General features: G+C 48.5%; 5 protein-coding genes, 1 long non-coding RNA gene and 2 pseudogenes across 8 annotated transcripts; 3 read left to right on the forward strand and 5 right to left on the reverse strand.

Moving 5' to 3' along the window:
• Positions 1 to 1572: 1572 nt before the first annotated feature.
• Positions 1573 to 5009, forward strand: LOC120679234 (uncharacterized WD repeat-containing protein C2A9.03-like). 2 transcript variants are annotated; one of them, XM_039960778.1, is made up of 10 exons: positions 1573 to 1907; positions 2223 to 2393; positions 2482 to 2568; positions 3112 to 3246; positions 3340 to 3450; positions 3542 to 3633; positions 3731 to 3836; positions 3987 to 4073; positions 4159 to 4473; positions 4630 to 5009. In XM_039960778.1, exons 1-10 carry the CDS (start codon positions 1800 to 1802, stop codon positions 4726 to 4728), a joined length of 1311 nt encoding a protein of 436 aa, XP_039816712.1. In that variant the 5' UTR covers positions 1573 to 1799; the 3' UTR covers positions 4729 to 5009. The 2 variants fall into 2 exon arrangements, with proteins under 2 accessions (XP_039816712.1, XP_039816713.1); XM_039960779.1 differs by lacking the exon at positions 3987 to 4073.
• A 227-nt stretch (positions 5010 to 5236) lies between these two features.
• Positions 5237 to 7891, reverse strand: LOC120679730 (WPP domain-interacting protein 1). Its single transcript, XM_039961384.1, has 2 exons — positions 6747 to 7891; positions 5237 to 5966 (listed from the first exon to the last, which is right to left on the reverse strand). The coding sequence occupies exons 1-2, from the start codon at positions 7753 to 7755 to the stop codon at positions 5350 to 5352; spliced, it is 1626 nt and encodes a 541-aa protein (XP_039817318.1). The 5' UTR covers positions 7756 to 7891; the 3' UTR covers positions 5237 to 5349.
• A 2027-nt stretch (positions 7892 to 9918) lies between these two features.
• On the forward strand, positions 9919 to 12032 carry LOC120677291. Its single transcript, XR_005676248.1, has 2 exons — positions 9919 to 11209; positions 11719 to 12032. It is a non-coding gene; the product is annotated as an uncharacterized LOC120677291 (long non-coding RNA).
• A 2075-nt stretch (positions 12033 to 14107) lies between these two features.
• LOC120678905 (tricin synthase 1-like) lies at positions 14108 to 15663 on the reverse strand. Of its 2 annotated transcripts, XM_039960350.1 has the most exons (3): positions 15541 to 15663; positions 15102 to 15459; positions 14108 to 14966 (listed from the first exon to the last, which is right to left on the reverse strand). In XM_039960350.1, the coding sequence occupies exons 2-3, from the start codon at positions 15189 to 15191 to the stop codon at positions 14316 to 14318; spliced, it is 741 nt and encodes a 246-aa protein (XP_039816284.1). In that variant the 5' UTR covers positions 15192 to 15459; positions 15541 to 15663; the 3' UTR covers positions 14108 to 14315. The 2 variants fall into 2 exon arrangements, with proteins under 2 accessions (XP_039816284.1, XP_039816283.1); XM_039960349.1 differs by having other exon boundaries at positions 15102 to 15642.
• Positions 15664 to 21993: 6330 nt separating this feature from the next.
• LOC120680034 (tricin synthase 1-like) lies at positions 21994 to 23377 on the reverse strand. Its single transcript, XM_039961681.1, has 4 exons — positions 23133 to 23377; positions 22958 to 23070; positions 22781 to 22860; positions 21994 to 22693 (listed from the first exon to the last, which is right to left on the reverse strand). The coding sequence occupies exons 1-4, from the start codon at positions 23149 to 23151 to the stop codon at positions 22123 to 22125; spliced, it is 783 nt and encodes a 260-aa protein (XP_039817615.1). The 5' UTR covers positions 23152 to 23377; the 3' UTR covers positions 21994 to 22122.
• A 7670-nt stretch (positions 23378 to 31047) lies between these two features.
• On the reverse strand, positions 31048 to 39919 carry LOC120679970 (annotated as a pseudogene).
• A 22402-nt stretch (positions 39920 to 62321) lies between these two features.
• On the forward strand, positions 62322 to 62503 carry LOC120680363 (annotated as a pseudogene).
• Positions 62504 to 64118: 1615 nt separating this feature from the next.
• LOC120679969 lies at positions 64119 to 65839 on the reverse strand. Its single transcript, XM_039961620.1, has 2 exons — positions 65407 to 65839; positions 64119 to 65259 (listed from the first exon to the last, which is right to left on the reverse strand). Exon 2 carries the CDS (start codon positions 65221 to 65223, stop codon positions 64237 to 64239), a length of 987 nt encoding a protein of 328 aa, XP_039817554.1. The 5' UTR covers positions 65224 to 65259; positions 65407 to 65839; the 3' UTR covers positions 64119 to 64236.
• Positions 65840 to 69683: the final 3844 nt, after the last annotated feature.

Genomic DNA, 69683 nt, shown 5'->3' on the forward strand with positions numbered 1-69683 from the left:
CCACAAATCCACGGTACGTCCTGCGGTTAGTTGCCGCGAGTGCTCTGCAGTGAACACACGCGCCGTCCGTCCGTTCGTACCTCTCGAACACGTTTCAGTCACGTGATCCGGTGCTTCATGTTGGGCTGTTGGCCCTTGATCATCACACAGCAGCCTGAACACCGTCGTGAGCCTTCTGGGAGCCTTCTCTCTCTCTCTCTCTGGAATCAGGAATCGGGATACTTATTTTTTTTAGGTCAGGAATCATGATACCAGATCACCGTGGAAGAACAGAAAGAGCCTGCCATCGTTTCTCTTATTAGCAAGCAGATCCAAGCAGAATTCGAGGCCAGGTGTCCCTTCCGGAACGCAAATTTTGGGAATCTTCAACGGCTACCCAACCCGAACGGTACAAAGCAGCGCATGCTGTGTCTGTGCAGGTTCAACGTTTAGGTTTGAACAATGGTTGAGCATCTCAAACAGATTACTCATACAGGACATCTAGAATATATTTTTTCTTCATTATCAATAACTAGTTTTGTATTTTTGGTAGTGGTTGTTGCTGTAGTAGACTATCAAACTCCAATCACCAAAAATAAATGGAGAAAAAAATCCCCTTTATTTAGGTGAGAGGAAGTTGTATTTTGATGATCACAAAAAAATTGAGCATCTTCGATCACAAAAATATTAATTTTTTGAAATTGGAGAGAAGTATAAGTAACTTGTTGCTGATGATCTAAATGATGTAAGATTAGCTGCACATGATCATAGTATGTCCGGGTGCCTGTCGTCGCCTGATTCGATGACACCTCCGGGGAAGCCGCTGGAGAACCGACCATTTCATTTCTTTTTTTGTCGGGCGTCGTGACGACCATTATTGTTAGAGTGTTAGAGAACGATAAAAAAGAAGTGGGTGACTGGTAGTTTCACCAAAAAATAAAAGAGAAGATTATAAACAAGTGGTAATAAAATAAAAGAAGTGGTAATAAAGAAGTGAGTAGAAGACCAACAGAAAAAAATACAAAAAGAAGAGAGAGAGAGAGAAAAAAAAAACAGGATGCGGAGGATTCCGGGGGCTTCGCATCCGGAATCATCCACCTGCCGCAAATCATGGGGCCGGCCCCGCAGACGGATCGGCAACCCTGTTTTTTTTTTTGAAGATTTTCGGCACCCTGATTTCTTCAAAAAGAAAAAAATATATCGGCACCAGCTTGTCCGTTGCGATAGGCGGATAAGCATCGCGAGGTCAAACGTGTCTAATAATATTTCAAACTATTTATTCATAACTTTTTTATTATTTATGTCAAGGCTCGTCCTATAAAAACGTCTATTAGAAATAGTGGTATGATCGAAGCAGTTTCTTCAATCGTTATTGTTCACTTCAAATTTTGTAGTATGTTCTTTTTCTGTAACAGATTTCGTATATACCACGCGCACATTTTTTTATGATGTCAAATATTTCGCTTGCCTATACTTTTTTTATACGAAAATAGAATATCGTCCATATAGGGCAATATATGGCATCACACAAATACAAGCTTTTAGAGGGGTTAGAGTGCTAAATGCGACCGCCCTATTTTTAGCTGGCACCATACTTCCAGTTACAGGCACTCCTTTTCAGTTTCGCTTGCTCCAGCCTCCAGAAGCCTCACAACTACTCGCCAGCAATCCGGTCCCTCCCCCAGAAACTGAATCTCAAGAGGAGCGTAGTTGCAGCAGAAATCCGGAAGTTATCGAGCCAAATTTGGTATTGTTCCGCTCAAATTGCCTTCCTTTCGCTGTAGGCAAAATTCCAATTTTCTCCTGTATTCTTGTGGGCCATGTCTCTGTACGACGGGCTCGCCGGAGTTTATCCGGAAGAGGAGCAAGACCGACACGCCGTCCAGATGGGTGACTCAGACTACGAGGACGATGAGCCGGACCAATCTGTAAGTGAAGCCGCCCTCTGCTCAGTTCTTGAGACATACTAAGATTTTGCTCTCAAATGCTATTGCTTTGGTTTTAATGCCGTTTATTTTTTATCGCTCAATTCATGTATGGGAAGCCTATGCCTTGATTTTACACAAATTATATGTGAAGTTAGTTTTGCTGATATACACTTGTCTAGTTCAACGCAGAAATTTACTTTGTTTGGGAAATTTTTGTTTAGTTTAGTCCCTACATTAGCTCTATTTCTAGGTTTAGTCGAATATGCAGCTAGGAGCATTGGTTTCAGGCTAACTTGGGTAGTTTTGTGTTTGTAGACTTGTGAGGCGACAGAAGACACAACCCCTATGGATGTCAAGAAAGGGAAGGATATACAAGGGATTCCATGGGACAGGATGAACACTACAAGAGACAGGTACAGGCAGGCAAGGTTGCAGCAGTATGCCAATTTTGAGAACATACCTAATTCCGGAAGAAACTCGGAGAAGGTATGGCATAGTTACACATTCAGATTAGCTGGTTGTGTTCTTCTCTAAAAAGAAATTGCATAATTTTTATGCGGTTATACTGGTTCAGGAATGCACACCTGTAGAGAAAGGCCAACTCTACTACGAGTTTCAGCACAACACAAGATCGGTGAAATCAACCATTCTTCATTTCCAGGTGAGCTATGATCTCGTGTTTGTCATTGCAAATGTTAGTTCACCTTTCTTTATTCATGCTATCCACGAGGTTATTAGACATGACAATCGAGATAGTATATCTGCTCTTTTTTTCTTGACCTTTTGTTTATCGGTGTGCTGAATTACTAAAGAAGTTTGCTAATTACAGCGCTACAGCGCATGTTTGTCATGTCCAACTAAGAAAAAGGGGACAACTTATCTTGATGAATAGTGGTAACTAGTGAACTACAGACACACTATAGTAGTACCACCAAGAGTTAAGCCTTTCCTAATCCCCCTCAATATTTACTTGGCCGAAATGTGTCCGGTCAGTTAAATTGAATTGGTATCCTAGCGCACCAGAACAACCATTTTTGGTGCCCCATTTTTAACAGTGAATGCAGATTTCTATACCAATTTGGACGTCAGTTGTCCTATTTTTTTAAGGCCACCTCTATGTAGTTTCCTTGTATGTTTGTAGAACAAAGGTATCAATTGGCTGCTCAAATTCTTTTGTTGAGCTTGCTCCCTTGATGTTTTGCAGTTGAGAAATTTAGTATGGGCAACGACAAAGCATGATGTGTATCTTATGTCATACTATTCTGTGCTTCATTGGTCAGCATTGACTCGTGAGAAGCAAGAAATCATTGATCTTCAGGGGCATGTCGCACCATGTGAGGTACAGGGTTTCTCTTCCAGACGTTTATTTCGGAGCCTTGTCTATTTGATGTATGGTGATACCAACCTTATCTTCTTTGTTTTTTGACTTCAGAAGCACCATGGAAATTTCTCTGAGGGATTTTATCATACTCAAGTCAGTACTTTGGCAGTGAAAAACAACTTGCTTGTTACTGGTGGATTTCGTGGCGAAATAATATGCAAGGTATTTCTTTTCCATTCTCACCTCCTTCCCCATTTCTGCCAATCAATTATAATCAGGGTCTGATGCCTATTTGTTGGCCTGGGGAACACAGTTTTTGGATCGTCGAGGAATAAGCTATTGTTGTAAATCAACAAATGATGACAATGGTATAACTAATTCTTTGGAGATATTCGAGAAACCTAGGTACTTTCTTTTCTGCTGGCAAATCATTACTTTGATTCCAAGGAATTGTTAACTGTGAATGTCAACCTAATCATGTATCATGCCTTCTTCTTTGTAGTGGTTCTCTGCACTTCTTGGCCTCAAACAATGATTGCGGACTTAGAGACTTTGACATTGAAAAGTTTCAAATCTGCAACAACTTCCGATTTGCTTGGCCTGTGAATGTAAAGCCTTCACCTAATTCTTTGATGGTCTATTTTAGTGTTGACTATGTTGCACATTTGTTGGATTTCCATTTTCCTAGTCAAATCCTGGTGTCGACAATGGGGTTGGAAAACTATTTTCTTATTTTGCCCCCTGTTTAATTTACACAGCATACATCACTGAGTCCTGATGGCAAACTTGCTGTGATTGTGGGGGACAATCCTGATGGACTTCTGGTTGATGCTAATTCAGGAAAAGTAAGAAGACTGCAAATCTCCAGTCACTGACTGCAAAAATGGAGTCCATAATTCATACAAGCTTACGGTTGTTTGTTTCTCGCAGACGGTTCATGATCTCCGTGGCCATTTGGATTACTCCTTCGCATCAGCATGGAACCCAGATGGCCGAACATTCGCCACTGGAAACCAAGACAAGACATGCAGGGTATGGGACATCAGGAATCTCTCCAAATCAATTGCTGTACTGGGTGGCAATATTGGAGCCATCAGGTCAATTCGCTACACATCCGATGGAAAGTTCTTGGCGATGGCAGAGCCTGCAGATTTCATCCACATCTTTGATGTTGATAGTGGGTACAGCAGGGAGCAGGAACTGGATTTCTTTGGTGAGATCGCAGGCATATCATTCAGTCCTGACACTAACCCCGTTCGGCTGGTGGAGGCTGCTCCAGCCCTACAGTATTTCCTTCTCACACAACTCCAGCTCCAGCCTCCAGCCACCAGCCAGACAACAGTGTTTTTCTCTCACACAATTCCAGCTCCAGCCTCCAGCTCCAGCCTGCCGAACAGGGTGACTGAATCTCTCTTTGTCGGGGTGCATGATCGCGCATACAGCAGCCTCCTCCAGTTCAGCCGCCGACGATTCTACTCGTACCTTGACACAGCCCTGTGAAGTTGCTGCCGGCAGGGATCTGTGAGTGAGATCCAGATCACAGGTTGTAGGAAATAGAAAGGGGTGTATATGTGTATATGTATGTAGGTGTTGCTCTGAAGAAAGCCGAAGTGCGGTGCGTTTACTTTTGCGGAACAAGGTGTAGATATTCAGCTAGCCACGTTTCTTTGCTGAAAAAAGCTGTAGATATTCAGCGAGCCATCTCTTCGGAGATTTGTACTGTTTCTGCTGCTGTAACGTTGTTGTATATAAGGGGCTACTTGATCACCAGTTTCACGCAAGTTGTCATCGATTCAAGCTGGTTTTGGCGCCAGAACCTTCTCGGAGTCTCTTCTTGACGAAAGAGTCAAAACCAGCGGCTACTTTTTTTTAAAAGGAGAAAACTGTGCTTTATGAAAGCTACAAACCAGCGGCTTATATTGAAAGCTACAAACCAGCGGCTAATCTTACAGGTTCAGGGACAAACGAGGCGCCAGCAGATTTGAGCAGGAAACCTTGACCTGAGAAGTGGCAAGCATACGAATAATTTATGAGCTAACTCATGCTTCAAACGGTAAATTACAAGAGAACAATTGCAAGCATGTTTACACGAGGGGTTTTCCGATATACTCTTCTACAAGCTCAGGTAGGTACAACCTCGGTAGACGAGGTAGAGAGCCGCATAAGATAGGCTCCTATAGCAATACACAGCAGTAAAAACTGAACGAAACAAAAGATTGAAACCCTACTGGCCTTAGATTGCAGGTGCAGGACTTCAGAACTACTGGACAGCTCTTTGCACTGCACCTGTAGCTTCTCTGCCATCTCCTCTAACACCATTGCTCTGTTTTCGGCGTGTTGGAGTTTAAGTCCGAGCTGCTTATAGTCTTCACATAAAGACTTTTGCGCTTCGTATAGAGCCATTTGATCCTGGGCCAGAGTTACCGAGGCTTGATAAGCTCTTGTTAGGATGGTGCACTGAATCTCTGCTTCCATCTTCTCCTTGTACAGTTGATCTAGTTCAGATTGTGACAACAGGAGATTTGCATTCTCAATTGTGGTAGCTTCAAATTCCCGTATTCTCGAAGCCTTCTCCTTGATCAGTGCTGATGCCTCTACCAACCTGGACTCAAGATGTTTTATCCTTTCATTTACCTCTTCAAAAGGTTCCTCAAGATGGACCGACCCACTCCATTCATCATCATGGACATCTAAATCATCAGTTGGTTCTTTTCCAATTGCCATGATTTTTTCTATCTCTGCAATATGCATAGGAGAAATGACTATATTAAACTACAAAACGATATAACCATTCTGGTAGTGTTAACAAACAAAACGAAAAGAGTTTATTCCAGGGGGAAAACATATCAGGACAAATTTATGAATTGTTAGGAAATGCTTATGGGAGAAAGCGATATAATTCTACTCCCAACGAGCAAAATCCCAAGCAATCAGTTATCCTTTTTTTTCTTCTTCTGGAACTCTGCCATTCATCCAAGCAGAAGAGAGAACTACAGCAGGTTTTATTGTCGAGTTGAATCAGATGACATTTTTATTGTTCAATTGCACAGTCCACTGCCAACAAGATGACCTAACATTATGCTAACTGTGAGATGGATACTAAATGCTAGTTGATGGATAAAACCACTTGAAGGCAACAGACAAATAGATTCATCAGACATTTAGTATACAACTTCTTTTAGTGCAGCATATAGTTCAGCAATTCATTCAAATATCGACCAGTATATAGTGCATCCAGAGTTAATTTATTTCCACAAAACTGAGCAAACAACTTGTTAGGTAGCTAAGTAAGTAGCAGCCAAATCCTGAATTGTCACTCTGGAGCATAGAGAATTATATGGCAATGTGGATTTCAAATCCTAAGACAGATGCAGCCAGATAATAACTTTGATTAGACAGACAGTTCATACAAAGTTAAGTTCGAATAGCAAGATTTGGGAAAGCATGTATATGAATTTAGTATGTCACATTTAAGCGATCGGGTAGTGCATGGAAATAAACTGAGAATTTGACAATACCGTTCTCAAGTGCTTCCTGTGCTCTCTGAAGTAGTAACAAAGTTGATTCACTGTAATGGTCAGCACCTGAATGCATCCTTCCATTCTGTCCCTTCCCAACACTCGCCTCATCAAATGTATCATCGACACCATTGCCAGAATCAACACTTATATGGACCGATCTACCCACCACACTGCTGCCATTCGCTTTGCAGTAACCAGTCGATCGAACCTCCTCGCTCGGCTGCTCCTCGTCGCTGAGGTCGCAGTAATCGGAGAAGACCTTATGAACACCATTGGGGCCGGCACCAGATTGCCGGGCCTTCAACTTCAAGGCGTTCGAGCTGCGGAGGTCAGACTCCACGCTGGACCGTGAGTTATCAGCCTCGGTGGGGACGGCGGCGCTGTAAACAACCCTCCGCCGGTCGGCACGCGAGCGCGCGGCGCGCGGGTTCCTGCCGTGCAGAGAGGCGGCGGGGGCGCGGGCGCGGACGCGGGGGGACAGCCTGTCCCGCTCCCGCTGGAAGAGCGAGGCGTGGTCGTGGCGCGGGAGCACGCGCGGCGCGCTCGCGGCGGTGGAGGACTTGCTGCTCCGGTCCTCGCTGTTGTCGGAGTCGGCGCCGCCCGCGCCGACCGAGAACCCGGCGGGCGCGGCGAGGAGGCCGAGGCCGGGGTCCAGCTTCCCCGGCGGAACGAAGCGGGACTCGACCGAGGCGGTGGAGCTCTCCGCCTCGGCGACGGGCGCCTCGTGCTTCCCCTTCGGCGCGCCGGCGGGGAGCGGGAGCCGGCGCTTGTGGAGCTGCGCTGAGTCCTCATCCCCGGCGCCGCCGCCACCGACGGCGGAGGCGTGGCCCTCCCTCAGCTGTCCCTGTTCCCGCCTGATACGCCGCCAGCGACGGAGCCCGCGGCCCTTGGTGGCGGCCACAGCGGGAGAGCTCTTGGGAACAGCCTCCTCGTCGGCCGCCGCCGGCGCCGGGGACTCGGCGGACGACTCGACGGGGCAGCTCGCCACGCTATCCATGCTGCGCATCAGTGGAGGAGCAGAGCAACCGCGACGCTGAGCAGGAGGAGCGACCTCTGGGTGGCGGATGCCATGGCAGGCTGGAGCCTCCGAGGGGCGGAAGCGGAACTGCAAGAGCGAGACGTCAAAAGAAAAAAAGGAAAAAAAACTAGAAAAAGGAAAGAGAAAAGTAGGAAAAGTTTTCTAGCCTTTTCGATTTTCCAATAGAATTGCACACAGATCGGTGACGAGATGCAGGGGCCAAATCTTGATAAAACCAGGGAGTGGACGGCTTGTTTGGCTGGTCACCTTCTATTCTTCCGGAAGAAAGGTTTGTCTTGCCACTTTTTAAAACACAACTGAAAGGAAATATAGGTTTGCTAATAGAATTAAACACGAGCTAATCAAGGGTAAGCAAGGGTAAATTGATTTTAATAACTAATCGATCATCGCATCTAGGGGGTGTTTGGTCCCTAAATGAAAATGCTAAACTTTGCCAAAGGATGTCGGGCCGGTTGGTTCCGGCAGTCCGGCGGCACTCCGGACGTCGTGGGTTCGATTCTTGGAAGGGGCGAATTTCCGTCTCCGGTTAAAAAAACCCCATCGCCTGCCTCATGTCCAAAGCACTGTGGAGCCCGGCCTAACTCACAAGGCGACGGGCCCCTGTGTACGGGTGGGGCAGGGGTTCGGGAGTTTTCTTGGCCTGCTGTGAGAATGTCATTCTACCTCTCAAACAATGCCGTGGGGGCGGTCTTACCCCCGCAGGTCAAGTTTTTTAAAATACTAAACTTCGGCACTAGTTCATCCAAATGGTAGTGCAAGCAATGATGTGGACAAAACTTTAGTTAGAATTTAAAATTTTAGCAAGTGTGTGCATGATAATATGTGCTAAAGCTTAGCACTCAGCTTTATCCTCCAAACAGAATCTTATGTGGGCTAAAGTTTTGGCTCTTAGATCCAAATAACTTGTGAATTGCTTATTTAGAGGGGCTAAAAATGAGTGCTAAACTTTAGCATCCACTAGCACCTACTCCTTCCGTCCCGCAAAATCTGTTCGTTTAGAGAATTCTAGACATACTACAAGTCCTATAAAATGACTATTTTTTCCCAAATTAACTATAGCAATTGTGATCGAAGACTTTGTTGTTTATTTAATTTTCTAAATCATCAATAAATGCAAATACATCGAAATAAGAAAAGTAACATCTACTTAAACATTTGATTGGCTCTATGCCTTTCCTAAGGCCATTCTTTTTTGGTATTTGATATTGTTTTAGTTAGATAGATTTTACTACTATCTAAACCTAAACGAACATTTTTTGTGGGACAAGATTTAAAAGCTAAATAAACAGTCTTTGCGGGATGGAGCGAGTATATTTTTGCTATATTTTTTTGAAGGAAAAAGGTAGGAGCAATGCCAGATCATATAAGAAGAAGTAGAATGTGGTTCGTTACAATATTGTTATTACATAAATATGTAGATAACTCAAACACAACACCATTCCGATGCATTAGGAACTAAGGGGACTCCTGTCTTCGCATGCTTTCCTTCGGACGTCCATTTTCAGTTTGATAAGGTTAAGAACCCCGGCCGGCAATAGTGAGAAGCCCTGAAAAATCCTCCTGTTCCTCTCATTCCAAATAATCCATGCCGTATAGAGTGAAATCGTCGCTACTTGTCTCCTGTTATCAGCACCTGTATCTTGCAGCATTGAGTTCCACCATTCCTGAACTTGTCTTCCTGGCTGAGGCATCTGGATCAGGCCTTCCGTCCATTGTCGCACAACGAACCAAACTTCCTGAGCGAAACAGCAGTGCAGGCATAAGTGAGCCGGTGTTTCAGGCTCCTGGTTGCAAAGACAATACAACGGATCACATGTTATTCCTTCGATGATTAAGTTGTCTGCTGTTTGTATCTTTTCCTGCACCAATAGCCAAGCAAAGAAACGATGCTTCCCTTCTGCCTTGGCCTTCCAAATTGCCGAGCTGTCGAATGTGCAGAAGGAACCTGCAAACTGAACATCATACGCTAATTTACATGAGTACAGGACTCTATTATCACTTTCGGATATACTGGATCTAAAGTTTCGCACTTCACGCATTAGTAGTCGGATCCAAACAGAACCTCTAAACTTGTATCAATATAGAAGTGTTTGGTGTCGAAAGCCCTTCGTGGTTTGCCCCCCCCCCCCCCCCGCGTCGCTCCTCCTCGGGGCGGCTCGGGCGGAGCCCGAACCCCGCATCGCCGGCCCTCCAGCACCGCCCCCTCCCCTCGCCGCCACCCGAGTGGCCGCTAGAAGCCCGCGCGGCCACAAAGAAGGTGGCGGCGGGGCTCCACTGCCCTCTCCTTCTCCTTTCCTCCTCCCTCACGCTCTCTTCGAGCTGACCTCTAGCCATGGCGGCGGCGGCGTGCTCCGGCCGTCCGCGGCTAGATCCGGGCTGGTGCCGGGCAGATCCGCCCCTTCGGCCTCTGGATCTGCCTTCCTGGGCTCTCGGCATGCCGGGAGCTGGCTGCGGCGACGGCGGCGGAGGTTGTCCTGTGGCGGTGGCGGCTGGCTGCTGCGCGTCCCGGCGGCGGCGCCGTCGGCCTGGCGCGGCGTGCGTCGGGGGGCACGGGGCGGACGGCTGCAGGTGGCGCGTGTGTTGGGCTGCTGCTCGGCCTGGCCTGTGGCGGCTTCGGCGTCCGATCTCGGCGTCGCCCATCAACGGAGCGTTCGCGACCGCCGGCGTGGCGGGACTGCGCGGCTGCGGCGGCGCCCACGGCCGGCTCGCCGGGCGCTGCGGGCGGGCTATTGGTGCCGGCATCTATGATGCGGCGGCCAGTGGCACCCCCCTCTTGCCGGGTGCGGCTCTCCCTCGCCGGGGCTCGTGGATGCCGGTGGCCTGTCCCTCGCCGTGTGGCTGGCCCCTCGCCGTGCGCGTCCACCCCTCGTCGGGGCTCGCAGTCGCCAGTGGCCGGCCCCTCTCCGTGCGCGGAACCCCCTCTCCGGGGCTTGCGGCCGCCGGTGGCTGGCCCCTTTCGCTGGGTGTGGCTGCTGGTGGCCCTCGCTTTCTGGGCGCTGTCTGCGGTGGGTGCCGGGCCGGCCGGCGGGCTCATCTGCGCTGTGGCGGCCGTCGGCTCTGGGTTGGAAAGGGCTGGTGGCGAAAACCTTGGTTCTGCTTGCGGATCGATGACGACGACGCCCTCGGGCGCCGTTTACCTTGTTGAAGGCGTCATCCTTCCGCCTTTTTCCACCTTCTCCGGTTAGTCTTTCCGGGTAAAAACCTAGATCATGTTAGTCGGACGACGGCGCCTGTGGCGTCGTTTCCTTCTTGGAGGTGTTGTCTTGGAAGCTTTGCTGGTGGCCGTCAGCTGCTTTTCTTGGAGAGTTTCTATTTCTGCGCCTGCCTTCGCTTCGTTTCATCTGTATTTATAATAGACAAACAAGAAGGAACTCGCTGTAAATTGCCGCACTCCTAATAAGCTATTAAGCTTGTGCAGCAGGTGTGTTTTCCTCATATTTTGCTATGTATTTTTGTTAGACGTGCGAGCCAAAATTTGATTTTACAAAAGGCTTATGCATTGGTTTATATCACAGATCCTTAAAATTTCAAGATGATATGATGGTCAAAGTGATTTGGAAACTAAAAATTCCTTTCAAGATAAAGATTTTCTTTTGGTTTCTCTAAAAAAGAGTTATGCTAACAAAAGATAATCTAGCGAGGAAGAATTGGAAGGAGAGTTTGAAGTATTGCTTCTGTAATTGTAATGAATCAATTACACATCTCCTCTTTGATTGTCACCATGCAAATGAGATTTGGAAGATAGTCTATTTAGCTATAGGGTTAGCTCCGCCAAGATCGATTTCTCATATGCTAGGAAATTGGCTCTCAAATTTTGATAACAACGAGAGGCGTGTCATTTTGGTGGGGGCAGCTGCATTATGTTGGGCTATTTGGAAATGTCGTAATGATATTATTTTTAACAAAATCAAGTATTCATCATTTATGCAGGCTGTTTTCAGAGGGACCTACTGATTGCGCTTATGGGCGCAACTGCAGTATAAAGATACGATAAAGGTGATGTTCCGAAAAACAAGTCTTGCATTGGAGGCGGTCTCCTTAGAGATAACCAATCATGGGTGGAAGCATAACCTTAGAATTGGTTTAGATGATTTTCTCTTTGTTCATTCCCCAGTTAGCCAATAGACGGCTATGTTTTTTAATAATCTTTGGGCTGTGTACACTTTGTAGAGGCCGGAACTCATTTTCATTATCTAAAAAATATGATGGTCAAAGTGTCAAAATGGATGAAAGTATTTAACTCATTTGACAATCTTCCGCTGCTTTTGTGTTGATTGGAACAAGAGCTAAATATTACCATTTCAGTTATATTTACACTCGAATTTGCGTTGCCTGCATTCCGATCTCACTCTGAATTGCAATATGGAGTAGCTGTGTTTGTATCTTACCCGTTGCACTGACGGCCACAATATGGATTCCCCCATCTGTTGCGGGTTGACGCACCACATGCGTGTGTTACACGTAGCAGAGCACAAGAAATGAAAATACTTTATGTAGAACATCGGATCAGAAACAACCCTCGCTGACCAGCGCGGCGCTGCGTCGGGCGGACTGACGGAGTGACGGAGACCTGGTCTCACAAAAAAAAAAGTGACGGAGACCCCTACGCTGGCCGCACGGCGAGACGGGGGCGCCGAGCCGCCGACACGTTGGGAGCGGATGCGGCGTGGGCGGACAGGTGTCCAGGTGGGCAGGTGGGCCGTCGAACGTGGCCAGCCCTGTTCATGCACTTGTGCCCGTCCGGTACTCCGGCGTGCTCGATCACGAGCGATTGTTCTTCAGGTGGATGGATGGAGGCCGCGTGCCCGTCCGGCGTTCGGCGTGGCCAGGAGACCCGAACTGCTGGCTGTCGGGCGGCAGTCGCGCTCGCTCGCACGCCTGCGGCGCCACGAGTCCACGGTGAGCCACCGTGTTGGGCTGTTGGCGGACAATGGCTGCTCGTGGGCCGCTTTCCTTTCCAACGGCAGCGTGGGCTGGGATGGGCTGTAACGACGCGCGGAGGAGGAGGAGCCCGCGGCCGCCGGCGTGGACTGGGCTGTAACACACGCGAACGCGCGCAAGCGCCGCGGCCCGCGAGCGTTGCCAGCTCAGTGAGTCCAGTGTGCCCCGTCACATCCCATCCACTCTACTGCGTTTGGACGCGGCTCAGCGCCCGGGCCGCCGCCGACCTCTCGATCGACGCAGCCAGAAGGCGGACATGACATCCCCTCAAAAAAAAAAAAGGCTGACATGACAGGCTGCCACGCCCGCGCCATCACGAGCTGCGGTTTCCCAGCATCGTCTCCTGACTCCTGAGCACGGCGAGTATGGGTGCCCGGCCGGCGAGGAGGCGCACGGCGTCCGCCGCCTCTGTGCCGGAGATAACACGCGACGCTGCGTCCGGTGCCCCTGACGGCGGCCTGACTCTACTCTGACCCTGAGTCCCTGCCGCTTCCGGGGGGCACGGGCGCATGGCCATGACCGGCGGAACCTGAGCGTGCCCCCGCCGGAGCCACAGGGGCTGTTTGGTTGTTTAGCCACAGGGGCTGTTTGGTTGTTTGTATAAGGGCGAACCAGGCTTAAGCGATGCAGGCCCGAGCTGATTGGTTGCTTGAGTTAGCTAGTGGGCCTGGCCCGCGGGTGCAAAATAAGTTCACGAGCCAGGCTCTCGCGGTGCGGCCAAATCCATCGTTTCCGCCGAGTCGGGCTCACGCGGTGCACCAGTGATATCTTGGGAGATGTGCATAGAGAGAAAAAAATATGCAGCTAGCATCATCTACAGAGGCAACCAATCAAAGGCTCCAACTAGCCTGGCTCTATGAGTATAGCAACCACACAAAAGCACCTTGCATCCGGCAAACCTGGCCAGCTAGAGCCTGCCTGCACCTCCGATGCGAGCCAGGCTCCTCCGGTACTGAAACCAATCAGGCCCTACCGACCGCCCCATGCATCCCCGGTAAGCCCCCTTCCCGTTCCCGAGGCTTATCTCGGCGCAGGCGCCCGCCATGCCGCCGCCCCTCCATCCCCGATTGGGATTGCCCGCACGGTACGCGCTCGCGCGCGCACGTTACGTTGCCCCGTCGCGATCCCCCAACGGCTGGCGTCGTCGCCGGCGCACCGCGCGCGTACTTCCTGCCCCCATCGATCGGGTCAGGTGGCGTGCACGGGATGATGACCAGCTCGACGCTGCGTTCCCCCTAACCGCCTGCGATGGCGACCCGGCCGCGTAGTGCGGGAACAAGCTGTCGCGTCTCGTGACAACGATCAAGCCGGCTATGGTGGTTGCTGTTAGGACTAGGAAGAGAAAGGCCTGCATGCATGCTGATCGTAATCAAGAGGATGGCGAAAATAATGCGCTGTATTTGCTCCAGTTCGATAACACAAGTACAGTACAGTAGTAGTAGTAGGTACAGTATAGCACACGATGTGACGACGCATCAACTTGCAAAAAGAGAAAGGAATAGAAAGGGGGAAAAGAATCTTATTGAAAGCACCGGGACGGCAGCAGCAGCGGCGAGAGCGAGGGGGAGCAGCAACAGATCATCAACTCAGACGAGGCGGCGGCAGATGGTGACGCCGTCGGCGATGGCGAGCTGGCAGACCTCGACGCGGTCGTCGGCGGAGAGGCGGGCGTTGAGGTCCCTGATGGCGGCGGAGAACCGGCGGTCGAGGTCGGAGAGCGGCGTGTCGGGGGGCAGCGCCACGGTGCCCGCCCACAGCGTGTTGTCGTACACGATGGTGCCGCCCACGCGCACGAGGCGGAGCAGCTGCTCGTGGTAGCGCACGTAGTTGGGCTTGTCGGCGTCGACGAAGGCGAAGTCGAAGGCGCCCAGGTTGCGCTCGTCGGCGAGGAGCGCGTCGAGGTGGTCCAGCGCGGGGCCCTCGCGGAAGTCCACCTTGCCCGCGACGCCGGCCTTCTCGATGAAGGGGCGGCCGATCTCGTAGTACTCGCGGTCGACGTCGATGGCGATGACCCGGCCGTCGGCGGGGAGGGCGAGCGCGGTGGCGAGGAGCGAGTAGCCCGTGAACACGCCCACCTCGATGGTGTTGCGCGCGCCCATCAGCTTGATGAGCATCCGCAGCAGCTGCGCCTCGTCCGGGGACGACTGCATCAGCCCCCACTCGTGCTTGTCCGTCACCAGCCGCAGCTCGCGCATGCACTCCGGCTCGTGCGGCAGCACCGACGTGTCCAGCACGTACTGCAACAAGGAATTTCGTTAAGTTGCCGATCATCATCAGATCAAGAAACGATCGATCGATGCCGACCGGCCACGGCGTTGATCGGTCGGTCGGCTGGTAGCTAAGCTAGGTCGTCAGTCGCTGGTCGTCGTTACCTTGTAGAGGGCCTCGCTCTTGAGCAGCGTCTTGTTGCTGCTGTCGATGCCGGCGTGGACCCGGGCAATGGTGTCGCCGCCGGCCGCCATGCCTCTCTTCCTCTCTGGTGTCGCCGCCGGCTGCTTGCTTCCTGCCCGAGGTCTAGCCGGTGCTAGCTGCTGGTGGCTGGTGCTTGGTATGGTAGCTACTCTTCGCCCTCGCAGCGATACTCTATTTATGAGCTGGGAGTGAGCAGGGGTTGGTGTGATGGTGCCGCTGCCGCCCCTGTTGCCTAATTGCTCCCGCCACCATTGCTAATTGTTAACCTAATACTAACCTTTAACGAAAAAAGCAAAGCGCTCACCTACTCGTTCCTTCCTGCAAGCCGAAGAAATTTCGCCCCCCTTTTAGCTGCCGATTTGACCCACCAAACATGGCAACGTCTCATGAAACATTTACCTTTTCTTTTCTTTGCCTTTTGAATTGGAAGAGGAAGAGAGTCAAAAGACCATGGATGGAGGAAGAACGGAGCCCCCGTCGTTGTGGCAGCCCACGAACGCACACGACCCGAAGCTCATTCCCCTGCCGTTCTTTTCAAAAAAAAAAAAAACTAGAAGAAGAAGAAGCTCATTCCTACCACCGCCGCGCGCGCCACCTGCCGCGACCTACCCCACTCCGCCTGTCATGGATGCTGGAATTTTTTTATTTTCTAAAAGAAAGTGAATACATTTTTTTTTAACAAGTGGCCAATGGCTGCGCGTTGCTGGCTGGCGCGGTAGTTCCAGGAAGCGCAGGAGCCCGTCAAGTGGAGCACTTGGTTCAGGATTAAAAGCTCTGATCCTATCAAATTGTATGTTTGCACATCAATTAGAAGAATTAAATGTAGACTAACTATAAAATAATTGCATAAGTGAAGGCTAATTATCGAAACGAATCAATTAAGCATAATTAAATCATGATTTGACAATATTATGCTACAGTAAATATATGCTAGGTAGTAGGTTTAATGGATTCTTAATTATCGACAATTAGCCTCAACTTTTGTATTTAGTTTTGCAACTAATCCTTATTTAGTCCTTCTAATCGGCTACAAAAGAGAGGACCAAAGTTAAATTTAGAGCGTGTTTGGACTGTGGCCGCACTCTGGCACGCCACATAGTTGTGGCGGAGATTGTGACCGCCATACCCGCCTAACCACTACAGCATGACGAGTTGCGGCTGCGATCCAAATATCCCTACCTCTTTTTATTTTATCAAATCAAAACACCTCCTACCTCGCTGAGATGACAATGTGTCCGATGCAGATCTTATTTTTTTGTTTAGTCCGTCGATGATCATGGTAGATGGGGTTGGTGTAAGGTCAGTAGTGGACGATTTTTTTTTTTGTTGAAATGATTACGGGAGACGATTTTTTAGTCCTGCTGGACATGGCAGGAAGCAGGGATCAAAGCAGGCAAAAAAAGCATCAATAATGCGCGTGTTCTGTGAAGACATTCTTTACCGCTGCGTTAGCATCGCATTTCACGAGGGGATTATGCTAATCGGAGCACGAGATGTCGATCGGACTCGCGGAAAGGGGAAAAAAAAAGGAACGGCCGGCCGGGCTTCCCGGCGCCGCCGCGGGGTTGGCGCCGCCACGGCGCGCGCCGGCGGGTCACCCACCCGGCTGGCCGGGCCGCCCCGGCCCACCGGACCCGACGACAGGGACGCGCACCAGCTAGCCACCAGACAAGGCCACCAACTGCCTCCCTTCCCCGGCCATAGGCGACACGACGCAGGTCAATCGCCAGCCAGCCAGCCACTCCCGTGCGCGCCTGCGTACCTGCCCGGCGCCGAACGCGCGCGCCGTGCCGGCGGCGCAGAAGATAGTACGAGCGCGACAGCACATCGGCGGACGGCGGGGCCAGGTGGACCATGGCGCCGGTTAGGGTGGTCGACACGGAAGGGAAAACCGGTTTCTCCGGGAGTTCGAGGCTTGGCAACAGGGACGACAGCCGATCTGGAAATGAGGACCATTATCCGCTTCGATCATGGCCCCGTGCGTTGCGTTATCGTGTGGCGTTTGAACATATCTTAATTTGGTGCCGCCACTCTCTACTTCAGAAATGTCTTGTGACTTCTGTTGGATACTGGTTGGATCTATAAATTTGTATAAGTAGATAGTATAGGTCAATGTTCATGACAAATTTGTAAGTACATACTCCCTCCTTCCCCGTTTATAAGGCATGGTGGAACATGACACGGTCTTCTAAACAACACTTTGACCATTTATTTATCATATATTATATCACTTTTGATTATAAACTTATAATCATTGTAAACTATATTTGATTATGAATCCAATCATATGAAATTTGCATTATAAAAATAAAAATTTAATAGTCAAATTATTGGTCAAAGATGAGAAGGTTTGAATCTTGATATACGTGTATGCCTTATAAACAGGGAAGGAGGGAGTAATAGGTACCACGCACTACAATTTTTTTTTTCCGACAGGCACGAAGTAGTGTCTCGAGTCTGAATAAAGTTGAAGCATTTTTCAGGTTATTGGAACCATGTCACAACGCCATCCGATGCCTTTGAATTCAACTTTTTTTTTTGGTTCCCGCATTTTTGTACGGACCTGAATGCCCCTGCTGGTCGGCCGTTCATGTTTGTATATGGGCTTTAAATCATTACATGTGTGGCCGCCGTGGTAGAGGATCGGAGATTAAGATGATTGAGGCCACTTAGCCAAAATATCTTCTGGGGCTAGTAGTAAGCAAAGAACTAGTACCATTCTAGTACTACCCTAAGGAATTGTAATCCTCAGAGTCAACCATCTTAAATAGGCGAACTTTTTTTTTCAATATTTGTTGATTGAAAACCGAATCCATGCCAGCAATAAGGCCGAGACTAGACTACAACAATGGGCATGGTCGCATCGCATGCACCAAAATCCGTGCAAATATCGAGGCTGTTTGGCTGGTCACATGAACAGTGCGGCTTGGCTTATTTCGGCTTATTTCCTCTCACACAATCTACCAGCCGAGCACTATTTATTTTACCAGCTCAACAGCCTCATCTACTCTGTTTATTGTTTGCACCGTTCGATCGGGTACAGATGGTACCGGACGAGAACCAAACGCCCGCTTTCACCGTGTTTGGCTGCTAGGGAGTATGCTGCTTTGGGCTGCCGCTGCAGCAGCCAGCAGCAGCCGCGCCGCCGCCTAGCAGCAGCCGCGCCGCCGCCTAGCAGCCAGCAGCAAGCAGCAAGCAGCTGCAGCAGCTAGCACCCGAACACGGTGTTTCTCGTCGATCCGGAGTTCCGGACCCCAGGCATCTTTCTCTTTCCTATGCGGCTGTGCGTTCGTTGCCGTTTCGACTCGTACGGTCAGACGACCGGGCACGCAGCGACCAGCCGTGTCCTCCCACCAGGCTCGCCGACGGCGACGCGCGCGCGCCAACCCTGTAGCACCGCCGGTCTGGCCGTCTCCCCGGCCGCGACCTGAGCCGAGCCCGGCGCGGGCGCGTCGCCGTCCCAGACGCGGATAGGCGCCGCGGCGCCGGCTGGCGAGGCCGACACGGAACGGAAGAACGAGGAGAGGAGGACGACGAACTTGGGGTCTGGCTGACCGGTCTGAAACGAGGACCAGTGACCCGTCTCGATCTACTTGTCGACTTTCTCGTACGCGCTCGCCGGTTGCAATCATTGCGGTATCCATTCCCGCGACCGCGAGCGTGCGCGCGCATCTCCTATTCCAAGCTTCTTCCAGCTCGGACGAGTGGGTCAGACGGAGGTTTGCCGCCGGGCCGGCACGCACGCGTCTGCCCCACCGGCCGGCCACCGCCGCCAGATTCGCTGTCGTTTTCGAGCACCAACCCCGCCCACCGGCCCACCGGCCGGACCGAGGAGCAAACCCAGCCAGGCAACCACACCGCACCCGAAAGGCACTGTGCCGATCGACGAGGTACGAGGGTTCGGCGGCGCGTCCCCGATCGGTTGGCCCCGGATTGGGGCCGCGCGCCGCCCTGCTGGTAGGGGAAGTGCTCAAGTACTGCGATGCCTCGTCCCACGACCCGGGAACGCCGTTCCGATTCGAGGGTCGGGGTCGAAGAGGATCAGTGTCCCATTCAAAGTTGGATCGCGTCCTGGTTTGAAAAGGGTCGCATCCCCATTGTTTGCAGATTTAATTGGGATAAAAAGGTTAATGACAGTGGATTGGTATTGTTTTTGTTAGAAAATGAGCTGAATAAGTATAGCATGGTCTAAATGTACTCTTTTATACGTTTCTTATATGCTTGGGTAGATTAATTTCTTCATTAGTAGCACATATATAGTTTTTTGTTTTTATAAAGACACATGGACCCGAAGATATCGACCCCGATGAATTAGGGTCTCGTTCCACATAATAATTTATCGTTCCATAGAGGTATACCCCCTTCGTACCACAATTTTATAAAGTGACGACCCTCAACCCTCGACCCCGTTCCTCGATCCGGTCGACCCAGAAACTTTGTGACTATGGGTTGGATTGGATGGAGGCCACAACATGGGGCGTGACGTTTCGAACTTGCAATCATGCGCGCTTATGTATTTAACTTCGCATCATTAATTCGGTGAACATTTACTTTGAATTTTTCTTTTAGGCGTCATGGAGTTGTAGTGGTCATCAGAAGCAAGGGCTCCAAGGAATGAGTCTGTTCCACGGTCAGCTACGATTTTTCTTAAGAAAAAAAATGCTCGAGACCGTATGGGTATGGATAGGAAATAGGATAAGAAGAAAACCAATCAGCGTCAATACGTCATCGAACGCTCGCACTTGTCTAGATTGGTCGACGGACCACAATACCATTTCTTTAACAACTATGGACACTCAAATGCCGGAAGTTGTCAATTACTTTACCCACTTCCACTTAGCACTGAAAACATGATTCACGCCTTCACGGACTTGGGCCTTGTTTAGATGCACTCAAAATTCCAAAATTTTACAAGATTCTTCATCACATCGAATATTTGAACGCATGCATGAAATATTACATGTAGCTAAACAAAATAACTAATTACATAGTTTGACTATAATTTGCGAGACGAATCTTTTGAGTCTAATTAATCTATGGCGGGACAATAATTATCAAATACAAACGAAAGTGTTACAGTACTTTACACCCAAATTTTTTCGCATCTAAACAAAGCCTTGGTGACCTTACATCCAATCCAACCACCGAGTTTCTGAGCAATGCAAGTGACTAATGGGCAAAAGGAGAAAATTATTAAAAAAAACGTGATCCCGTCACCAAGCCAGAGAAAAAAAATGGAGTTTGGCCGAAGTAGACTATCTTCTCATTCTCGAAAAAGAAAAACACAATTTAGTTGGGACTTGGGAGTGCCATTCTGGGTGAATGCTATGACTTGAGTAATACTTTATAGCAACTTTTTCCTACGGCATATTTAATCACCTTTTGCAAGGCAGAAGTGGAGGCGAGAGAACATAAGAAAGCAAGGAGCGCGCTGCTGCAGTCAGAACTCAGATCCTGTTTGGATCCTCTAACTAATGATTAGCTTGGTAAAATTAGCTATTAGAGATCCAAACAGATCAGCTGATGAGGTATTAATTATCCCTCAGCTAATTTTTACTATAGTACTATTTCATTAGCTAACTGAACCCACATAATCCTAGCTAATTGTGTGTAAAGTCCTTTTTACCCCTGATCCACTCGTGGTGCTAGAAAATATAAGGGTAGCATGGTCCATTCATATTAAAATATAGCAATTAGTTGATGCATCCAAACACATCTAGCTATGTTTCGCTAGCTAATTTTTAGTTAGCTAATATAAACTATAATCAATTAGCTAGCTAATTCTTAATTGCGAAGGATCAACAGGGCCTCAGAAACTATAATAGAAACTATAAAAACGAGAAGTACAAAAGGTGTATCATGCTGCTACAACGAGAGCGCACGAACGAAGTAAGGCAGCATATAACTTTATGTCATGGTGCGCCATAAAAGGAAGGGATGCCTAACTTCGAGTCGAAGCAGAAGGGAATTTCCAGCTTCCACTGCAACCGACACAGAGGTTGCGTAGCTGCAGCCTGCAGGTCGATCATGGGCGGTCAGAAATGTAGTTGTAACTGAAACAGAACAGGCTATTTCATAGGTGGCCAATCGGGCCGCCTGGGCCCGGCACGGCCCGGGCCTAACTTGGCCCGGCCCAATTAGGGCTAGCCCAATGGGCTCGAATATTTATCTATGCCGGGCCGGTCCGGCCCACGTGCCCGAGGTCTCGGCCCAGAAACGACCCGAAAGCTATACGGGCTTTGCGGGCCGGGCCGACCCATGAGCCCATATAGTTATTTAACCATTTTTTAATGCAGAATTATCTCAAAATTTCAAATTTGACATAAAATTTATTGAAATTTTAACACATTCTTAAATTCAAATACTTTTATTCACACATACACATTCAAATATAGTACATATACACGAAGTTAATCGAGCTCATGGGCCTTAGCAGGCCTCCCTGCTCGGGCCAGCCCGCGTGCCTCTATCGGGCTAGCGGTTAATCGTGCCGGGCCAGGCCGGCCCATGGGCTGAGGGAGCGGCCCAGGCATGGCCCGACGCTCGTGCCGGGCCGGGCTTGTACCAGGCCAAAAAGTCGGGCCGTGGGCCGGCCCACGGGCCTCAAGCCGGATGGCCAACTATAGGCCATTTGCCCAACTTCGAACAGAGCCTGCAGTGACAGAATGATCCGAGATGGGGACTTTCAGAGCCTGCGGCAACCTGATTTCTCTCTGGAAATTTTGGCCCCGCACGCGATTCGCGTTCTGGACCCTATTTTACCCATTTTTTTATAGGTTTCAGGTTCGAATTATTCCATAGGAAATGGATGATGCAGTAATTCGTTTGGCGAGTTCAGATTCAGACGTTCAGCGACTTGAGTTCGAATGCTATTGCAATTGATGAAAGCGACGTTGTTATTCCAGTTCAGAGTTCAGGCACCACAACTACAAGGGCCGGGGCGTGGTCGCCGCAGGAGCCGGCCTGGCCATCACGCGGCCATCACACGACGCGGCGGCAGATGGTGATGCCGTCGGCGACGGTGAGCTGGCACACCTCGACGCGCTCGTCGGCGGAGAGCCCGGCGTTGAGGTCCCGCATGGCGGCCGAGATCCGCCGGTCGTGGTACGACAGGGGCGCGTCAGGCGGCAGCGCCACCGTGCCGTCCCACAGAGTGTTGTCGTACACGATGGCGCCGCCGACGCGCACCAGGCGGAGCAGCTGCTCGTGGTAGCGCACGTAGTTGGGCTTGTCGGCGTCGACGAAGGCGAAGTCGAAGGCGCCCAGGTTGCGCGCGTCGGCGAGCAGCTCGTGCAGCCGCTCCAGCGCGGGGCCCTCGCGGAAGTCCACCTTGTGCGCGATGCCGGCCTTCTCGAAGAAGGGGCGGCCGACCTCGTAGTACTCGCGGCTCACGTCGATGGCGACGACCCTGCCGTCGGCGGGGAGGGCGAGGGCGGTGGCGAGGAGCGAGCAGCCGGTGAACACGCCCACCTCGATGGTGTTCCGGGCGCCCATCAGCCTGATCAGCATCCGCAGCAGCTGCGCCTCGTCCGGGGGCGTCGCCATGTTCCTCCTGCATGCACGGGCACGCAGCGCGCGGCTACTGGTGATGATGAACAAGCTTGCAGAAGAGCAGCTGCAGCGGAGTGGGCACGCGTACCTCTCGTGCTTGTCGGTGAGGAGGCGCAGCTCGCGCAGGCACTCCGGCTCGTTCGGCAGCACCGTCGTGTCCAGGACGTACTGCACGCCGCCGCCAACGCGTCAGTGTCACCATGATCGGCGAGAACGAAGAATAATCAAACGGTCCCGTGATGGTTCGTTCGTGTGATCTAATTACCTTGTACAGAGCTTGGCTCTTGAGCAGCGTCTTGTTGCTGCTGTCGGTGTTGCTGTGGACGTTCGGTACCGTTACGCCGCCGGCGGTCGCCACGGCAGGATCGCCGCCTCTCCCTGCAGTATCCATGTTAGCTAGCACAGCTGACGGCTTCGCTCGTAGCGTGTGCTCTGCTAACCTGATGCCGTGGTGTCCATGTATAAAACCTTATCGTTGCCGATAATGTAAGTTTTTTGTGTTGCGATTCTACACACATCCACTCCGTGGATAACTCTTAGGCTTTGTTTGAATCTAAGTGCTAATAGATAAAAGTTCTACTAAATTTTGACACTAGCGTATCCAAACAGCTTCTAACAATGAATAATCTATCTGGGTGCTCGCTTGTAGACGCAACCTCGCTAGGCCAATCCACTGCCCGCCAGTCCGCTCTATATATAAACAGATAATGATGCATACTTTGGTTTCACCGTCAAGAAAGCCAATATTGCTTTTTTTAGATTAAGCAATAATGCTTGCTTTGAACATATTCATTTCTGAAAAGACCTGATCATCTTTGCTTGGTGAAGTATCGAATGTTTTTTTTTGCATGGAAAGTATCGAATGTTGATCGGCATCTACAACGCTCGTCCTTTTTGTCGTTGATGGTTAATTTGCAAAAAAAAAAACCCTTCGTTGTGCAAACCGACGGCAACTTCATCTCCGCGCGAATCGACGGCATCCGCTTGCTGTCCAAGAATCATCAGACGGTACCTCGCGCGTTGGAGCTCCAGTCCCAAGTCGCCGTCGACTCCGATGGATCCGCTGCCCCCGCTTTGCTCTGGCTCAATTTTTGGCACGTCTTTGCCAGCAAGTACCAGATGTGTGCCAACGGCCACGCGCCATCTGGCCAACCTTCCCCAGTCCACCTGCCGTCCGGCCATAGAGCCTCGCCCGCGCCGGGCTGCGACGCTCGCACCGGCTACCTCCCCACGCCGGCCGCTTCGCCCACACAATGGCTGTCCGCCCCAGGTTAACCATTTCGTTTTCCATGAAATCCCGGTGTTTAGCGGAAACAAAATTTCGTTCCGAAATTTCGGTAAATTTCGGTGAATTTTGACCGAAATTTGTTGAATTTTGAATTTGAAAATGAAATATACCGAAAAATACCGAAATTTCTTTTCCCGGTAACTAGCGGAAACAAAAAAAACCGGAATTTCGGCGAAATTCCACCGAAAAATTAAACCCTGGTCCGCCCGCGCCAGGCCGCGTTGCTCGCACCGGCCGCCTCGCCCAATCTGGCTGCCAGTGCCGAGCTACCGAGACGGAGAGAGAGAGATGTGCCGCGTCGCTCGCACCTCCGAGAGAGATTTCGAGACGGCGAGAGGAGGAACGAGACGCGTGAGTTCCGAGGGAGAGAGAGATTTCGAAGAGATAAGTTTGAGGTGTTTTTTCGTTTTTTTTCTTTTATTTTTTGGAATTCAGATTTTTTAAATCATATTGTCGGTACCCCAGGACTGGGGTACCCCCTCTTGCTGTGTCTAGGCAAGGATCTTGTAGTTATCCTTAACTACATCCAAACAGCCGGACCCCTGCGGTCCGGAGTCCTGTTCTCCCAGCAGCGGCCCGGACCGTTCCACAGTTGGGAAAGGTCCGGAGTCACCACGTGTTCCGGAAGAGGCAGAAACTCGTGCGCAAGCAGCCGGGGCTCCGGACCTCCCAAGGAGACCGGACCCCCGCAGGGTCCCGGACCCCTCATGGGGTCCCGGACCCCTGTATAGTAACCGGACCCCTCACTAAGGGAAGAGATCGACGCCCCGCGTCGGGGTGGTCCGGGGCCGCCACGTGTCTGCAAGACATGGCCGTTTGGGTTTCCATACCAATGTTCACCCACCATTGCATTTATTGCGGTAGGTGAACGTCTGCATTGATATAGCAGAAGCTGAGGCGTTTCATTGACCAGAGGATACTATTGATCGCGTATTACCAAGGCAGTGGAGCCGCTGGCGCCGCCCATACTGCGTCTGCCAGATGGATACGACGGCTCAGCTTCGCCCATTATGACGCTACATAATAGCCTCAGCAGGCCACGCCGCAAGCTACGCTACTCCAACGGGCGCCTAACTGACGGGACAAGAAAAGACCCCCCTGAGTCAGGAGAGCAGCAGTGTGCTTATCGGAGGAAAGATTCGCTACCACTGTAGCCACAGTCACGTTGGGCCCACCTATCGGGGCACCAACGTCCTATGTATCCGCTCCCCCTTGATCTATAAAAGGGGGGCGCCGCTAGAAAACCTCAGGCTGGGTAAGAGCCAAGGCCGGCGGAGGATAGATTCATACACACCACCAAGAACAATACATCTCCCAGTGGACGTAGGGTATTACGCTCCGGCGGCCCGAACCACTCTAAATCGTGTGTTCTTGAGTCCTAGTCCCAGCGTAGATTCAGCCCCATCGCCTAGTACTTCCCCGAGTACTCCCTCACGGGGAATAGGCGGGTGCGTTCCGCCACTCGGCTGTGGGTACCCCTAGAACCCCCACAACATTTTGGCGCCGTCCGTGGGGAAGAACAGGCGCTGACTGGATCTTCAGGCTTCTGGGGCCGTGTTCATCCTCTGCAACGACGAACAAGAAGATGAAGGAAGGCAGGGCCACACTCTCTCCACCTGTCTTGGCACCGGCGCGACAACGCCCTCGGTGCGGCGGCGCACGACAGCGACGTCTGCTGTGCGTCGCCACTGCGACACCTCGGAGCCGGCGTAGCGGCGCACAACGGAGGCGCCGCTGGACGCTGCTGCCCCTACGTCGACTCAAGGTTTTCTCTCAAGCAACGGCCACACCTCCTCTGCGGTGGCATGGTGTCGGCTCAAGGCTTCCTCTCAACATGGAGCCTGGAGCCGACGGCCATCCCGGAGGAAGTGGACCGTGTCGTTCTGCCGTCTCCAGCACCGGAGATCCACCTCAGCCTTGCTCGGTGCTGCTGCAGACAGGACCCCGCCACCTCGCGTGGGGGCCCCTGGCGCTAGCACCAAGGACAAGCCGGCGAACGACCGCACTTCTCCATGCGTCGCACCGGTCCATCTGCTGCGCAAGCGCTCTGGTTTCCATCGGCAACGGCGACGGCAGGGGGAGGGGGCCTCTTCCATTCAAAGCCAAAGAATTTGTCTCATGCCATGTAAGCATGTGACAGCTCTTAAGGCAAGGAGGGGACCCCCGAACTCCCGAGGTGATGCTGGATGATGCGGTTCAGGCACGTCCAGGGTGCCTTCACCTCCGAAGAACAAGCTGTATAGCATGCAGCCGTAGGTTACTCCTAAGAAAGGAATGAGAGATTTTCTCCTTTGTAATAGCGTGGCGTCTACGTGTGTGTCCAGAGCGGTCAAGGTCCGACCTTGTAAACCCGACCTCTGGCCCTATCACACAAACAGGCAAAAGCGGTCCGGAGCGGTGGAGGTCCGACCTCGTAATCCCGACCTCCGATGTATACCGTGAAAACCACAATAATAAAGGAGATTTTCTTTCTCAGTTTTACCTAGGCTCCACCCTGATTACATTTATTCGCCTTGGTTTAACTATTCTTTCCTCTTGACCAGAGTTTCCCTTATTGCTAACAATCCAAGTTAAGTTGCTGGCTTGTGGTCAGGAGAAGACACCCCTTCTAGCTCGAAGGCAGTCCGGACCCCTAAGGACCTGCTCTGGAGAAGTGGTATTTGTATCCTGGGGTAGAGAAGCTCTGCGTGGTTTAGCCTGGTAATGTACCCTAAGTTTACGTACTTCACTACCCTGTTACAAGTACTCTAGTATCCAGGACTGCTGTCTTTAGAGGTCCCGGGCTCCCTCCTAGTATAAGGCTTGGTTTCTTTGCACCTTACTATGAGGTCCGGTAACATGCTTCATCAGATTGTCAGCAATGGTCGCTCCAAGTCCACTCCGGTGGCCCGCTTCGGCGGAGACCGCTCGCCACGGTCGCTCCAAGTCCACTCTGGTGGCCCGCTCCGGCGGAGACCGCTCGCCACGGTCGCTCCAAGTCCACTCCGGTGGCCCGCTCCGGCGGAGACCGCTCGCCACGGTCGCTCCAAGTCCACTCCGGTGGCCCGCTCCGGCGGAGACCGCTCGCCACGGTCGCTCCAAGTCCACTCCGGTGGCCCGCTCCGGCGGAGACCGCTCGCCACGGTCGCTACAAGTCCACTCCGGTGGCCCGCTCCGGCGGAGACCGCTCGCCACGGTCGACAAGAGCCGGGTCCGGGAAGTGGTGCTTACTCCCTGAGCGATCCGAAGTCTGTGTAGCCGCTTAGCTTGGTTCCGTACCCTAAGCCTACACCTTCGTCGCCCAATGGAGAGCACTCTAGTACCTGAACCTGGCAACAGGCATACCGGACTCAGGGGTCCGGGATGCCCGCTCTCTCCATGAGCACACCAACGCAATCAACTTGCGTAGGAACAACATCACGATGGTGGCCCCACCTGCGGGTTCGGACCTCACCCGAGGTGGGCCCGGGGGCCACTGTCGGTACCCCAGGACTGGGGTACCCCCTCTTGCTGTGTCTAGGCAAGGATCTTGTAGTTATCCTTAACTACATCCAAACAGCCGGACCCCTGCGGTCCGGAGTCCTGTTCTCCCAGCAGCGGCCCGGACCGTTCCACAGTTGGGAAAGGTCCGGAGACACCACGTGTTCCGGAAGAGGCAGGAACTCGTGCGCAAGCAGCCGGGGCTCCGGACCTCCCAAGGAGACCGGACCCCCGCAGGGTCCCGGACCCCTCACTAAGGGAAGAGATCGACGCCCCGCGTCGGGGTGGTCCGGGGCCGCCACGTGTCTGCAAGACATGGCCGTTTGGGTTTCCATACCAACGTTCACCCACCATTGCATTTATTGCGGTAGGTGAACGTCTGCATTGATATAGCAGAAGCTGAGGCGTTTCATTGACCAGGGGATACTATTGATCGCGTATTACCAAGGCAGTGGAGCCGCTGGCGCCGCCCATACTGCGTCTGCCAGATGGATACGACGGCTCACCTTCGCCCATTATGACGCTACATAATAGCCTCAGCAGGCCACGCCGCAAGCTACGCTACTCCAACGGGCGCCTAGCTGACGGGACAAGAAAAGACCCCCCTGAGTCAGGAGAGCAGCAGTGTGCTTATCGGAGGAAAGATTCGCTACCACTGTAGCCACAGTCACGTTGGGCCCACCTGTCGGGGCACCAACGTCCTATGTATCCGCTCCCCCTTGATCTATAAAAGGGGGGCGCCGCTAGAAAACCTCAGGCTGGGTAAGAGCCAAGGCCGGCGGAGGATAGATTCATACACACCACCAAGAACAATACATCTCCCAGTGGACGTAGGGTATTACGCTCCGGCGGCCCGAACCACTCTAAATCGTGTGTTCTTGAGTCCTAGTCCCAGCGTAGATTCAGCCCCATCGCCTAGTACTTCCCCGAGTACTCCCTCACGGGGAATAGGCGGGTGCGTTCCGCCACCCGGCTGTGGGTACCCCTAGAACCCCCACAACACATATATTGCATATAAAGATGTATGCATGAGACGAGGTATATAGAAATGGTGTTTCATTGTAGAGTGCCCTTCTGAATCTTTCGCGGTTTCGCCTTTCTTCGCCCTCCTCCGTCCGCTACGTGGCCTGATACCGATGCCCATTCAACGTTGTGTCACCTCCCACCATGCCTTCCAGGCCAAAGAGAGAAACTCAGTGCTAGCATGCATGCCTCTGCAATTGGAATCGGTGGCTAGAAAGAAACCGCGTGAGGTAGATGGTGAGTAGCTAAGGGCAGGTACAACGGGCCGTAGATTCCCGTCGCCATGCACTGTTTTTTCACAAAAAATCCCCCAAAGAGGAGCAGTCGATGCCCAGTCGTCTCTCCATCCGTCTACGACTCCGCTCACGTGTTCCCAGGCCAATCGCCGACGAAGGCCCCCGCTGTACGACTTGCTGCGGAGAGACGACGGCGATGAAGATCCGCTGCGCGCACAGGAGCGGGATGAGGGGGATTCGTTTTGGCGCCAGATTCTCTTCTGCGTATGAGCTCCGCGCCGGCCATGGCGCTGCTCAACGCCGCCGCGCTCGCGGCCAGGGGGATGAACAGTACAAGCTAGCAAGTAATACTTGTGTGTTCATGATTTTGTAAAATTCATAGTAAAACAAATATAAGTCCAAATGATCTCAAATTTGAATCTGTCTTGTGATGCTTTACATTTAAAAAATCTGAATACCCATACTATTGTCATGTATTTTTATCTATAAATTTATTTGTGCTAGGGTGTTTAAATGCATATTAAATTATGTATTAATTTAGACTCCTTTTTAGATTCACATTTCAAAATTGTAACTTTTACTCTTAAGAAGTGTTTATTTTCTGCTTTTTTAAATGTATTTCTTACTTACTGCTTGAAAGTTGAGAAATGTCTAGTAAATTATAGAAAAATAAAAAGTGGCAAAAATCACTTTATTTTTCTTTTTTTATGTAGAAATGAGAAAAATAAGTTTGATATATTTTCTGTTAGTTTATATGTCTTTCATGATATAATGTGTTATAGGTGGCTTAAAATTTGCTACAAAGAGCCATGCCAATTAATATTTATATACGTTTTATGATTTAATATGTTATACATGTAAGATTCATGCGAATTATTTGAATGTATTATGCATTCTCTTAGCAATGTAATAAAATGACTACAAAGATCAATTATGCATGAGGTCACCATGAGTTTGTATGTCAAATGATGAATTAATCACTTTACAGACAGCCAAACAGACAGCTCATTGTACAAGGTGTCTGTTCAGCTGTCTGTTTGTGATAAAAAGACACTAGCTATTTACACTGTTGTACTTGCCCTAAGGTCATGTACAATGCATCAACACGAGCCGTCCGCGTGCCCTGCTTTTTTCAAAAACAACCATCGCGAGCCAAGTGACGGGTGATGTCGTCGTCTCGTGAGGCGACGAGGACAGCTCGTGCTCCCAGGCTGCAGGCGATGAGAAAGGACGCGCTGTACACCGTCGTCGTCTCCAAGCGATGGGGCGCGGATCCAGCTGCGGCGCGTGAGGGTTCGCGGGCCGCGGGCCGCGGGTGCCGCCGGGCCTGGCTGTCCCGCGTGAGCAAGCCACCGGTCCACCCTGCAACTTGTGCTTCAGATCAACCTTGCCGATCTCCGGCACCCTTCGTAGCCCGTCGCGACGATGTCTAGCACCAATCCCTCCCGGAAGCGGCTCGGTGACATTACTCATCTGTCGCAATTATAGTTGGCCGTTTGGCCCCATGCCCATGGGGGCCCGAGGCTCGGCCCATAATAGCCCGACACGAGCATGGCTCGAGCCCGATTATTATTGGGCTCCGGGCGGCAGGGGCCCAATAGCCGGGTCGTGCCTGGGCCTCAAAGCCGGCCCATGGACACGTCTAGGCACGACTTGAAAATAGGCGGCCTGATGAGCCCAATGGGTAGCACGATAGGCCCGTTTAAATACCCGTTCATCCCATTATCAAACCGTATTTAAGCATTTTCGGGCCGCCGGGCCAAACGGGCCGGCCTGGCACAATTAAATTATTTTCGGGCCGTGGCTGGGCCGGCAGTGAGGTCCACGGGTAGGCATGGCACGGCCCGTAAATAATTTCGTGCCTACGCGGGCCGTGCCTAATCGGGCCCGTGCCGGGCCGCCCGTTTGACCACCTATAGTCGCAGTAAAGGCGCGGCGCCATCACCGGCCTCTTCAGCGGTGGTCGCGGCAAGCAAGCAAGCTGCTGCTGCTGCAAAGTTGAGATTTTAAATCCAGGACCAGCCCTGTTCAGCTATCCAATTCTCACAATTCCAAACGTAATTAGTCTAGTTGGCCTTAAGAGTTGTCCTGATTCAAAGCTCTATAATTTGGTTTAAGAACATAGATCAAACTCTCAACGGTTTGAGAGATACAAAATTCTAAAGCTTGATAATTTTGGTACAGAATTAGTTCGAACTTCTGTCCCCACGGTTCACATTTTTCGTTATCATATTCTTTTGAATTCATATGAAAAATTCAGTCGGCCTTAATCGATGATGTTGTTCACCTATAGCTCTTCCAATATTGTTTAAACACTAGCAAAAATTATAAACAAGCAACACAATAGTATACATGATTTGTTTTGTTCTATTTTGTATAAGAAGGAATACAACAGTATACAAAATAGTATCCACGATTGATCCTGGCCTCATGCACAGCACTAAACATCTTGGAAAATCATGAAATAGACGGGCCATTGTACGGCCTGTCTTTTTAGTTGTCTATATGTCGTATTCAAGACTCTTGCAGACGATCCCTGTCTGCGGGTTGTACATGCTCTAAAACTCAAACACATGCGCGTGGATACCCAGAGTCCATATGTACAACCACCACCGCTGCGGTGCCAGAACTTTGCATGCCGGCTGCAGGGGGACGTGCAAACAGATTGGTTAGCAGTGACGCCGCGATAGCTGCCGGAGATGATGGATAATTAAGGCGGGCCGGCGCACGGACCAGACCAGTCGCTAGGAGAAGAAGAAGGAGAAGAAGCCCGCTTCCGCTTGAGGTTCAAGCAAGGACATGGACATCAATCATCAAGCTTTATTCTTTCATAATAGTAATGCAGTACTCTACTCCCTGAAGCGCGCCAAAAAAAAAAGGAACACTACAATACAAGCTCGCTCAGACGACGCGGCGGCAGAGAGTGATGCCATCGGCGACGGGGACCTGCACGGCCTCGACGCGCGCGTCGGCGGCGACCCTCGCGTCCCTGAAAGCCGCCCGGATCCCCCGGTCCGCCTCCGTCAGCGGCGCGTCGTCCGGCAGCGCCACGGAGCCGCCCCACAGCGTGTTGTCGTAGGCGAGCACGCCGCCGACGCGCACCAGCCGCAGCAGCTGCTCGTGGTAGTTGCCGTAGTTTTCCTTGTCCGCGTCCACGAACGCGCCCTCGTTCCCCGCCTGCACGCACGCACGCAGCAGGGTCGAACTGATCAACGCACAGACCGATGGCCGATCAAGAACAGAGAGAGGCTAGCTAAGCGCCATGGTTGATGGCGTACGTACGTCGGCGAGCAGGTCGGCGAGGACGGACAGCGCGGGGCCCTCGCGGAAGTCGACCTTGTGCGCGACGCCGGCCTTCTCGATGACGGGCCGGCCGAGGTCGAAGAACTCGCGGCTGACGTCGATGGCCACGATCCTGCCGTCGTTCGGGATGGCGAGCGCCGTGGCGAGCACGGAGCCGCCGGTGAAGACGCCGACCTCTCGATGGTGTTCCGGGCGCCCATCACCTTGAACAGCAGCGACAGGAATTGCTCCTCGTCCGCCGGCGACAGCATGAACCCGCTGAAAAAGCATCGCAAAACCCCATTCCCACCATGATCAAAGGATGTGTCAGACTTGAACAAATCAAGCCAGATTTTTTTTTTCTCTTCTTTTTCTTTTTTTTTGAGAGAGAGAGAGAGAGAGAGAGAGAGAGAGAGAGAGAGAGAGAGAGAGAGAGAGAGAGAGAGAGAGAGAGAGAATGTACTAGGTGTGCTGCTCGGTGATGAGGCGGAGCTCGCGGAGGTGCTCGTTCTCCCGCGGGTACACGATCGTGTTGAGCACGACAGATATTCAGACCACGCAATACCGTGCAAGGAACGAAGGTGAATATCTCGACAGGTATGTAGCGGCAGCGGACGCACCTCGTAGAGGGCTTCGCTCTTGAGGAGCGTCTTGGTGCTCTCCTTGCTGTGGATGCCCTTCACCTCGCCGCCCGCAGCCATGGCAGCCGTGCCCCTCGCCGGCGAGCCGCCCTGCCCCATCAGCGTAAGCCCGCGTCACGATCGAGGTGGCGGCGTGCTAGCGCGCTACTGCTACGTACATCAACGCCACCGGGGAGCTCCGTTCCAAACGGGTGGCGCTGGCATCACGCGCAGGTGCGCGGGACAAGTGGTGGCCGATCCGCTCGCTGCTCACATCTCGGCTTGTTCCGTCGCGCCTCCTCCGCGGCAATCCCGGCGCACTCGCGCGGTGCGCGACGGAATCAGCTGCGCTTTCGTTTTTTGTTCCGCCGGTGCAATTATTTGTATAGTTTTGTTTTGAAATAAGGATCAGATAGTTTTCTTATAAATTTCTTAAAAAAAAAGCATCTCGAAAAAAAAGACCACATTCAGACACCATCGTGTAAGAGCTCTCTGTCTTGAATCCATAGGTTTAAGAGCTCTCTACTTGGACTCCACACCTGTTCAGACACCAGGTACGTTGGTTCCTTTCCTGTTCCTAGCTTCACTGAGAAATGCCATGCGATGCTAGGATCCTAGACTTCTTTTAACCTGCTTACTCTGATGCAGAAAAATAATGCGGGGTGTTTGCACCAATCCCATTGTACTCTTGTCTTCAACTGCAGGAATGGCATGCAGTTTTCTAGCGGCAGTTTTGCAATTGCAAACAATCAGTTGCATGTGATGTGCGCAGTTTCATTCGGAGCAGAGTACCAACAAAATGGACAGTCTTTTAAAAAAAACAAAAAACATGGACCGCGGTCCTTATGGGCCTCCACCATCGCGTGGGCAGTATCAGGGGTTTCTCCCGCACTCGGCATCGAGTCGCCGCCAAAATTCGTAGGAATGAAAACGGTCGGGAACGGTCGGAAAACCCCCCTAACTGTTACTGTTCCTGTTTTGTTTTGTCGAGAACGGGAGCGGGAACGGAAATTGCGGATGGGAAAACGAATCCGATATTACGGGATATCGGGAACGTAACATATTGATCGGGAATATGTCGATTACTATCGGGAACACGATATATGTAACCACTTCATACAGTTAGCTCGACGTAATAGTTACAACTATGTATGCATCACACGTAATCAATCACACATAATCAAGGTAACAGAGAGGCAGTTCAGGCGTTGCTTTGAGGCCAAAGAAGCATCTGCAGTGGCCATGGCGCGCGCCTCTAAGCCCGACAGCAGTAGTGTGCCGTCGCTCGGCCCACCCGCCTGCGCGAGGGCGCCGTCGAACTGCCGCGCCGAGAACTGGCCACCGCCGTCGTCGCCGAGGACGGCCGGATTGTGCCCGTGCCGCCAGTCTGGCGGCTCGGCGAAGGGGCCTAGGCGTGGCCGCAGCCCATGCAGAGATTGAGGATGGCGGGACGACGGACGAGGCGGCCGGGGGCGAGAGGAGAGGGGTGAGGTGGCGTGTTCGGCGGCCGGCGGCGGGACGCGCTCGCTGGTCGCCGCAGGCCGCTGGCGGAGTGCGGAGGGCCGACGAGGCTGATGGATGACGGTGGCGGACGGCGGCAGGTCAGAGGGCTGCGGGCTGGTGGATCCGTCCTTCAGGCGAGCACTGGAGGTGGGGATCGCTAGGGTTCGCCGGGTCAGGATGGAATGGGGAAGGGCAGGCACCGAGGCTAGGTAGAGCCGCAGAGTTAGGGTTGGGGGGGCGGGGGGAGTTGCGGGTTGCCTTGGGCCAGTTATGGGCCTTTGGCCTTTGACACCTGCGGTCTGCGAAGGAGGAGCGGAGGATACTGTGGGCTGGGCTGAATTGGTGATTGTGGTACATAAATACAGGAATTTTACGGATGAAAACGGGAACCGCGAATACAGTCGGAAAAACACCCCAACCGAATTCGTTCATATTCCCGCCCGTTTCCCCATTTTTTCCTCATTTTCCTATTTTTCCAGCGGGAACGGTTTACGGTCGGTTTAGGCTTTTCCCGTCCCGTTTTCAATCCTAAAAATTCGCGCGGCCTTGTCGGTATACCCAATAAAGCAATAATCCCTCTACTGGCTAATGGACCCATTAGCATCCCATGACTGACTGACTCTGGTGATTCTGCCGTGACCCCCGTGGGGTCGGTGACAGGCCAGCTGGAAGCTGCTTGCATGGAGCCATGGACATTGCTAGGCATCCTTACCCGTTGCCCAATGGCCGGCTGCGTAGAGCTAAGAGCATCTCCAACACTCATCTCTTATGTCCAAATATATTTTTTCTTCTTTATTAATAACTATTTTTATATTTTAGTTAAAAATAGAGTAGAGAAAACACCTCCTACATTTAGTAGAGGAACGAGTAATTTTGTTGAGAGGCCCTAACTGTCGGCCAACGGTAGCCGCTCGCACAGTTAATGACTCCACGTACGCTATTTCTAGAGCGAGTGGCCCGATGATGAATTTCTGGGTGACCGCTGTAGCGAAAATATCCTCTCATGCCATATTTCAATATAATGTTTTGGCGATTGAGGTTACTGGCGGACTTGAGGCCAGGGGCGGAGAGAGGGGGGGCGGGCAGGGGCCTGCCCCCCCCTGAGCACCAAATTTACACTACAAATTTAAATTTTGATTAAAATTTTATAGAAATTTATATGGTTGCCCCCCCCACAATGAAAAAAATGGATTCCTGGCTCCGCCCCTGCTTGAGGCGGCTCAAAGAAAAGTACACTCAAGAGCAATTCCAACCTTCTCAAGATAACACCTCCGCGGGCGTGAAGAAGCTTGAGAAGGGAGAAACCGTGATTTGCTTCAAGTGTTGCAAAGAAGGCCACAAGTTCTACCAATGCAAGGAGAAAGAGGGAAATGCAAAGGGCAAAGAAAATGGCAAGCCCAAGAACTTGAACAAGAGCAAGAAGGGACACAAGAAGTCTAAGGAGATCAAGAAAAACACATCTCCATACTTGAAGGCTTCATACATGTACACCAAGCCCACTCACAAGAACAAGCAAAAGAGCAACCACTACATACTTGAAAAGAAGAAGAATGACAATGTGGTGGCTCATGTCATGGGGTGGAGAACATATGGATGGAACCGACCTATTTGGGTGCCCAAGGATATTATTCATACCATGGATGACTCTCAAAAGGTTTGGGTCCCTAAGACTTAGGCACCAAACAAGTGCAACGGGGAATTTGGAGGCTTGGCAAGGTTTGTGATGCATAAGTAGGGATGCATCATGCAAAGATGAAGTAAAGCCAAGTTGTGAATTAAAGATTAGTGACCCAAATTCCCCTCCCCTACATATGAGGTAATGAGCAAGGTAAAAGGATGATCTCAATTCATTAGATATCCTTCATGCATCATTGTAGCTCAATGACTCTCTAGGATTGCATGATCTTTACTATTGGTCCTTCATTTGATATGCTTTCCTAAAAAATTTCATATGGTAGTTTGCTTGTACTAATAATTATTCTTGAAGCATTCTACATGAGCTTAATCTTGGTGTGAAATACACCACTCTTGCATGGCACATGCACTTCAAAATGGTACCACCTTCCACAAATAAAATCCTACAAGTGGTATATCAAATTCAACAAAGGTATGTTGTTTCAATTGGTGCCATGTTTTTCAAGTTGTAGAGTTTGATCCCCACTATGTGAAATACAAGTGCATACATTTGGTTAGGTGATTCAAACACTATTGCACACATTTAGGGGGAGCTAACTCTATAGCTTGTGTTTTTGTGACTAACATGCTTTCAAAGTGATATTTGTTGTAGTCACACTCCCTTAGTCCATATGGTAATACACTCAATCCTTCGATATCAAGATGATGCACATTGCAGTTAACCTTATAATTGGTATCAATTGATCAAGAAAGATTGGACAAGGGAAGAAGACCAAACCATAACACCCAAAGGTTAAAGAGATAAATGATATAGGGAGGCATGGCTAGGTAAAACACCTTTCACCTAGTTAATTCATTTTGCTACTAATGCTCCTTGTTGCTAGTGGTTATGAAGCTTTTAGGTGTTTGATGACAAAGGGGGAGAAATGTACCCTAAAAGCAAGCAAATGATGCCATTAGCAAGGGGGAGGAATGGAAAATGCAATGCAAAAGGATGCATGGTGATAAGGGGGGTACTTAGTCAATATGGGGGAGAAGTGCAATTTGATGATCCCATGGACTAAGCCAGAAGCATTTCGTCCTATGGGCTAATCAAATGCCGGTGGCTTTTTAAATGAGCATTGAAATGTCATCCGAGCAAGCTAAGTAGTCTCTAACTTTTCAAATTGGTATCAATTTCATATTCTTGCAATTCATCTTGCTTGCTTTGGTTGTGTTGTCATCAATCACCAAAAAGGGGGAGATTGTAGCGAAAATGGCCTCTCATGCCATATTTTAATATAATATTTTGGCGATTGATAACACACACAACACTTGGATTAATATGATTGTTAAGATGATCATTCTCAGGCTTTTAGGTTCAAGTGATGACAAAGAGAAGATAGGCGTAGCTAGGCCCGAAGGGCCGCACCTACGGTGGTTCCGCTAACCGATTAGCGGACGGGGGTCGAGGGGGAGCCGCCACTCACGGGTCTCAGGGCAGTGCTCTGAAACCTCTTCGGTCCAAATGACAAGAATTGAAGAGACCATGAAGAAAACCAAGTCAAAGAAATCAAGACAGAGATACTTTAGTATCATCGGTTGAACCGACGCTGAGAAAATCACATACGTCGGTGCATTGACTTGGAGCACACCAGGAAATTTGGTTTCACCGGTTGAACCGACGTTAGGGAAGTTGAATACATTGGTGCAATGGACCCAGAAGCTGAGGCAAAGTCTATACACCGGATGAACCGACGATTGGGTCTTGGTGAACGTCGGTGCAGTTGTCCAGAGAGTTGGTTTTTCAGAGTTCACAGGACAACTACACTCACCGGTTAAACCGACGCAGCATCGGTTGATTGCCCGTACACGTAACGGCTAGTTTTTGAGGCTGGCAGTTTAGTATCACCGGTTGAACCGACGATGGCTATTGAAGGTGCGTCGGATTAACCGGTGTTAAGTATTTTCCTGGCAGCTTTTCTCCAACGGCTATATTTGCTTGTGCTGCCTATATATACCCCTAAGGCCGGGTCATTTGGGAGTGCTGGAGTTGCTGAAGCCTACTACACTTGAAGAACACCTCCAACCACCATAGAGCATCATTGTACATCATATAGGCTTAAGCACACTTGTGAGAGTGCTTAGTGCTTGGTTAGGCTTATCTCTTGAGAGAGTAAGCTTGAGTGAAAGTCTTGCTGCGGCAAGCATCTTGTGTACTCGTCGTGTGATCCTCCGACTTGGTGTGGAGAGGCAACGACACTTTGTGCGGGGAAGGAGACCCCTCTTTGTGAGAAGCTCCGATAGTGAAGACGGTGCCGTTGGTGACGCTTCGAGAGAGACGGTAGCGGTGGCCTTGTCTTGGTGACTTGGGGTCACTTAGCATTTGCTTGCCGGGAGCCTTGGTGGCGAACGCAAGACGGTGATCAAGCGAAGAGACTTGGCATCACACATGTTCTTGTTGGACAAGTGGCCGTGGACGTAGGGAGGGACTTGGTGTCCTAACCGAACCACGTTAAATTGTGTGTCTTGGTGTCTTCACGGGAGTTTGCATATTCTCTCCCTTACATCTTTACTTACCGTATTACGTTTCCACATTTACTCTCTCTTGCGTGCCTTTACTTTCCTAGTTAGTTTGATTAGGATTGGCTATAGGTTGCAAGTGTTTAAGGGGTAAGTAGAGAGTAGTATAGATAAACCTTAGTCAAAACTAGCATGTGTAGGACATGTTAGGTTTATCTCATGCAAATAGATTGAGCCTTAGGATAGAAAGCGATTAGCAACCCTATTCACCCCCTCCCCCTCTAGGGTCGGACACCCCGGTGATCCTTACAACCGCACCCATCCAAAGTCACGGTCGATTCCATGTGGCGGGTCTCACACGCCCATATGACTCCGCCCCATCTTTTCCAGCGGCGCGACCCCCCGCACTCCCTTTCCCCCATCCTCTGGCTCTCTCTCTCTTCTAGATCCAGTGACTCCATGGCGACGGGGAGGTGGGGCTCGGGCCGCTCGGCGATTCGCACGGTGGCGCGGAGGCGAGCCGGTGGCGGGGCGGCTGCGACGGCGGGCTCCCCGAGGTTGACCTCCGCGAGCGGCAGCCCGGGCTCCCCGGAGCTCGGCGGACCGGCGGTGCAGTGCGGCAGCCCGGCTGCGGGGGAGGCGCGGCGCGGCAGCCCGGCGGCGAAGAGGTCCGCCGGCTTACCCCATCAGGGGGAGCGGCGCGGCAGCCTACACTCCGAGCTCTCACCGGCGTCGGCGGGCTCGTCCCCCGGGTGTTCGTCTCCGGCGGCGGCGGCGGCGAGCCCCTCTGGTAGCCCCGAGGTAGCGCCGTTTGTTTTTTTTATCCCCAATTTTTTTATCTTTGGATGCAAAAGTTTTTTTCCCAATTTTTTTAAAAACTTTATCTTCTAAATATTTGTTAATTAAAATATTTTTGTTCTCTCTCCAAAATATTTTTTTCTTTGAAAAAAACTCTTAAAACTTTTTTTACCGGAGCTTTTTCTGTTTTTTTGATGAAAAAAATTCTTGAAATTTTTTCTACGGTTCAAATTTCCCCTGAACTTTTTTCTGTCTCTTGAAAAAATTTCTTTTTGAATTTTTCTCTGAACTTTTTTATCACAAAATAACAAAAAAATTGCTAGAAATGAAAAAAACACTGTCGGAAAAAAACACTGTCAAATATTTTTATTCATGTATTTTTCATAGTTTTTTTATTTGATCTTTTTGTATCTGTCAAAAAATACAGAACGAAACTTCTTTCTTATAAAAAGCCCATTCGGCGGTGGAGGTGGTGGAGGTGGGTTCACTGGATTCCAAAATCGGAAATGGGCGGCGGGGTCAATCCTTTTCCAGAAAAGAAAATATGGCGCGGTCGGGAAATCGACCGTACGCAGTCACTCGCACGGTCAACCGCAAATTAGCGGTCCCCAGCGAGAGGTTAGGGATCAAGCGCGACTGGCACAAGCACTGAAGCAAGCCAAGTTCGAGACACTAACCTTGGGCGCGCCATGGACATGGACGGGGCCTCGCGCCTGCGGCTCAGGCCACCAGCCGCCGCGCCGCTGGCCGTCGGACCGCCTCGCCGCCGTCGCCGCACGCGGACCGATCCTGAGGCGTCGGGCGTCGTCCGCGCGCACCCAGCTGACCGGTGGTGCCAGGCCGAACGTGGCGCCGGCCGTGTACATGCTGCCCCGCGGCGGCGGCGGACTGGTGCTGCCAACGGCAGGCGGCGGCTAGCTCCCTAGTACTCTACGCCGGTGGGCTTCCGGCACGCCGCGGAGTTGCTTCTGCCTCTCTGGTCTCTATGGCAGCCCCGCCTAAATTAATCCGGCTTAAGTGCGCTAACCATCATCAAAATGACAATCAGGGTTAACACGCACTTAAAACGGAGTAATCCGGCAGTGCTGTCGGGTAAAATCCCGATTAAACCACTTGAACAGGATCGACAAAGCAGTCCAGAGAATGCAACATTCCACAAATTTTACAACACAGAGTATGAAATTAAATTAAAATTACAAACCAAGTTTGAATTCATAAAAAGACAACAGAGTTCAAGAGTGACGGAAAACGAACGATAGCCTAGTGACGAAACAAGACGTCATGATGAAGCCCGTACATGACGTCAGCCATATCCTCAGATGTACCACCTGAAAAACAAAGCCACAAACAAAGCTGAGTATACTAATACTAAGCAAGGCTTACCCGACTAAGGGTATATTAAGCCATTTATCTAGACATGCAAGGCTTTTGGCTTGAGGGGTTTGTTTTGCCGAAAAGCAGAAAAGAGTAGATCCTTAATTTCAGATTTTAGCTTCCAAATTCTAGTTCATTTAACCATTCTAGGTGAGCATCTATCCAATAGCATACATGGTGGGAAACAATTATCTTTCATCATCCAACCAACCATATTCATCATCATCATCATCATCTTTCACTTCTTACTCTATGTGGCAAAAGGGTTAAGCAGTCCCAAACCGTGAGAAGCGGACGATTCGAATCGAATTTGTTAACCTGGCCAGGCAGACCTAACACACACGTATGGGAACCAAGTCACCCACACGACTTTTCCCCTTTTCTTTCCGGGTTGTGGATCAGGGTCACCGTCCTCGACTACAGAGTACGACGACTCTGCACCCGCATGTGCGCGCATGAGAAATGACGTTCAAAGAAGGTGAGAGTAAAGTCCACTTGCCGGGCCAATCAGGTACTTAAGCTTACCGATTACCATATTTCTCGGCATGTGGTTAGTACGTTCAAACGCTTAACCACCACTACCACACAATGCAGCCTTAACCATTTTCACTAAACAGACGGGGCATCACAAGTATCACAACCCCGCCCGTGAGCCTTATAGTTGCAGTATGTAGTAGACATTCAACTCCTATAGTTCTCGCGAGTGACATGAAATCACTCGACTTCTACCGAACCATTAGTCTAGCCAACTAGCGAACTACACATACTAGTGTTCAAGCATAGGTACCTAGGATCATGCAGCTACGGTTCCAAGCAACTCCTGTAAACTTAAATGCGCAAGTAGATAGAAACAGTAATAAGTTGCATAAATTTAAAAATAGATAGGACATGCTCCGGGGCTTGCCTGAGAATAACACTAGGTCAGTGTTAGTTAGAGAACAATTGCTCAGTGAGCATCTCCCTCAATCGTGCACATCGGGATCCATCCGTCCATCTTCTAGACGTTTCCACCATTCACCGTCTTCTGGCTTGGCTCCAACGTCACATCCTTCACGTGGTTCATCTATCATACCTAAATGAAATGCAACAATGCATATGTATGAATGCAAAGTTCCGAGTTGCTCAACAATGTAGATGTTATTATTTTTCCTTCACAATAAAGTTGTAGTCCACATAAAACTTAAGTCAAGAAAACACTTATTTCATTTCCTACTTACTGGGCAGTCAGTTATAGAGTAGTAATTTGATGCAATTTAGTTCATAAAAACAACGTGGGGTGGCTTCCCAGTGTGGCAGAACCGCCTAAATTATCCCGGCTCAAGTGCGTAAACCATCACCATAAAGGCAACATTAGCTTAAACGCACTTCAAACGGAACAATTTTTGGTCTGTCGGGTAACGTCCCGATACAACCACCGATTCTCGGATTGAACAAGCATACCTCGCACGAAGGCGAGTCCAGAGATATTACAACCACAAAATTTACAACACAGGCAAGTTCAGTAGTGATTACAAAATAGTTCAAACCATTATTACAAAACCAACTTAAGTAAAACAGTTATACAAGCCAATTATAAGTTCAGAGTCTAAACAGCGGAAGATGAAACACGATCTCTACAACACGTCGCCAAAAGTATACCAAGCTAGCCCAAGCCGGGTATCACTCGTCATAGTCATTGCCGGCCGAAGACGTATCCCATTCTACGGACCAGCCAGGAGGCAACGAGCAAGGATAGGTCAAGCTAGCGACCTGATCCTCAAAAGTCATACCTGAAAAAGGGTTTCAACAGCAAGGCTGAGTATTCTAATACTCAGCAAGACTTAACCGACAACGGGTATAAGTAGCCCACCTTAGCTAGACTATGCAAGGCTTTGTAAGGCTCTGGTTTTCCTTTGCTGAAAAGCAATAAAGAGTAGGTCCTTACTTTCAAGTTTTAGCTGCAAGATTCTAGTTGATTAACCATTCTATGTAAGCATCTACTAACCATTCATGGTGAAACTTCTAAGCAAACATCAAGATTAATAAGAATATTGTTGCTCTTATTACTCTGTGTGGCAAAGAGATCAAGCAGTCTCATTTCATCGTGAGAGGCGGACGATTCTGAATCGAAATTCAACCTTGCAAGGGTAACCTAGCACACATGTCTGGAATACCGTCGGGTCATTCCCAAACAACCGTTAACCTTTCTTTCCGGCTTGTGGATAGTGCCACTCTCCCCGACTACAGGGCTCCAAGGCCGAACCTTGTCCCTAGAAGTCGTAGTGTTGCGCAACATAAAATAAAACCTATCCCTACTGAGAGAGTGGGAGGTATATCCACTCCCCGGTCCAATCGGCTACTAGGCTTGCCGCGTACCATATTTACGGCATGTGACTAGTACTTTCAAAAACTTAACCAGCACTACCACACACCGCGACCTTAGCAAGTTCATCAACACAGACGGGGTCTCACATAGGACATGATATCGAACACAACCCCGTCCGTCGTCCTTATATTGTTAACAGAAAGTAAACAAGCAATTCCTATAAAGCTCGCGAGTGACAGGCAATCACTCGACTTTTACCGTTCCTATAAGCTTAGCAGATAGTCGAACTCAGGTCTAGTGTTCAGTACATAGGTTCCTAGGATCATGCATCTAGGGTTTCAATTCAAATCCTAAGAACTGTAAATGCACAAGTAAGTAATAACAGTAAATGATAATAATTTGAAATATAGGTTATGTCCGGGGCTTGCCTTCTCGGTAATTGCTAACTATTTCAGCGCTAGGCTCTTCCGAACTTTGGTTCGGGGCTTCAGTTAGTTCCGCAGTGTTCACTTGAGCTTCGAGATCACCTCCGTCAGACTCCGGAATCAACTCGTACGTCCCGTCTGACAAAGTAGTCGTATCTATATGTAATGCAAGAACAACATTATAAACAAACATGGGCAATCGTTTATAGAGTAGTTAAATAACAAATTTAACTACACAAGGCATCATGATCAACAGCACCAAAGAAGTTAACTAACTTCATAAAAAGAGTGGTGGCAACTTCCTATACAATTAAGTCATGGTTTGTAAATAAATCAACAAATCAAAGTACAAACAGTAATAAAATCTATCAAAATTACTCTAAACAGAACATGAATAAAGTAATCTACCCTACAAAAATCATGCCAAGACATGTAATCATTTAATCACAAAAAATCATTTACTCAGATAACATCTAGAACAAGCAAGAAATACACAGGTCAAACTAAAGAAGATCAGAAGCTCAAAATTTAACATGAGATCTAAACAGGGATGATCTAGCTTCTGTGAATTTTTCATGATTTTATCTGCACGGAATTAATTCAGAAAAATTAAACTAAACAGACATCAGTTTAGCAAGATTTAATTTTTGCTCCTGTTCTAGACATGAACTAAATCTCAAACTTCCTGGACGAGCTAACATACTCCAGAAGAACACTCATGAATATTTTCAGGATTTATTAAGAACAGAAACTATTTACCATGAATAAAGTCTATTAAACAAAGATTAAATCAAATAAAAAGCTACAACAAAGAACTGATCATGAAATTTTTATAGCAAAGCTAGTGTAACATGAGTAAACTACCACCAAAATTTCAAAGCAAAACAAGCTTTCAAGAATCAGATAAGAAAAAGATTAAAGAACAAGTAGTTATACACCTAGTAACACAAAACAACATCTACAGCAAAAACTTGCAACTGAAGCCTAACATATTCTGGTTCTACTGCATAGAGCTCTTCAAGAGGATTCCAAAACATCAAGATTTGCTATTTTACGAATTTTCTACGAATTGATCTAGAATTTCAAAGTTCACTGAAAATATTACAAAGCAGCCCCTACTGGCACTATTCATCTGAGTCTAGGCCTATGCAAATAACCCCCTGGGTTTTCTTTCCTTTCAACCCGAGGTCCCTGGGCCGGGTCAGAGAGGGGAGGCGGCGGTTGACCGGCCGTTTCCCGGCGAGGGGCTCACCGGCGGCGAGAGTGGAGGGGTGCGTGAGCTTCACGGGTGCAAGGCGCACCTCTGGGTGGCCTAGGGTTGCGCGGAGGGGCTCGGAAGCGGTGGCTCGGCGGTGCAGGGCGGGTCGGCGGCGGAGGCAAGCGACGGCGAGGGTGCTCCGGTGAGGTTCAGGCGAGGGGAAGTGGCCTGGGAGCTGCGCGAGGTCGAGGCGGTGCTAAAGGTGGGGGATGTAGGGGTGGAGCGGGCCTGGGTTGGCGGCTCCGCGGTGGAGTGGAGCTCACCGGCGTTCGGGGTGAGCGGCGGCGGCGTTCTGGGGCGTGGGGTTAGGGAACTGGCGAAACGAGGAGGGGAATAGAGCGCGGGGCTTCTGGTAGTGCTCAGGCGCGCGAAAGATCGAGAGCTGGGCCTCTGGTTTGGGCTCTCCACGGCGGCGGCGAGGTGGCAGCCGGCGGGGAGGTTCTGGGCGCGGCGGGGTGGCGTGGCGAGGGGTGGAGGCGCCAGCGCGAGGCAACAGGCGGGGGAGGAGCTCGTCCGCGACGCGTGGGCGCCAGCGCACGGCGAATTGATGGCCGGGAAATCGTCGGCGGGCGGCGCTGTCGGTGGCCGGCGGCGAGAAGCAGAGCAGAGAGGGGAGATGGTCATAAGGACGATTTTGCAATTTCCAAAAGTTCCAGGGACCTTTCTGTAAACAAGCAATAACTTTTGAACTAAAGCTCAAATGAAAAAGTGCCCAACATGAAAGTTGTTCAACTTTTCAAGATCTACAACTTTGATGTTGTGCAAAAATTTATTTGACCAAAGATTCAAGAGCTAAAATTAAAATCATTGAAGGGATTTTGAAATCTAGGAAATTTGTCTTTTTCAGCGTAAATTCACTACAAACATAGACTTACAAGCAAAATTGGTTGCCATGCAATAAATGCACTGAAATTTTGCACAAACACCCTCCATAAAAGCTATAAACACAATTAACTATATAAAGGACCTTGCATAAAATCATAATTACACATATAACCTTTCATAATTACAAAAAGATCCTTTTTAAGTAATTGAAGCACATGATGCATAGCAAACCTACACCATTACTGTGCAGGCACCAAAATAAAATACTGTGTAAACACCCGGGGTGTTACAGCCTTCCCCCCTAAAAGGAATCTCGTCCCGAGATTATAGAAAGAAAAGGGTGCAACGATTTGGTACCTGGATTGGTTCTAAGAAAGTCGGGAAAGTTTCTTTGGAGAAAATTTTCAGTTTCCCAAGTAGCTTCTTCTACATTATGCTGATTCCACTGGATTTTGTACATTTTAACTTTCTCCCTTCTAGTACTTCTTTCTTTTGTGTCAAGAATCTTGATTGGATACTCCGTATAAGATAGATCGGATTCAATTTCGATATCTTGTGGTTCAAGGATTTCAGTAGGTACCCTGGTGCACTTCCGAAGTTGTGAGACATGGAAGACATCATGAACGGCGGCCAATTGAGATGAAAGACGGAGTCGGTAGGCAACGGGTCCACAAGTTTCGATAATTTCAAATGGTCCGATATATCGGGGTGCTAATTTCCCTTTTAAGCCAAAGCGTTGAACACCTTTAGTAGGAGATACTCGCAAATATACAAAGTCTCCTACCTCGAATTGTAAAGGATCTCTTCTTTTGTCTGCATAACTTTTCTGTCTTGATTGGGCTGCTTTAAGATTAACCTGGATAACTCTGACTTGCTCCTCTGCCTCAGAGACTAAATCTGGCCCAAAAATTTTGCGTTCCCCAGCTTGCGACCAATTCAAAGGAGTTCGACACCTTCGACCGTATAATGCTTCAAATGGGGCCATTTGCAAGCTAGATTGATAACTGTTATTGTATGAAAACTCTGCCAGTGCTAAGCACTTAACCCAATTCTTGCCATATTGAATAACACATGCCCTCAACATGTCTTCAAGGATTTGATTGATTCGTTCAGTTTGCCCATCTGTTTGTGGATGATAAGCTGAACTACGAATCAGTTTTGTTCCAAGGGATTCTTGCATTTGCTCCCAGAAATGTGCTATAAACTGAGGCCCACGATCAGAAATAATCGTCTTTGGAATGCCATGTAAACGAACAATCTGATCGAGATAAATTTCTGCGTACTTCTTGGCAGAATAAGTGGTGTGTACTGGAATAAAATGAGCGGTCTTGGTGAGTCTATCAACGATTACCCAAACAGAATCATGCTTATGAGGAGTAGTGGGTAAACCAACGATAAAATCCATACTGATGTCCTCCCATTTCCAGGATGGAATAGATAAAGGTTGGAGAGTACCAGCTACTTTCAAATGACTAGCTTTAACTCTTTGACAGACATCACACTCAGAAACATATCTGGCGATCTCTCTTTTCATTCGAGTCCACCAGAAATTTTGTTTGAGATCATGGTACATCTTGGTACCACCGGGATGAATTGAAAATTTCGAAAGATGTGCTTCATCAAGGATTTGCTTTCTAAGCTCATGATTCTTGGGTACAACTAGTCGAGATTCAAACCATAAAACTCCTCTATGATCCACTCTGAAACATTTATACTTTGCTTCACCTTGTGATAACTTTTCCTTGATGACCTTGATACCCTCATCATGTAATTGCCCCATGATGATGCTATCATGAATTGTAGGCTCAAGGGATATATGGTTCAAACTTCCTTGAGGTACCATTTCTAGGTTTAACTTCATCATTTCCTGGCATAGAGTTTCATTGAATGGTTCTACAGATAGACAATGGCATTGTGACTTGCGGCTGAGTGCATCCGCAACCACATTAGCCTTTCCTGGATGATAGTGCACTTCTAAATCATAATCCTTTATCAACTCTAGCCAGCGTCTCTGCCTCATGTTGAGATCAGCTTGAGTAAAGATATATTTGAGGCTCTTATGGTCAGTGTAAATATTACAGTGAGTTCCCATAAGATGATGTCTCCAAATCTTAAGAGCGTGAATGACAGCTGCTAATTCCAGATCATGGGTTGGATAATTCTTCTCATGATCCCGGAGAGCTCTTGATGCATAAGAGATAACCCGGTTGTCCTGCATAAGCACACAACCAAGTCCCGTACCCGAAGCATCACAATAGACGTCAAAAGGTTTGGTACTGTCCGGTGTAGACAATACTGGAGCGGTAGTTAATCTTGCTTTGAGGGTTTGGAAAGCTTCTTCACACTTATCATTCCAAACAAACTTTACTCCCTTCTTCAATAACTCCGTCATAGGCTTGGCTATTCTGGAGAAATCAGTAATGAATCGACGATAATATCCAGCTAAACCAAGAAAACTGCGAATTTGATGAACTGAAATAGGAGATTCCCAATCCATCACTTCTTGTACTTTAGTTGGATCAACAGATATACCATCACTGGAGATAGTGTGACCTAAGAATTTCACACTGTCCAACCAAAATTCACACTTGGAGAATTTGGCATAAAGATGATGATCTCGTAATCGTTGGAGAACGATACGCAAATGTTCAGCATGATCTTCTTCATTCTTGGAGTAGATTAAGATATCGTCAATGAAAACCACGACGAATTTATCCAGCTCCGGCATGAAGACTGAATTCATCAAGTACATAAAATATGCTGGGGCGTTGGTAAGACCAAAAGACATAACCAAATATTCATATAGTCCATATCTGGTAGAGAAAGCAGTCTTTGGAATATCACAAGGCTTGATCTTTATTTGATGGTAGCCAGAACGAAGATCAATCTTAGAGAAAACCTTAGCTCCAGCTAACTGATCAAACAGAATATCAATGCGGGGAAGAGGATACTTGTTTTTAATAGTGACCGCATTGAGTGGTCGATAATCAACACATAGCCTCAAACTATCGTCTTTCTTCTTCACAAACAGGGCTGGACATCCCCAGGGTGAAGAACTTGGACGTATAAAACCTTTGTCAAGAAGGTCTTGGAGTTGGACTTTCAATTCTGCTAATTCATTTGGAGGCATTCGGTACGACCTCTTAGAAATAGGGGCGGTACCGGGTTGAAGTTCGATAACAAACTCGATGTCTCTATCAGGAGGCATTCCAGGTAAATCATCTGGAAATACATCCGCATACTCCCACACGATAGGGATATCTTCAAGTTTAATTTCTTTTGTGGCATAAGCACAAGAGTTAATGCACTCTCGTTGCGGCAGATAGAGTATGGTGGCTCCTTGATGTGGTGAATCCATCTCGATAGCTCGGGAAGAGATATCTAGTAGTACTTTATGTGTAGTCATCCAATTCACACCTAGAATAACATCCATGCCTTCTAAATTCAGCAAGATCAAGTCTGTCTTTATCAATTTGCTACCCAGCTTAATTGGCACACATCTAGTGATTTGATTGGAAGCTATCTTCCCACCAGGGGTTGTTATCATAAAAGATCCCTTAGTATGACAAAAATCCAATCCTAATCTTGCTCCAAATTTGGCACTTATAAAACTATGCGTTGCACCAGAATCAAATAATATGACTGCGGGTTTATTGTGGATAGAGAAAGTACCCGTCATTACTGGTGCTCCTGCTGGAAGGTCTGCAAGAGTAGTGAAATTAACTCGCCCTTGCCGGACTTGCACCATTTGCCTCTTGCCCTTGCCCTTGTTGTTGTTGTTGTTGTTCTGATTAGAGTTTTGCCCTGGATTATTCCTTCTGGGTTGTGGACAATTCTTGGCAAAATGAGAAGCACTGCCGCAGTTGAAGCATCGATTATTACTATTCCCACTATTGATCTGTGGGGCATTCGACCTTGGGCTAAACTGCTGCTGTTGCTGTTGCTGGGGCACTGGAGGTCTGAATCCTCCTTGTTGCTGAGGCGGCCTAAAGACAAACCTACCCACTGGGACATTTCTTTGTGGAGGCCTTGGTGGAGTATTTTGCACCAGGCGATACCTTGGTGGCTGGGCACTCGAGGGTCCCGTTGGCGCCTTCCGCTTTTTCTCAGCACGATGTGCAGCAATACAATCTTCCTGTGTAATGGCCATATTCACCAGCTCATTATAGGTATGGGGCTGAACCAAGTTTAAACGTTCCTTGAGCTTAGTATTGAGGCCACGACGGAAACGATCACGTTTCTTGGCATCAGTATCAGCATGATGGCCCGCATATTGGCACAGATGATTGAAGGTCTGTGCATATTGAAGAACAGTGCGGGTTCCCTGATCTAGAGCCAAGAATTCATTCAACTTTCTCTCCATCAGTCCATCCGGAATATGATGTGATCTGAATGCAGTTCTGAATTCCTCCCAAGATATGATATGTTCAGCAGGCTGCATTTCACAATAATTATCCCACCATAAACGTGCAGGACCGCGAAGCTGTTGGGCGGCAAAGGGGGCCTTGTTCGCATCAATACATGGTACCGCTAACAAAGCAAACTTGGAATTGATTGTACGAAGCCAAGCATCGGCATCCAATGGGTCATCAGCTTTGCTGAAAAGTGGAGGTTGGGTACCAAAGAATTCCTGGTAACCCGCTGGTTGTGCCTCCCTTCCTCCATACTGTTGGCGTGGCTGATTTTGTTGCCCATGGACTAGCTGGCGAAGCAGTTCTGTTTGCATGGCCATTAACTCGGCCAGATTTGACGGGGGTGGCGGTGGTTGCTGAGATCCACTGCCATTTTCACAACCGAAGCCATCAGGAGTTCCGCGTGTATGACCAACCATCTGTAATCATGGAAGACATCCATTAGATACATATTTCTCGCTTCCAAAATCAATGGTACGTATAATGATCATACATTTGGATAAAACAAAATCAGCAAAAATGTGACTAGATGCGGTGTAGTACAATGTGCACAACACATAAATGTGCAACCCACAAAAATTCAAAACTGGTCAACGGCTAGATAGCTTCATGCTTCATCGTATAGAGACTCCATGCTGAGAGCAAAGAGTAAAGAAAATAATCTATCAATTCGCTCTTCATCGCTATGTACTATGTTGCTAAACAACAGAGATCATAGAAGGGGTTGGACTAAAATTTAGTCTCACAGATTCAACATGCTAACATTTGATGAGCACATATGCCACAAAATTTGCAACCTCTTGTATTCATCAAACGGCGTGAAGATGCAAAATAAAGAGATTTGCTAAGTAGAAAGATTATGATTTCCAAACTGGTAGTCGCTACTTATATTACATCAAAGCAGCCTTGTTCTTACAACCTAACATCGCTTAACCTTACCACATATAATACAGCAAGTGGTACTCCTCCCTAAGGCTATTTTACAATAACATCTTCCCTATATACATATGATACAACAAGAGAACACAACTATCTAGGACAAGTATAAGACGCCTAGAAGTCGTCGAGGTTGCCCACAGAAGAGGCACTGCCGGAAGAAGAGTCGTCCGGCTGAGGGTTAGGCTCAGCAAGTGCGTGCTCTGAATCTAAGTCAGATACTCCCTCAATCTCCTCTGGGTCCTCCTCTGCTGCTGCCGGCTCAGCTGGGGCATCTAGTTGCTCCTGGAGCATACCAACATGTGCTAAAGCATCAGCCCAATCTGCTTGCAGCTCATTCACCTGTGCCTGAAGAAAACCGATAACTGTGTTGCGCTGCTCTATCTCAGCACCATACTCCATAGCCTGATGCTCAAACTGTGCAATAGCAGTGTCCCTCCCAGCAACGGCATCCTGAAGTCCCCCAATCTGAATATCCTTCAGACGAAGGCCTCGCTGAAAACTCTGGGCCAAGTCTATCACCTGGTCCATGTGTCGCTGCTGAAGTATCTGGTAGTGAGACTGGGCATTCATATATCTGACTACTGCCTCGATAGTCTCATCCGCTACATCACCAATCAAGTGACCAAAGTGTGTGACCCTGAACAGCCACTCTGCATTGCCCGCACTGACTGCTGGAAACAAACCAATAGGATATGCTGCTACCTCCTCGGGATGGTGCTCACAAAAAGTGGTGATAGCGTTGAGAGCTGCTTTCTCAAACGCATCCACAAGACGATACCCAATCACCTCGATCTCAATCGGTGGCCACTCCAAGGTGGGGTGCTGAGGAATGGTCATCTTAACTCTGTTCTTCTTAATTCCATCCTCCGAGAACTGGCGTCCCGTGTACTGGGGTGGATCTGGGTAGTGGAAGATACGAAGTGAATCCCAAAGAATCCTCGGAAAACCCTCCCAGTACAGACAATCGGTATGAGCATTTCCCTCCTCATCCCAAAAGATCTGGGAACAAGTCGCCATCTGAATCAAAAAGGATTCAAATGTGAGTAATACAATTATCTCAAGACTTCTCAAATAAAGCTTTAAGAAGACTGCGGTAAAACAAATGTGATTCTAATTCACAAGATGATATGATTCCAAACTCAAAGAATAATAAACCACAATCGGTACTGGTTCATCATTTGAGATTCTAAGGAATGAAAAGATCCTTATAACAACAAGATGGGGCTTAGGAGGAAGGCATGACTCGAAACCATATTTTTCATCTAAGGAAAATCTAAGCATCGTAACAAGCATGCTACTAAAATCAGAGTTTCACTCACTCATGTTTTAAGCACACTAACACTTATCTTATAAGGATTCATACTAGAAATTCCTTAAAAAAAACTCATGTAGCAACTTTAAATATCATGAACCAATCAAACATCAACCAGATATGTATGCACGTCCTGACCGTCCTCACAAGATAAACAATTGCCAACTATCGTTGGGCTTACGTGGTTAGCACGGTGGTATACATAAATACGGCTCTCCCTATATAGCTATTCGATACATTCTAACCGTTCTTAGCTTATCGAATCGCGGTTAGTGTACCTGCATAAGATTGACAGAACATATATATATATATATATCCAATGAACCTTTCATGCCAGCAATCATGAAAGCGTTCCCAAACATTACTGCTCACTATAGAAGCGGCAGCCATACAATTTCCGCCGTATGGCCAACGTTAGCATACGCTACTCAGAGGCGTATTCACAAATTTCTTTACTCCCAATATAGTCGACCGAGGTCGGTATATTGGCAGCAGCTCAAGTAGGTCACTGCTTGAGCGCAGCGTTCGGTTCGCATCACCGACGGGAAGGTCAGACTCCCTCAGCTGACTGAGCACACTTTACTTCCAATATAGTCAACTAATCGTTGGTATATTGGGAGCACCTCAAGTAAGCCACTGCTTGAGGGCAGCGTTCGGCTCGCATCACCGACGGGAAGGTCAGACTCTCTCAGCTGACTGAGGATCCTTACCATCTTACCTCACGTAGGTGCGTCGTTACAATAATAAGAGTTGCTTGTGAGTATGGTTTGACAAAATGTAAAGTGCTGGAAGTCAGATAACATAAACCATACAGAAATAACCACCTAGTAATTCCCATAAATTCCCTAGGACTTTACGTTCTAAGCACAACTCTTAACGAATCCAATGTAGTTTTCCGAAATTCTTTATGGTTCCAATTTTATATGGAAATCGATTTTTAAGGTTCCAACACCTCTGGTATATGCTTGTAGCTCTGATGCCAGCTGTGGCAGAACCGCCTAAATTATCCCGGCTCAAGTGCGTAAACCATCACCATAAAGGCAACATTAGCTTAAACGCACTTCAAACGGAACAATTTTTGGTCTGTCGGGTAACGTCCCGATACAACCACCGATTCTCGGATCGAACAAGCATACCTCGCACGAAGGCGAGTCCAGAGATATTACAACCACAAAATTTACAACACAGGCAAGTTCAGTAGTGATTACAAAATAGTTCAAACCATTATTACAAAACCAACTTAAGTAAAACAGTTATACAAGCCAATTATAAGTTCAGAGTCTAAACAGCGGAAGATGAAACACGATCTCTACAACACGTCGCCAAAAGTATACCAAGCTAGCCCAAGCCGGGTATCACTCGTCATAGTCATTGCCGGCCGAAGACGTATCCCATTCTACGGACCAGCCAGGAGGCAACGAGCAAGGATAGGTCAAGCTAGCGACCTGATCCTCAAAAGTCATACCTGAAAAAGGGTTTCAACAGCAAGGCTGAGTATTCTAATACTCAGCAAGACTTAACCGACAACGGGTATAAGTAGCCCACCTTAGCTAGACTATGCAAGGCTTTGTAAGGCTCTGGTTTTCCTTTGCTGAAAAGCAATAAAGAGTAGGTCCTTACTTTCAAGTTTTAGCTGCAAGATTCTAGTTGATTAACCATTCTATGTAAGCATCTACTAACCATTCATGGTGAAACTTCTAAGCAAACATCAAGATTAATAAGAATATTGTTGCTCTTATTACTCTGTGTGGCAAAGAGATCAAGCAGTCTCATTTCATCGTGAGAGGCGGACGATTCTGAATCGAAATTCAACCTTGCAAGGGTAACCTAGCACACACGTCTGGAATACCGTCGGGTCATTCCCAAACAACCGTTAACCTTTCTTTCCGGCTTGTGGATAGTGCCACTCTCCCCGACTACAGGGCTCCAAGGCCGAACCTTGTCCCTAGAAGTCGTAGTGTTGCGCAACATAAAATAAAACCTATCCCTACTGAGAGAGTGGGAGGTATATCCACTCCCCGGTCCAATCGGCTACTAGGCTTGCCGCGTACCATATTTACGGCATGTGACTAGTACTTTCAAAAACTTAACCAGCACTACCACACACCGCGACCTTAGCAAGTTCATCAACACAGACGGGGTCTCACATAGGACATGATATCGAACACAACCCCGTCCGTCGTCCTTATATTGTTAACAGAAAGTAAACAAGCAATTCCTATAAAGCTCGCGAGTGACAGGCAATCACTCGACTTTTACCGTTCCTATAAGCTTAGCAGATAGTCGAACTCAGGTCTAGTGTTCAGTACATAGGTTCCTAGGATCATGCATCTAGGGTTTCAATTCAAATCCTAAGAACTGTAAATGCACAAGTAAGTAATAACAGTAAATGATAATAATTTGAAATATAGGTTATGTCCGGGGCTTGCCTTCTCGGTAATTGCTAACTATTTCAGCGCTAGGCTCTTCCGAACTTTGGTTCGGGGCTTCAGTTAGTTCCGCAGTGTTCACTTGAGCTTCGAGATCACCTCCGTCAGACTCCGGAATCAACTCGTACGTCCCGTCTGACAAAGTAGTCGTATCTATATGTAATGCAAGAACAACATTATAAACAAACATGGGCAATCGTTTATAGAGTAGTTAAATAACAAATTTAACTACACAAGGCATCATGATCAACAGCACCAAAGAAGTTAACTAACTTCATAAAAAGAGTGGTGGCAACTTCCTATACAATTAAGTCATGGTTTGTAAATAAATCAACAAATCAAAGTACAAACAGTAATAAAATCTATCAAAATTACTCTAAACAGAACATGAATAAAGTAATCTACCCTACAAAAATCATGCCAAGACATGTAATCATTTAATCACAAAAAATCATTTACTCAGATAACATCTAGAACAAGCAAGAAATACACAGGTCAAACTAAAGAAGATCAGAAGCTCAAAATTTAACATGAGATCTAAACAGGGATGATCTAGCTTCTGTGAATTTTTCATGATTTTATCTGCACGGAATTAATTCAGAAAAATTAAACTAAACAGACATCAGTTTAGCAAGATTTAATTTTTGCTCCTGTTCTAGACATGAACTAAAGCTCAAACTTCCTGGACGAGCTAACATACTCCAGAAGAACACTCATGAATATTTTCAGGATTTATTAAGAACAGAAACTATTTACCATGAATAAAGTCTATTAAACAAAGATTAAATCAAATAAAAAGCTACAACAAAGAACTGATCATGAAATTTTTATAGCAAAGCTAGTGTAACATGAGTAAACTACCACCAAAATTTCAAAGCAAAACAAGCTTTCAAGAATCAGATAAGAAAAAGATTAAAGAACAAGTAGTTATACACCTAGTAACACAAAACAACATCTACAGCAAAAACTTGCAACTGAAGCCTAACATATTCTGGTTCTACTGCATAGAGCTCTTCAAGAGGATTCCAAAACATCAAGATTTGCTATTTTACGAATTTTCTACGAATTGATCTAGAATTTCAAAGTTCACTGAAAATATTACAAAGCAGCCCCTACTGGCACTATTCATCTGAGTCTAGGCCTATGCAAATAACCCCCTGGGTTTTCTTTCCTTTCAACCCGAGGTCCCTGGGCCGGGTCAGAGAGGGGAGGCGGCGGTTGACCGGCCGTTTCCCGGCGAGGGGCTCACCGGCGGCGAGAGTGGAGGGGTGCGTGAGCTTCACGGGTGCAAGGCGCACCTCTGGGTGGCCTAGGGTTGCGCGGAGGGGCTCGGAAGCGGCGGCTCGGCGGTGCAGGGCGGGTCGGCGGCGGAGGCAAGCGACGGCGAGGGTGCTCCGGTGAGGTTCAGGCGAGGGGAAGTGGCCTGGGAGCTGCGCGAGGTCGAGGCGGTGCTAAAGGTGGGGGATGTAGGGGTGGAGCGGGCCTGGGTTGGCGGCTCCGCGGTGGAGTGGAGCTCACCGGCGTTCGGGGTGAGCGGCGGCGGCGTTCTGGGGCGTGGGGTTAGGGAACTGGCGAAACGAGGAGGGGAATAGAGCGCGGGGCTTCTGGTAGTGCTCAGGCGCGCGAAAGATCGAGAGCTGGGCCTCTGGTTTGGGCTCTCCACGGCGGCGGCGAGGTGGCAGCCGGCGGGGAGGTTCTGGGCGCGGCGGGGTGGCGTGGCGAGGGGTGGAGGCGCCAGCGCGAGGCAACAGGCGGGGGAGGAGCTCGTCCGCGACGCGTGGGCGCCAGCGCACGGCGAATTGATGGCCGGGAAATCGTCGGCGGGCGGCGCTGTCGGTGGCCGGCGGCGAGAAGCAGAGCAGAGAGGGGAGATGGTCATAAGGACGATTTTGCAATTTCCAAAAGTTCCAGGGACCTTTCTGTAAACAAGCAATAACTTTTGAACTAAAGCTCAAATGAAAAAGTGCCCAACATGAAAGTTGTTCAACTTTTCAAGATCTACAACTTTGATGTTGTGCAAAAATTTATTTGACCAAAGATTCAAGAGCTAAAATTAAAATCATTGAAGGGATTTTGAAATCTAGGAAATTTGTCTTTTTCAGCGTAAATTCACTACAAACATAGACTTACAAGCAAAATTGGTTGCCATGCAATAAATGCACTGAAATTTTGCACAAACACCCTCCATAAAAGCTATAAACACAATTAACTATATAAAGGACCTTGCATAAAATCATAATTACACATATAACCTTTCATAATTACAAAAAGATCCTTTTTAAGTAATTGAAGCACATGATGCATAGCAAACCTACACCATTACTGTGCAGGCACCAAAATAAAATACTGTGTAAACACCCGGGGTGTTACAGCCTTCCCCCCTAAAAGGAATCTCGTCCCGAGATTATAGAAAGAAAAGGGTGCAACGATTTGGTACCTGGATTGGTTCTAAGAAAGTCGGGAAAGTTTCTTTGGAGAAAATTTTCAGTTTCCCAAGTAGCTTCTTCTACATTATGCTGATTCCACTGGATTTTGTACATTTTAACTTTCTCCCTTCTAGTACTTCTTTCTTTTGTGTCAAGAATCTTGATTGGATACTCCGTATAAGATAGATCGGATTCAATTTCGATATCTTGTGGTTCAAGGATTTCAGTAGGTACCCTGGTGCACTTCCGAAGTTGTGAGACATGGAAGACATCATGAACGGCGGCCAATTGAGATGAAAGACGGAGTCGGTAGGCAACGGGTCCACAAGTTTCGATAATTTCAAATGGTCCGATATATCGGGGTGCTAATTTCCCTTTTAAGCCAAAGCGTTGAACACCTTTAGTAGGAGATACTCGCAAATATACAAAGTCTCCTACCTCGAATTGTAAAGGATCTCTTCTTTTGTCTGCATAACTTTTCTGTCTTGATTGGGCTGCTTTAAGATTAACAGACACTAATTAAACAAAGATAAAATGTACAGACACTAATTAAACAAAGATAAAATGTACAGGTCAAAACATGCAAGTAAAGATAAGGGATTCTTCACTAAGTGTTGGCGATCTCATGATGAGCCTATTGTATAATTTTCAGATTTAAACAAGCACTATAAAAGGCATCCAAAGTAAATCAAGTTATAGTAACATAGACCAAGTTCAATTTATTCAGACCAAACTACTAAGTTTCAGTGGCTAAAATTTTACAGAAATGTTCATGTACTGAAAATCAAGCTCTAATAAAAACATGAGATTTTTCTAATAAAAGAAACTAGGGCTTTTGATTTACAAAGTGTATTCATGAATAATTCAAAAGGACTAGTTATAAATTACAAAAAATTATCAAAATTTTTCCATAGCATATAAAAACAAAGATAAGACTGATGTAAAAATTTCAGCTCAATAAAACAAATAAAGAACCCTGTGGATTTAATTATATTTAACACAGGCATAAACCAATATTTAATGAAACCTATATTTAGAGTTGTCAAAATGTTCTCAAATTTTTACAGTAAGATACTCATCTATGTTTTAGCACACTGTCCAAAAACTAGCCTTAGTTAATGGGTAGAACTTGAGATACATACAAATGTGGATTAAACTAATATTTAATCTAGAGATAAAACTATTGGTCAAATGCAAAAGTGGATGTAACAAAAGTTGTAGGTCTTGTTGCAAGGATTCCAAAACATTTTAGTTTGAATTTTTATTATTTTTATACGATTTTATACGGAGTTTACAAGTTTGCTGTTTTTGAAAACAAAAGAAAAAGGAAATGAACTCTTGCATTTAGGCCCCTGGAAGTTTGTTTCTTCTCACTAGAGGTCCCTGGCGGACTTGCAGAACAGAGGAGGGTCGGACAGCGCCGTTTCTAGCGAGGTTCGGCTCCGGCGGCAAGGGGGAAGTTGGGGAAAAGGGAGAGGGGACTGAGCCGCACCTCTGGGTGTCCTCGGTTCACGGGGAAGAGGCCCGAGGCGGCGGCTCCACAGAGCAGGGCGGCCGGCGGTGGTGGAGCTCCGCGGCGGCGGCACTCCGGTGAAGGAGGGGCGGCAAGGACTGGTTGGAGAACTTCGGGGTGAGGTGGGGGACCGATTCTGAGGGCTATCTCGGGCGGAGGAGGGTTGGGGAGTGGAGTTCCACTGGAGCAGACGGTCGGCGGCGATCTGTACCGCGTTGGCAGCTCACCGGTGGCTTGGGGGCGGTGGTGAGCGGGCTTGGGAGGACCAGTGAGAGGCCACGAAGCTCGCTGGGGATACGGTTGGGGGCGAGGATGAGCGGAGGAGGGGCTCCGCGTGGAGGCCGTGGGCGGCGGCACCATGGGCGCGACGGCGAGCTCGCCCGCGAGCAGCTAGGGGCAGGGACCGGGTTGCCGTGTCGAGGGAGGGGAGGAGAGTGAGATGGGGACGCAAGCAAGCCGAGAAGGCGCTGGGCGGGTCATGGACGAGGTGCCCGAGTCGAGCGGCGCGTGGCCGGCCAACCTCGACGTCGTGGCGAGCAGAGGGTGCCGGGGCGCGTGGCGAGCGCGGGAGGGTGCCAAGACGAGCGGTTTCGAGCTAAACCAGGGGCGCAAAAGCGGGTTTGGTCGGGGCGCGACACGTGGGGCAACCGGTGGCGGTGCCGGCGTGACGACGGCGGCGACGGCAATGAACGGCGTGAGCAGAGAAAGGAGATGGAGGTGATGGCATAGCTGTAATTAGATCGAAGTTCAAAATTCGTTTTGCAAACTCAATTTTTCTCCTTCTATATGGCCTCAAATGAAAAACTTTTGAATACCAAAGTTGTTCAAAATTTCGAGATCTACAACTTTTGTTTTAGGAAAAAGTTCATTTGAAGCTTCATTTGAAAGATAAAATTTAAAACTTGAGTGTATTTGAAAAGGTACTAAATGCTTCGAAATTCAAAATTTTCTCTCATTTTTGTGTGATAACTTGAAAAACTTTGAACACAAAAGTTGTTCGTCTGTTGAAAACCTACAACTTTGGTTTTGGACAAAAATTCTTTTGAGCTATATTTTAGAAATCATTTTCAAAGCATATTAGTTTGAAATTTGAAAGTTAGTTTAAATCTTTGAAAACTACGGTTCCAAGGACCTGTCATTTTATGTTCAAACTTTTATTTTCTCTCTTTGACTTCAACCAGACTTTGATTTAACATGATTTTAGAGAGACGCCTATTCGTTTTCATATGTATACTTACATTAGTTTAAAAATTATTTACGGTTTCTGACCTATGCATCTATACACATACACATGCATGCACACATAAATATATTCGATTCCATTTTCTTGGTTGATTATGCATGACATCACATTTAATATTTCTTACTTAGCATTTTAAAACTCTGGGATGTCACAGCGTCCCTCGCTCAACCACCGTCCTTTTGAGTTGGGCCGAGTGAGCTCTGCCGGCGTCTGCAACGGTGATAAAAGCTTGAGCAATGAGGACACCGTGGCCTGACAGGGTGTCCGGCCCCCGGACCTTTTTCATTTTTATATTTAAAAAAACAAAATTTCAAAAATATATTTCGAATAGGGAAATTTTCAAAAATGGGTGCCTGTCGCCCCCCTAATGGGCGACAGGGTGCATGTCACCCACTGGATGGGCGACAGGACCTAAATGTAAAAAAATTTACATTTAGGTCCTGGCGCCTAGGGCGCATTAAACAGTCAACTTGTAAAATTGATATAAAATCGTAGAAAAATCAGAAAAATACAAAATAAACTGTTCTGGATTCTATGAAACAATATCTACAACTTTTGTTACATAAAGTTTTTCATTTGATCAATGTATATAAATCAAGAAAAATAGTTCTTGTACCTAGAAAAATCTGAAATAATTCATTTGGTCTAGTTGTCCTTATCTAAAATTTACCATACTTTTTTTTATAGCTCTTAGGAAATAAAATTATGGTATTGTAAAAGTTATGGCTTCTAATACTCAGTATAGAAGCATGGATAAATAACCCATTTAAACTAGACATATTGCAAGATCTAATTTAAAAACTTATTCTAGAAATGTTTTATAGGCCTACCAATTTTATACAAGTCTATGCTCACCATATGCAACACTTTGGCCAAAGATGACATGCATACAAATTATGGATCTTGAGATTTAAATAAAAGTGCATTAAACTGGTATTTAAAATAGAGCAAGATAAATTGATCAAATGAAAAACTTTATGTAACAAAAGTTGTAGATATTGTTTCATAGAATCAAGAACAGTTGAGTTTGTATTTTTTTGATTTTTATATGATTTTATATCGATTTTACAAGTTCACTATTTAATGCACCCTGGTTGCCAGGACCTAAATGTAAATTTTTTTACATTTAGGTCCTATCGCCTATCCAGTGGGCGACAGGCCCTGTCGCCAGGCACCCATTTTTGAAAATTTCTCTATTCAGCATATATTTTTGAAATTTTGTTTTTTTAATAAAAAAATGAAAAAGTCGCCAGTCCCCGTCCCCACACAAGAGGCCCAGGTGCCCAGCACTCCAGCAGACGACAACCAGTCAACCAGCACGGCCACGAGAAAAATGAGATAGAGGCCTGCTACTAGTACTGGTTTTTCTTTTCCTTTCGCCCTTTTATCCAATCCGATTATATTTTTGAAGTAAAAGGCACCGCGTGCTCAGATTTGGCTCGGATGCCATCGAGATTTCCAGACTTTCAAAATACCCATTTATTAAACTTGCTAATGAGATCAGATAAGGTCCAAATCACACTTACTTCTATTAAATTACTTAGGTTAAATCGTGCTCACGGATCTGCTGACGTGGACCCACAGCTCCTCCTGTCTTCTCTCTTCCTAACCAGCCAACGCCACGTGGGACCCACACAGGTTCGATTGTGAAATCGTACTGCTGGTCATATCGACGAGACTAGTGGCGCGGTCAACAAGCTCCTCGTCTTCCTCCTCCCTGATCGCGCGCCTTGCTCATAACATTTCTATTTAACAATGCCAGTAGCTTTGACTTTCAATTAATATGAACAAAATTACGTAGAAAGGATAACCAAACAAGGCATCTAAACTGGGCACCCAAGGTTAACGCGCTCACACGACCCAGCAAAGCATACAAACTGGGTCATTATTACCGAGCATGATTGCATAGCAGGCAGCAGCTTCAACTCCTTGGAGCTGACCCTAGACGATTAGCAATGCCGAAACAAGCGAGTCTGAGCAAGAGGCCATGACAGGTCATTATTGTCAAGCTCAAGAAAGAGTAGCTCCGACTTCTCGCCAAGGACTCACGCATTGCACATCCCTGGCATTTGCCAGACCTTCCAAGTGAAAAACCGGGCGAAAAAGGAGGGTTCGTCTCGTGTTCACTACTAGAATACCCCCTCTATAGCTATGCTATATTTGGAGTTAGACATGCTTTATTTTGTATCTATAGCCATGTAGGCACATTTTCATAAAGCGTGTTAGAAGCGTCTTCGTATGCACTGTGTTAGCCTCAATGTAAGGAAAGACGTTTCATAGACACGCTAGATGCATGTATACACACAATGATACATTTTAATAGAAACATATGTAAATCGTGTCTATTGGTGTTGTTACACAGTATAGTAACACTTAACTACATGTTAAGAAATGTAAACATGATCATGTAAAAGGCTAACAAGAAGAAAAAAACAAATAAAATGTAAAAATAAATAGTTGGGGCTGGGAATCGAACTTGTGACCCCTAGTTCCAAACCAAACATCCCATTAGTCTTACAATACAAGTAATTTCAGTTGTGATTCATATACAATATTTTTTGTATCACATTAGTCTTTTTTATTGGATCTATTATGATTTTATGCTTTTATTTATTTACACAGTGGAATTTGGAGAGGACAAGAACACATTAGGCCTAGGCCCCATTGAGAAAGGATGCCGGCCCGCAAAGTAGCTGGGCCCTCACATGTATATGGGTCGCGGATGACCCAGCAAAACGAGATTTGTTTGGTTTGAGAGCATGTAAGGTATTTTGAGGAGCCTTGACGCGCGACGAGATTTTACGTTAAAAATAATCCAACTAAACACTACCGAAAAATTAAGTGTAGTATCTTTTTGTCAGTTTATATATCTGGTATGTGAAACACCGCTTCATAATGATGTTAAAAATTTACTTTTTGGGGAGGATCTCGATAATGGCTTGCCATCAGGGTCCTCGAGGGTCGTTCAAGCGTTGCACAACAGCTTGAGCTTGGCACACTCCAACCATATATCTATTATCAAATATTTTTGGCTAACCATACTTTCTTCAGCAATTCAATACTATTTTGCAATCTTCTCAAGTTTAGCTTACTTAGAGCAATTCCAGTGGAGTGACTAAATTTGAGTGACTAAAATTCAGTTTAGTCACCCACTTTCCAAGTTTAGTCATCTAAAATATAGTCTCTACTCCAGCAGCACCGACTAAATAGACTTCTAAATAGGCTAAAAGGGGAAAAAATGGTGGGTCCTACTTTTGGTAGCCTAAGTAGAGGATGACCAAATTGAGGGGGTGGGAGAGGAAATTTAGTCGTCCCCTCATTTTAGTCACCCAAGTAGAAACCCTGCTGGAGATGGAAATTTGAGCAAAATAATTAAATTATGAGTTTAGTCACCCAAATAGAAGTCCTGTTGGAGTTGCTCTTATAGAGTACGCAATAATGATTCGCCGGTGAGGTAAATTATCTGTTACCAGACTCATCTTCACCCTGCTCTGTTACCAGTTCATCCTCTTGGTTGGGACACTGTAAAATTTGGATTTCATAGTGAGGCTATCGTGTCGACTGAACAATGACACGAAAAGTTAGGCTTGCCAAACCGACTGTACCCATCGGCCATTGCTCATGTGTGACTGTCAGTTCTGCTGGGAGATACAAATTCTTTCCAGATTCGTGATAGCACACACGTATAGGATGCTAGGATCTCAACAGGATTCATGGCTAGCCATGTGCTCTCGCTTTATGATTGCTTGCCTCCTCTGAATCTTCCCATCAAGGCTGCCGGAAGCCTGATCAAAAAAAAAAAGAGAAAAAGCTGCCGGAAGCCAGACGGCCTACAAATACAGCGCATCATCAGAACCCCAGTCCCACAAGCATCGCGTTATTGCTGCCACGTCGATCAGCCGTCAGAGCACCCTGCAACAGCAACAACGATGGCCGTCAGGATGGTGGTGCTCCTCACGCTCGCCGCCGTCCTGCTCCTCGCCGCCGGCGAGCACCCTCTGCCTGTCAGCGGCCAGGAGCTTGCGCGCCGGGATCCCGCCGCGGAGCAGCACAGCGGCGAAGGCGCCATCCCTGGTGACTATCTTTGGTCCCCTTTCTTCGATCTCTTCCTGCTACACGAGGCTGGTCCAGTGCCGACTGCCGTTGATCTAAAAATCGAATGCGTGGTGGTGCCAGCTGCCCGCGCCGGCTCCGCCGGCGCCGTGGAAGAGGACAAGGCCTACATCGTCGGCCGCCCTCTGTTCAAGGTTCCGCCGAGCAGCCCTTGCCGTGCCAAGGCCATGCGCTGCTGAGAAGACGCCGTGGTGGCTCGGATCCTGGCTGAGCTGGCTTCTAGATTAGCACTTCCATCTCCCCGGTGAAAATCTGACCAATAAAAAGTACCTTTTTTATTTGGATATACCCAGTGATGAGCAGCTTGTCTGAGTAGAGTGAGGGATTTGAGAGTTGAGACTTGGTAATTCCTCAATAAGATGGTATTTGATCAATGAAACATTGCTGAACATTTGCGTTATCTTCTCCACACATTTGCCGCTGAACAAGACTCAAATTTCACTAGATCTACACAAATCTACAAAGCATATGCTCACAAGTCACAAGTAAACAATAGGAAAAACTAATGAAGCCATTGCTGAACACCTCGTAATTACAGTTTTACAGCCGCATCAGAAGAAAGAACCCCCAAAGGCCAAAACCTAAGGAACTGACAGCAGCTAACTCTAGCTCACCCATCACTGGCTAGACCTGCTGGGCTGCCACGGCCGCCGGCTGATCGTTGCCCGCCGCCCTCCCCAACTCCGGTGCCGCCGTGCCGTCCTTCTCCCCGGCTTCCAGCTCCAGCGCCTCCAGAATCTCGTCGAGGACGCGGCCCTCGTCCTCGGACAGCTGCTCCATGGCCCGCTCGAACTGCGCGACCAGCTCCGGGTCGAACAGCGCGTGTTCCTGCTGCTGCTGCGGGTGCGGCGGCGGCTCGTCGCCGGCCTTCTCGCCTCCCGCGTGCTCGGCGGGCACCGCCGGCGCCGCTCCGAACTTGGGCGTGACGTAGGAGCCCGGCGAGAAGGTCTGCCCGCTCTGGCGCAGCCAGTCCCGCAGGCTGCCGGACTTGGAGAAGTCGAACGCTGCCGGCACCTTCAGCTCGCCCAGCTGCCGCGCCCTCGCCCGCTTCATCGCGCCGGCAGCCTCGTCCTCCCCGCCCGGCCCCTCGGGGTCGTCTCGCCGGGACCCGCGGCCGCTGCCGCTCTCCGGGGCCTCGGCCGCCGCTGCCGCCGCGGTTCTGGGTTCCTCTCGCTCGGCCGCGCGCTCCGACGAGCCGCCCTGCGTCACCAGCGCGTCGAAGTCTTCCACGGTGCGGAAGCTCCTCGCCCTCCCGGCGGTGGCTCCGCCATCTGTAACGCAGCGCGCCGGCGGCCTGTCGCCACCCTCGCGATCGCTCTGCTCCACGGCGGGCTCCTCCTCCAGGCCGGCGAGCAGTTCGGACACGTTGATCGTCTCGATCTTGGCAGCCGGCTCGCTGACCGCCGCCGCCGGGCTCTGCTCGGGCTCCTTGGCCTTCCTGGCCGTCGAGTTGGACGCGCGGAGGAGGGCCAGGAACTGGTCGCCGTTGCTCTTGGAGCTGGACAGAATGATCTCCTCGATCACGTTGCTCCTCTGGAAGCTGTGGCCCAGGCTCGCCGTCTCCTTGAAGCTCCCTGATTTCGCCAGGACCTTGGAAGAGATGCACCCCATCTCCTCCGGTCAGCTCTGTCGCTCCAAAAGCAACTTCTGAGACAGAGAACAAGGTAGTTAAACCCAAGCTTCCATGATCACAAGCTCTGCATCTTCTAGCTAAGAACAACTGAAATCATATGAATTAGACCCCCCCCCCCCCCCCCCCCCCCAAGAAGAAGAAGAAGAAACTCAGAAGCTTACCAAACGATACGGTTCGTCAGAGCTGAGAACCTCGGTGGCTTCCTCCTCGGTTCTTGAGCTGACACCCGGCGATGTGCGATTCGTACAAGAAGCAGCACCGGGGGTGGCAATTAGACCATCGATTAGCCGCAAGATTAACTAACACAACAACACATGCAGATTAGAATACTCGAGGTGCCAATGCAGGATGGAGAATTCTAAACGGAAGAGGATGGTAGGCTCGAGTCAACAAGTGATTTTCTATGATAAAAAAGAATGGTGGCCTTCTTTACCAGGCGCACCCACCAACCCCATGTTTCATGTTTGAACGCCTGGAAATTGTTTAGAGGGCGCCGGGATTAGCCTCGGCGTTTGATGGTTATTGCATCGCTGCCATGGAAATTTGTGGTTCTTCCTGCGGTTTGTGATCGCATTTGCGTCCATTTTTGGAATAATTAAGACGGCATGGTCCATTTGTAGGGAATGGAAACAGTCAATGGTCGTCGTTCTAGATTGTGAGCCTACCATATATCGATCAAGTTTTGCATTTGAAGTTGGAGCTGGTAATTCAAAAATTAATTGTTCTAGCTCTTTTTTGAAAAAACCAAAGAACTGTTCTACGATATTCCCTCCGTTCTAAAATAAATACAATTTTAGAATAATGCTAGATGTAAAACTATAAAAATATTTTTTATTTTTTTTGATGAGTGAATGAGATGTTAGTTGTTTTTTGCAAGAATTTTCGAAAATTACTTTATCTTTTGTGGTAGGTAGGTCAAAATTAACTATTCTATGGAACAAATTTTGAATTCTACAGTTACAATTAATTATTTTGGAACAGAGAGTACATTGCATCGATACTACACGCGATTTGGATTTGCCCGCGCGGAAGCTGACAAATCCCGCGGCCCCCCACGAAACGCAGACACCAAGAAATTTCGAAAACGCAATGCGAGCAGTCGACGAACACGCGAGGATCGGAGGATGTTAAGATTAATCATTGGCTTAGGCTAATGAACCACAGGGTAGCCCCGTAGGGACGAGCAGAAGCAACCTCCTCAAAGGCGACCCCTTTTCGCGCATTCCGAGGCTATTCCTAATCCATCTTGGGTTCCCTAACCATGGTTCTCAAAGGTTCGAAATGCTTGTAGCGTAGTGTGGTGCTTTGTTCAAGGAGCAGGTTCTGTTTGTCTTGGGCGGGAATGGACCGGATTATCCCTGGTCTGGTCTGGTAAAGCCCATAATGCATTCGTTTCCCAACGCATTTTAAGCCCATCTGAGATCCCCCGTTGGGCTTAAAAGGCGTTGCGAGTCTGTCAGGCCCAGCAAGGTCCAGCAGCACCCGCCGGCACTCGTTCGAGGCCCATGGACCGCCCACGGGAAACAGCCACCGCCCACCGCGCCGCCATCGACGCCGGCCGCCTCGATGACCACACGGAGGGGAAGCCGCGGCGAACGTTGCGGCCTCGCGGGCGGAGCGGAACCCTGCATCGATCGGGATCCGCAACAGTGCCGGATTGATGATCCGGTCCGTGGAAACCTGGCCGCGTAGCGCGGCGGAGTTCAAACTTCAAATTCGCAGCAAGCAACGGGTCCTTGTGTACAGCTCGGCCCGTGCAACGCACTTGCTGCACGATTGTTTTTTCCCTTTAGCAAACCGGTGAGCGCAGTGGATGCACACGCCGTCACGCCACACGGTATTAAGATGTTGGCACCCTACGAAAAGGTGTACGGGAGATTGCCTTTGTTGTCTGTCCGAGCAGTGCAGGGTTAAGGGATGTACTATCTGCATTATTACTCGAAAAAAGTAAGCTTTTGTGCAAACCCCTGATATTTTAAGTTAAGGGCTAATGCAAAACCAGTGGCAGTAAACTTTTGTGCTGAAACGCCCTCCGGGAAAAAAAAACTTTGTGCAGAAACTGAAAGTGTGGCTCGAGTGGAGTGGCACCTGAAAAGGAGGCGGCCCGTGCGACGGACGCTGTGCCCTGATCTGGTTGGTTGGCTGGCACGTCGCCGGGCAGCTCGATCGGCTTTGCTGCGACTGTCCTGATGGTGCCCGCCGGGTCTCTCGTGAATCTTGAGATGGTGTCGAAAGCGATCGGCCGGGGAGTTGGAATTTGGAAATGGAGGCGTTGGACGGTTGGACTTTTGACTTGCAAAGGAGTGCGCGCGCGCGCGGCTGAGAGCCTGAGACTGCATGTGGCCCTCTCTCTCCTCTCCCTCCATGGTACCCTTTTCCCTTCCTCTACTGCTCTGGCTCTGCTTTTGCTTGCCTTGCCTTCTGCCCTTCTTGCTTTGCTTTGTTGTGGGAGCAGAAGTGGATTAGGACTTTCAGGCTCTGTTTAGTTTGCAAAATTTTTCCTGCACTACAGAAACTTCGAACGTTTAACCACTAATTAGAAGTATTAAATATGAATATGGATAACTGACAAAACTCATTTCATAACCCCTATTGAAATCACGAGATGAATCTAATGACCTAATTATGCAATGATTAGATAATATCGTGCTACGGTAAACAATCACTATTGATGGATTAATTAGATTTAATAAATTCGTCTCGTGATTTTTCATCCATCTATGTAATTAATCTATATTTAATATTTCTAATTAGTATTGTAAATGAGTCCAATTTTTTTTTGCCCAAATTTTTTTTTTGCCGCGTTTTGGTTCGGTGGCCTACCTCCAGACCTCCTAGCTCTGGGAGGAGCTGGTCGCGTCACCTGTGGCGTGAATGTGTGATGGGACTGATTGGACCTCTCATAGAACGCATGTGGGATGGGGCACACGAGTACATTTTTCAAAAAAAGAAAATCACACGCAGCTCGGTAGTACTATCAGCATCCAGCGGATTTATAGAATTTTATGTCGCTTTTTTTTTTGCGAAAGGGAGATGTATTAAACAGCAGCACAGTACACCCCCCGTTTTACAAACAGAACCCTGGAAAAGGGAAAAATTACAAGTGAGTCCCTAAGAGTACTGTTCATCTTCCCATCTCCAGGTTTCTGTTCGTCTTCTCCGTCACCTCGTCGATCCAAATCCACCTCCCATCACGCCAAGGGGCTCCAAGCATTGGTAAAGCCGCAAGATTCGTCGCCCAGTTCTCCACCAAGCGCATCCTTTCCATTGAACGAACATCGGCCACCACCTTGACATAATAGAAGAGGAACGAGTCCGCCATCGCTAGCCAAATGGCCGCCGACCGGAAGAGTAGTCCGGCGTCACCGAGAAACTCAGCAACCCAGACAAACCATCCACCCATGGGGATGCACGAAACTCCCACCCTTCCGCAAAAGAACGGGATAAAGACACTCACGCTGCCTTGACCGAGGACGACAAGGACGCCTGCATCGCCGACGAAGCAGTAGACATCCCCCCGACCGCCGGAGAAGCAGCAGCGGAGACAAAAGATACTCCACTCCATCGGGCCACCCACCGCAGCAACCAGCAGAAGGAAGATTATTCGCCGACCGAGCAACAGCAAACCCCGCCGCCGCATGCCGGAAACCTAGCTCCACCATCTAAAGAAACGGCAAGCAAAACCTAGGTAAACTAACCTATACACATCCGCGCGTCAATTCCCCGGTCCGCAGCCCTCTCCGACGCCTACCCGGCCGCCGGAGAAGGAAGGGACCGGTGGAATCGCGCCGGAATCGCCGCCGACTCGCCCTTTCGCTGTGTCTCAACTGTAGCAAGGGGGAAAAGAAGAGTCAGAATTTTATGTCGCTCCCAAAAGAAAAGAAGAATTTCTTCAACAAAAAAGAGAAAAAAGACACTAGATACTACTTCCGTTGTCGGCTGACGGAGCTGAATAATGCATTCTTCTATAAGCACACTTTGACCGTTAATTACGGTGTCAAACAAAGCTAGTTTATAATACTAACTTTAGAACCCCGCGCTAGTGACCCTGAAGAATCTAATTAGACCTTTGACCTCGTAATTAGAAGATGATTACTGTAGCATCACTGTAGTTAATTATTGATTAATTATCGTTATTAGATTCGTCGCGAAAAATTACACCCACCTGAAGATATTTTACAAATAGACTTTATTTAATATTTTATGTATGCGAGATTTTTTTCTCGACTTGTGTGCACTAGAAGAAATCTTGGTAGGAACCAAACAAGGCTATAGGTCAGTAGTGGATCACCACCGGCTAGCTGCTCATCCGGTGCCTACTCTCTTGGACTGGACAAATTATTGGGCTCGTCTGCTAGATTCCCGTATGCTTCTGCCATCGGATGGCAGCGTGGCCACGCAAGCACACATGGTGTGCTGTGCTCCCACGCCGTTCTGC

Source organism: Panicum virgatum, chromosome 6N (assembly GCF_016808335.1).
Source record: "Panicum virgatum strain AP13 chromosome 6N, P.virgatum_v5, whole genome shotgun sequence".
Taxonomy (NCBI): Eukaryota; Viridiplantae; Streptophyta; class Magnoliopsida; order Poales; family Poaceae; genus Panicum; species Panicum virgatum.

Coding starts and splice junctions, on each gene's coding strand:
- LOC120679234 (XM_039960778.1), top strand. CDS start 1,800: ATGTCTCTGTACGACGGGCTCGCCGGAGTTTATCCGGAAGAGGAGCAA. Junction 3,451..3,541: donor GTGGCGAAATAATATGCAAG/GTATTTCTTTTC, acceptor TGGGGAACACAG/TTTTTGGATCGTCGAGGAAT. Junction 3,634..3,730: donor GAGATATTCGAGAAACCTAG/GTACTTTCTTTT, acceptor TCTTCTTTGTAG/TGGTTCTCTGCACTTCTTGG.
- LOC120679730 (XM_039961384.1), bottom strand. CDS start 7,755: ATGCGCAGCATGGATAGCGTGGCGAGCTGCCCCGTCGAGTCGTCCGCC. Junction 5,967..6,746: donor ACAGGAAGCACTTGAGAACG/GTATTGTCAAAT, acceptor TGCATATTGCAG/AGATAGAAAAAATCATGGCA.
- LOC120678905 (XM_039960350.1), bottom strand. CDS start 15,191: ATGGCGGCCGGCGGCGACACCATTGCCCGGGTCCACGCCGGCATCGAC. Junction 14,967..15,101: donor AGAGCGAGGCCCTCTACAAG/GTAACGACGACC, acceptor TCCTTGTTGCAG/TACGTGCTGGACACGTCGGT.
- LOC120680034 (XM_039961681.1), bottom strand. Junction 22,861..22,957: donor AGAGCCAAGCTCTGTACAAG/GTAATTAGATCA, acceptor GGCGGCGTGCAG/TACGTCCTGGACACGACGGT. Junction 22,694..22,780: donor CTCACCGACAAGCACGAGAG/GTACGCGTGCCC, acceptor CCGTGCATGCAG/GAGGAACATGGCGACGCCCC.
- LOC120679969 (XM_039961620.1), bottom strand. CDS start 65,223: ATGGGGTGCATCTCTTCCAAGGTCCTGGCGAAATCAGGGAGCTTCAAG.